At 43.3% G+C, this 71,818-nt stretch overlaps 1 protein-coding gene and 1 long non-coding RNA gene across 8 annotated transcripts; one reads left to right on the plus strand and one right to left on the minus strand.

The window, feature by feature from the left end:
- Positions 1-3,406: 3,406 nt before the first annotated feature.
- Positions 3,407-9,659, minus strand: LOC139041083 (uncharacterized). The gene is made up of 3 exons (XR_011495663.1): positions 9,506-9,659; positions 8,753-8,998; positions 3,407-3,498 (listed from the first exon to the last, which is right to left on the minus strand). It is a non-coding gene; the product is annotated as an uncharacterized lncRNA (long non-coding RNA).
- Positions 9,660-22,155: 12,496 nt separating this feature from the next.
- Positions 22,156-53,308, plus strand: LOC106835968 (prostate and testis expressed protein 13-like). 7 transcript variants are annotated; one of them, XR_011495629.1, is made up of 6 exons: positions 22,156-22,704; positions 33,533-33,759; positions 34,691-51,088; positions 51,217-51,245; positions 51,610-51,707; positions 52,069-53,308. XR_011495629.1 is itself a non-coding variant. In XM_070489982.1 (6 exons), the coding sequence occupies exons 3-6, from the start codon at positions 51,025-51,027 to the stop codon at positions 52,260-52,262; spliced, it is 423 nt and encodes a 140-aa protein (XP_070346083.1). In that variant the 5' UTR covers positions 22,156-22,704; positions 33,533-33,759; positions 43,847-51,024; the 3' UTR covers positions 52,263-53,308. The 7 variants fall into 7 exon arrangements, 4 of the variants coding, with proteins under 4 accessions (XP_070346083.1, XP_044608342.1, XP_070346085.1 ...); XM_070489982.1 differs by having other exon boundaries at positions 43,847-51,088; positions 51,217-51,240; positions 51,610-51,750; XM_044752407.2 differs by having other exon boundaries at positions 50,958-51,088; positions 51,217-51,240; positions 51,610-51,750.
- Positions 53,309-71,818: the final 18,510 nt, after the last annotated feature.

Consider the following 71,818-nt stretch of genomic DNA (forward strand, 5'->3'; position numbering starts at 1 on the left):
TATGAAAAAAATCTAAAAGTTTCAAGAGAGAAAAAGGTTACCTACAAAGGAACAAGAATCAGACTGACAGCACATCTCTGAATGCAGGAAGAAAATAGAGAAATATTTTCAATGCAATGAAGAGGAAACAAGGTAAGCATCGCCTTTCATATCTGGCCAAGTTTTCATGAATGAGAGAGCATAATATTTAGCATAATAGAGTCAGTCTCAATCATAAAGCCCTCAGAAGCTTTGACACCCAAAGTCTGCATGGAAACACTTTTGGGAGAAGTAACAGCAGAATTGACTAGAGGGAGACCACTGGGCATGAGAATGTGTGAAATTTCTCATGTAGTTAAGGGGAAGATATAAAAATCAAAATTTTTTTATTGGGATACAATTCACCATTTTACATTTCTACCAGCAAGGCACAAGGGTTCCAATTTCTCTACATCCTCACCAACACTTGCTGTTATCTGACTTTTTGATTATAGCCATTGTACTGGCTGTGAAGTGGCCTCTCGTTGTGGTTTTGATTCACATTTCCCTAATGACTAGTGATATTGAGCATCTTGTCATGTGCTTGTTGGTGATCTTATGTCTTCTTTGGGGAAATGTTTATGCAAGTCCTTTGCCCATTTTTTAATTGGGTTGTTTGTCTTTTTGTTGTTGAATTGTAAGAGTTCTTTGTATAGTCTAGATAACAGGCCCTTATCAGATTTATAATTTGCAAATATTTTCTCCCATTCTGTGAATTTTCTTTTTACTTCGTTTTTTTGGTGAGGAAGATTGACCATGAACTAACATCCATTGCCAATCTTCCTCTTTTTGCTTGAGGAAGATTGTTGCTGGGCTAACGTCTGTGCCCACCTATCTCTATTTTGTATGTGGGATGCCACCACAGCATGGCTGGTGAGTGGAATAGGTGTGTGCCCAGGATCCGAATCCACGAACCGAAATGGAGCTCGTGGAAGTTTAACCACTCGGCCATGGGACTGGCCTTCATTATGTTGATTTTTAAAAAGCTGTTTAAAAATGATTTTCCTGTTTATTTTTTAGTGAATTTTGGTTCTAGCTAAAAGGAAATTGTTTAAGAATGTGGCTGTGGCTTAGACTGAAGCTCTTTTGGGGATGAATTTTTTCATTGTCTTTATGAAGGATCAACATTGTCTTTAGTTCAGGATCAAAGCAAGTTGGAGAAAACCCTGCATCTGGAGACTCTTTAGCTGGCACACCTCGTACTCCCAATACCATCTTTGATTTCCCACCTCCTCCATTAGACTAAGTGCAGGAGGAGGAATGGGAAGTAGAAAGGTAATTCAGTCATATCTTAGGGGGTTTAGGACATGGCTTAAGTTTTTGATTCTATAGTATTCCTGCACTTTGTAGCATTTTTCCCATATGTGTTTTTTGGGAAAGAACTAGAACTCATTGGTAGAAAATATTAGATAGGCACTGAAATGTTTTTCAGTTTCTTTGATATAAATTAGAATTATATTTTGAGTTGTAGACCAAGTATAAATTAAATCAGAGTGGGATGAAAGATTTTAGAAGCCAAGCTAATATACGTGAAGTTTGGAACTTGAACTTCCTGTATCTCTTGAGAAGTGAGTAGAAACCAAATGGTTACATTGTGCTGCTGGAAAAAAAAGTAGTCACTCCCAACTAAAAGTGTTACACCTGCTGAGGCTGAACACCAATACCACCTGTGGGCAATGAATGAGGAGAAAGGAAGATATAAACAACTTTCACCTTAACTTCAGACAGTACAGGGTAATTATGTAATTCTCTAGCACTCATTTGAGAAGCTTTATAGGTTAGAAAAGCTTTGGTTTCTCTTCTAGCTCAGCCAGTATCTTGTCCTTAGCAGCCATTTACTTTTCTTTTCCTGAAGTTTAACGTTTCCTTGGAACAAAACCAGGGCCAACTGGGAAAATATTGTGACCATAGCTCTAGTACTTCCAAATAAATCCATATCTATATTTTCAAATGAAGCCCCAAAACGAAGTCTAATTCTGGAAAGATCTCACCGTTTTGAGTGTTCTTTTTATTTTAGCAGCCTAAATTCTTCCCACCTCCTTCCAAACCCGGCTTTCCACACCTTCTGTTCTATTTTGACTATTATACTCACCATTTTACTCTGACGCTATATCTGCCTTTCGGGATGATGAGATTAGATCCTGTCTTTGAGTGAGACTAGTTATCATCAAAGCTGTTTTCTCAAAGTTACGCGTCTAGAAGTTGGAATCTGCTTCCGTGTAGAAGCACCCAAGGGTGGTGGACAAAGCAACCTTCCCAGGGCAAGAGAGCTGGGTTGTAGCTACTGAAGTGACCTGCCGTGACCCTGTGCTCTCTCTTGTGGGCCTAATGGCTCCTTTGCTGTTAAGTGCAAAAGACATTTGGGGTGTCCTCTTCCTTTTCAGAGAACAGTTAATCAGGGCAAATCAGCAAGGCCCCAAAGTGCAGTGATTTAAAATCATGATTACTGCCCTAGAGGCCATGTATTTTGCATACTTTAAAATCAGCTAACTTGGACTGCTTGAGTTATCTCGCCTTTTAGAACCTAAACTGTAACCATTTATTGTATTATACTGCATGGAAGGGATATTTCTCAAGTTTTTTGGCTTTCTTTTCCCTAAAACAACTTCTAGTGACTGTTAGAAAGAATGAGTCTCTTTTAAAAAGATTTTTGGTTACTTGTTTTTGGAGAGGTGGGGAAGCTAATGTGATAGAGGATAAAAGTCCACTTTTTCTTATTTTTAGAAGCTAAAGAAAATGATTACACTTCCTGTGAGTTGTCTTTTACATGCATAATTTTTCTTTCTTTTTGATGTTGGTAAATTCGGTGTATTCCGTGGAGCGTCTATGTTTTGGACGGGACGCTGTCCTCTCTGAAGATGGTGTGTGATGTTTTGAGCGACTACAGCTTTGATCAGTGTTTCCTTCCCCGTACATCACAGAGGGCACCACCGAGAACTGTGTACAGAGGACCTCAAAGCAGAAAATTAGCAGGACGTCCTAGTCATCTTTCTGCGGGCTAGGTTTTTTCCCTTTAGTATTCCAATTTCTGTTTTGTAAATCATTTTTTTTTCTGACTTTTCCATCCCTTTTCAAAGTGATCTGCAAAATTGTTCTTTCCTCAAGAAAAGAATTTCTTTTGCTTCATTCCTTATGCCTTGCCCACTGGTACTGACGGTTTTGATACTAAATTGGTAGAAAAAAAATGTACCTCCTAGAAGGAAGCCCTGTCCGCAGTTTCCAGGTGCCAACGGCTGAGCGGGGCACTGTGAAAAGGAGAACTTGATGTGCACGCTGTGGGTTATTTTTAATAAGCCTCTTCCTACTTAGGGCATTTTATTCTCCTCTTTCACCATACAATGTACTCTTTAACAGAAGTTACTTTAAAAACATCCAGAACTATCTTTAAAAAAAACTTTATTAATAATCACGAATTAGCTGGTAAGGCTGTATGTTTCTGGAACAAAATATTGGTAGTCCAAAAACTTTGTTTTCTGGAGCCTGGGAAAACAGAAAATGAGAGTTCAAATATTAAATATGCTTAAAGGAACCCAGTATGTGACTTTTTATTTAGATTCTTGTTGATTTGTCTTATACAAGTTATAGAGAAAAGTTTAGGTGCCAAGGAGGGCTTAATCAATCTCACTGGCGGTGACTGTCCCACATCTTCCCGCTTATTAGAGCATCTTTCGTAGTGAAACTAGCCAGTTGATCTCTGTAACATATAAGCTTCCATGAGGACACCAGCAGCTGGATTGGCCCAGCATCTGGGGCAGCTTTGTGGTTGTTTTTTAAACAGCTTTATTGAGATCTAGTTCATATATTGTGCACTTCACTCATTTAAAGTGTACAATTCAACAATTTTTGGTATTTTACATTATTAATTTTTTAAATTATGGTAAAATATATATAACATAAAATGTGTCATTGTAGCCATTTTTAGGTGTACAATTGAGTGGGATTCATGGGGCAGCTTTTGTGGCTCACTTGAAGATCAGCTTGGTTTAATTTCTCCCTAAATGAAAATATGATGTCTTTATTACCATTCTTATCCCCAGTGCTGGACTTCCACAGATGCCAACATTTCAACTCAGAAGGCTCACTCAGTTTTGGGCTTTTTTGCATATTGGTTTTGACATAGAGGTGTAATTTGAGTTATTCTTGGGATGATATTTTAGTTTTCAGTCTTCAGGGGCACATTTGGCAGATAGATCTAATAAGCATATCAAAAAATGCTTAGTATTATATTATATTTATAAATAACTATATAACTATAATAATTTATAGATAACTATAAAGATATATATAACCATATAAATATAGTTAAACCTTTTAAAAATTAAGGATATTCAAAGGTACTTTGCGGAAATTAACCTGTTTGTACTCGTGGCTCTGTTTGTAAGTAGAACAAATAAATACCCAGACCATTCCCACTTGCTCCTAGATGGCCACCTTCTGATAGGGATGGAGAAAGTAAAACCCTGTCTTTCAACGTGAACAGTTACTTCCACTTGCTGTTTTCTTTCCAGACAAATGACTGATTCACCAAAGATTTAATACCGACTTGAAAGATAAGAGGATCTGTCCTGATGAAAAAGCTGCTTTTCAGTTGAGCTTGATGTCTTCCTACTATGATGAATGTCATAAAACGTTACAGCTAAATAGCTAGATGTAGGCGTTTCTCATTTTTTCTGTAATGTCAAGTCTAATTCTTGTTACTAATTGAAAACACTTCCTCAATTTTAGCTGTCAGGAATGTGTTTGTTTTGCCACCTGTTATTACCAGTGAGACATCATCATTTCCTGAGCATCAGTGAGGCCTGGGTGTGAGCTCGTATGAGGTGGGTAGAGCTACTTCTGTTCTAGTCTTTTCCCCTCATTTGATTAGGGGCTTTGGGGCCCACCTAGAGGTCAAGGCTTCCTTTACAGCCTTGATTTCAGGGGACCCCTTTCTCTGTCCATGTGACCTCGGGGTTGGGGCCTGAAGACATTCTGATCAATAACAGTAATTTGGGTACATCTTGGTAATATTTTTAACATTCTTGGAGAAGAATCTGTACAGAGAAAGTTTTTCTACTATCTGTTATTTCAAACATTAGAGGCAGGTAGCGTGATACTGTCAATGGTTCTCAATCTCTTTGATCTCGGGACTGCTTTACATTCTCAAGAATTATTGAGGACCTATGGAGAAGCTTATGCTCACGTGGATTACATCTATTGATATTTACTTTATCAGAAATTAAAATGAGAAAATTTATTATGAGAAAATTAATAAAAACATTAATTCATTTAAAAATAGTGGTAAACTCATTGCATGTTTTTATGAAAAATTACTATATTTTACACAATAAAAATATTTACCGAGAAGGGTGTTTTATAGTTTTTCAAATCTCTTTAATCTCTGGCGTAATAGAAGAAAACTGGATTCTCACATTTATTTCTGTGTGCGATCTGGTGTGATATGTTGTTTTGGTTGATGTATATGAAGAAAATCCAGCCTCACACAGACATATATTTTAAAAAGGGAAAACTATTTTAATAGCCTTTTCAGATAATTTCAGATTTTCTTCTTTGATACTACACTAAAACTTGATAAGTGGTAGTTTCTTTTTTTCTTTTTTTAAAGATTTTATTTTTCCTTTTTCTTCCCAAAGCCCCCTGGTACATAGTTGCGTATTTTTAGTTTCAGGTCCTTCTAACTGTGCTATGTGGGACGCCACCTCAGCATGGCCTGATGAGCAGTGCCATGTCTGCACCCAGGATTCGAACTGGCGAAACCCTGGGCCACCAAAGCGGAGCACGTGAACTTAACCACTTGGCCACGGGGCTGGACCCAAGTGGTAGTTTCTTAAAAGATAGCTATGATGTGGAATCAATGAAAGTTTTAGACTTTGTTACACTAAAATCCATCAGTCCGGTTTATACTTTAAGTGTGTGAAGAGTGGAATGTTTTACCCATGCATGATTCTATAATGTCCTGTATTGGTCATTTGGAAAATATTGGTTTACTGAGTCATGCAGGTCTTCAAATGTTGGCACATTTCTTTATATAATATAAAAAATTCACATTTGTTAATGTCAACAACCGATATCATCAGAAAAGTCTCTTGGTGGTGGACACAAATTTCCCAAACTTCTAATTTTTGCTTGAAACCTCAAAGTTTATTATTGGCAACAAATACTGATGGTTGTTTTCCTTCAAATGACAGGCTAATTGTTTTCATTTTTGAGAAAGTATCTGCCACATGCTCAAGTCTTAATAGCCATTGGTTAGGAGTCATTCTTTTGAGGTCAAATGGTCCTCTGTCTGAGAGAAAGTGATGGTCTAGCTCTCAGCTCAGACCGTTGCACGAGTGCTTGTCCCTCAGCCACAGCCACTGGGGCTCTGGTGCGGGGCAGAGCTGCTGTGCGCTGCCCATGTCCTCACAGGATAGTAAAAGAGGTGTGCCCAAGAGTTGAGATTTAATAAAATTATTAATTTTTACCATGTCCTCAAGGGCACTGTGAAGTGAAATGGGCAGTGTTGTATGGCGAGTGAGTGGCTGTGAGGAAAGCAGTACCTCAGTGAGATCTGGTGTCCCTGCCTCCATCAGGCCGGGTTGCCAGCAGCTCTACTTCCACTGCTTTTGTGCCATCAGTGCAGATGTTAACACGGTGAAAAGGCAAATGGTGTCTTAGTAGTTTTATGAAAATAATTGTGACTCTCTAAACCCCTGGAAAGAGTCCTGGAGACCCCCCGGGGGTTTGCAGACCACACTTGAGAACTGTTGGTATAGTGGAAAGAGGCTGAACTTAGAAGATCTGGATTCAATTCCAGCTCTTTCACTTACTTGCTGTGTGGCCTTGAGCAGGTTCCCCTCTCGGTTTCCATTTTCTCATCTGTCAATTTGGTAAATGATACCTAACCTAGAAGAGTTGTTGTGAGCAGTAAAGAGAAATTTCCAAGCATATGATTGCTGTCTCTCCAAAGTTGTTTTCTTTTTTTCATTCTAAGATCTGACTGTTTAAAGCAGGAAAGGTGAAAAACGATTAACGAATTTAAAACATGTAAATATCTCTCTTACTAATACAGCCCTATTTCATGTTTTACGATGGTTTTGTGTATCTAAACCCTATGCTCTTAGGGTATGTGTGTGTGTGTTCATTTTTCAAAAATTGGTTGCTGGCCTCTATAACAATATACTTGTTTAACTTAATTGTTCTTTTGAATGTAAAGAAAACTTTGTGATTTAGTAAGAACCTTGGTTTTTACTGGACATGTGCTGTTTTGGTGCTACTGTATGAGGGGGTGGAGTGTGGTGGTAGTAGATGTTCCAGAAACTTCAGTAATCCTGTGTAACCAGTGGTTTTCATCTTGCCCTCTTCCATATGCAATGGGCTAGTACTACTTGTGTTTATCTTCCAGTTAAAGCTAGATCTTGGTAGTTTTGAAACATCTTTATTCCCTTAAAATATATGAGTCACTTACATTCTTTTTAATTCATGGGAGACTGAGTTATATTGCAGTTATTTAATGAGAGTTTATGTTTTATCTTCCTAAAAATGCATTGGTTGCCATGTCTACTCACTAAAGAGCATAAGCGACTTTCACATCCAAATCATAACAGTACTTGGAGACCTTTTCTGGAGAACCCGAACCCTATAGCCCAGACATCATGGCCGCAAGTCCAGTGTATGGCAGGGTTTCTGCTATTTCTCTCTGCCTTCGCCTCCTGTCCATCAGGAGAGGGCTGTTCATGGGGCCAAGGAAGCAAGACCACACCAAACTTGAGCTCTTTGTACTCTCTTCTGATATTAGCTGGTGGTCTAACCCAGAACAAGTTGTTCACCTCATCTGGGTCCCCATTTCCTCATCTTCCACTGGGGAAGTCGGGTGATGATTCTCTCTGAGGTCTCTCCAGTTCTGACAGTCTGCAAAATTGATAACACAGGGACACAGGGCCAGAGCTTACTTCTGGCTCACTGGGTAGTCTCGGGTAAGCTCCATCCTTTCCCGACCTCATGTGTGCTCCAAACAAGAGTATAATTTAATATCACTCACTGAGGTCTATCCCTGGAAATCTCTTTTTCTCCTATTCTTTGGGATATCTATCTTTCTTCAATAGCTTCCTCTAGTTCAGTATTATGTACAGTCTGATGAAGCATTCTTTTCTTTTTTTTTCTTTTGTCCTGATCTTACTGACAGTTTACAAAAAACGTGGGGGCTTTTGTGGAAGAGGATCTGACGTTCCTGGTTCACAGGAGACTTTTGAGCATTGGCTGAGGGGAGACTGACAGGTCTTATCTCAGTTCTAGCTCCCGTCCTGAGTGATGGCCTGTTCTGAAAGGTTCATGAAATTTAGAGAATTCACAGAAGCTGAGTGCCCAGAACATGAGCTCACTGGATCAGTTATTGAGCAAGCAAATGAGCCACCAGAACACTGGTCCAGCCAGCAGGAAGAGGCCCCAGAGAACTTGGAAACTTTATGCAATCAGATGTTTATAACTAACAGCCCAAGTGAAAGGAAAAGAGGTGGAATGAAACTTGTCCTATGCCTTACTATCTATTGAAAGAAAAAGACCTAAATATTCTTGGCTGTCTTTTTTCTTTGGCTTTTAGAAATTGCCCTCTTTGGGGTAAATCCCAGCCTGACTGAGCAGTCAGTGACAATTAGCTGCAGCACAAACAGAGCTGGATGGAGGTATTTGCACTCTAATAGGATTGTGGGGGGAAGGTTCTGGATCTTTAGATATGAGTTATGATTGGTTAACTTACATTCTCAACTCTTGTCTTCCTCTCTCTCCAGAGAAGTTCTGAGCTGAATTGTGATTAAGACTGGGCACACCTAGGCAGATCAGAGTAAGCAGGAATCTTTCCATCTTGGTCCAGAACAGCTTGGCAGCAGTGACTAAAAAGTTCGTTGATTAACTGGTTAACTGATTCCCAGCTTTGTTTCAGGAAACAAAGACTTGGAGGAGCAGGGAGTTTGAAGATGGTTTGAGGGAAAAATAAAACGTCGGCCTAGGGAAAGGAGGTTAAAGGTTAGGATCGTTGACAGTATTTGTGACCAGGGCCTGTGACTTCTTTTTCTTTCCAAATGTCTTTCTGATGTACCCCTTGCTCTGTTCCCACTGTAACTTGGTCCTTTTGCCACACGTGTGGGCATCTAAAACACCCCCATGAATTCCTCCTCCTGCTCTCCCATCTGTCATGCACATGGCTACCCATTTGGTTTTCTAAAAACACTACTTTCGTCAGTCACTTGCTTGCCCAAGAACCTACTATGGCTTTAGAGTTACTGCTGTATTGAGATTAAACTCTGCTTGGTTTCTGAGATGTTCATAATTTATCCAGCTGGCTGTGGTTCCCTCTCCTACCCTTGTGAGCCCTCTCCCAATCAGACTGAGCCTCCCCTCTGGCTCCCTCACCTGGCGATCCAGGTCCTGCCTCGACCTCTGCTTTTACATCAGTCTCAAACGCACCTCCTCCTCTCTCTCTATCCACATCCTGCTGTCTTTCCAAGCTCACCCTTCTCATTTCCTGCAGCCACTGGTTACTGTTCTCTTTGCCCCATTCTTCCTGCTGTTGTGGTTTTCTCTCGTTCCCCCGCCTGACACGCGCATTTCCACTTGGCAGTACGAGCATTTTTGATTGCCCACTCTGTGCAGAGCAGTGTGCCACATCTTGCAGAGGATTCAACGATGAGTATGAAAAGCAGTAGCTACAGTTGGTTGAGTATGAACTACGTGTCAGGTGCTGTGCCTTAACCACATTACCTCTCGTCTTCACAAGCATCCACCAAGAGGTTATGATTGGAGAAGTGACAAATGGGGGAAGCGGTATAGTTGAGGTGAAATTTAGAGAAGTGACATACACCAAGAGGCTTACAATTGGTGAAGTGACAGAATGGGGAAAATAGTATAGTTGAGGTAGAATTTACAGATGCAGGCATGTAAGTTAATATGCAACATATGGGGAGGGGAGAAAAAAAAGAGAGAGAATCTAAGAAATTGGCATTTGCCATTAATACAAGTAAGGAAGCTTACAGGAGAGATAGGCTTTGAAGGAAAATTAGTTTAATTTGGCCATTCTGTATTTTAGGCAACAGTATATCAACTTAGGGACGTCCACCAAGAAGTTGCAGATACAGTCCTGGAACTAAATTGAGTTGAGTCGTTATGTGTTAGTTGTCCCAGCTGGATTAAGGACAGAAGCTTTGTGTTCATAAAATTTCAGAGTGGGAAGTACTTTAGAGTCCATCAGTGATGAATAGATAAACAAAATGTGGCATGTCCATGCAATGGAATATTATTTGACCTTAAAAGGGAATGAGGCACTGATACACGCTACAACATGACGGCTAAGTGAAGAAGCCAGTTACCAAAGGTCACATATTATGTGATTCATTTATACAAAATGTCTAGAAGAGGTAAATCCACGGAGACCAAAAGTAGATTACTGGTTGCCAGAGGCTGGGGAGAGGGGAGAATGCTAATGGGTATGGAGTGAATAAAATATTCTGGAATTGGGGGCTGGCCCCGTGGCCGAGTGGTTAAGTTCGCGCGCTCCGCTGCAGGCAGCCCAGTGTTTCGTTGGTTCGAATCCTGGGCGTGGACATGGCACTGCTCATCAGACCACGCTGAGGCAGCGTCCCACATGCCACAACTAGAAGGACCCACAACGAAGAATATACAACTATGTACCGGGGGGCTTTGGGGAGAAAAAGGAAATAATAAAATCTTTAAAAAAAAAATATTCTGGAATTGTTCGGTGGTGATGACAATATTCTGGAATTGGATAGTGGTGACAGTTATGCAACCTCGCAAATATACTAAAAGCCATTGAATTATACACCTTAAATGGATGAATTTTGTGGCATGTGAATTATATGTTTAAAAAAATTGGAGAAAATAATGTACCTCAGAGGTCACCTACCATGTCGCCATCCACGTAGTTCAATGCCTTCATCCATCCTCTACTTACTCTGGAGATGCTCACATATGTCCTGTCATAGGGACTTACTCACTCACGCAGCAACCCATTCCATGTTTTTGGACCCCTAATTCCTACATGTAGCAGAGTGGATAAAGAACACAGACTTTGGACATTAAACAGTCCTGCCTCTGCCACTTACTGACTGTGTGACATTGGGCAAGTTAGTTAATTTCACTAAGGCTGTTTCATCATCTACAAAATGGGGATAATAATATCACCACCTCATAGGGTAGTATTGATGACAGTGACACAATTCCTGTAGAGTGTATAGTGCCTGGCACATAGTCAACACCCGATAAATGATAACAATTAGCTGTTTATTACTTCTCACCTGCCCTTCACTATAACATCAGATACCTAGTGAGTGTAGGTAACACAAAAACTTTATGTTTTGGTTGCCAATAGTCCTGAAAGTCTGCAGCACCTAATTGAGGAACACAGGGCAATGACATTGTTGGAATAAGTTGTAAAAATGTAGTGTTTGTTAGTGGTTTCATCTTTTAAGAATCTTGATAGGATCTGCTGAAGCTTTTATAGTCAAGGAGGTCATTTTGCCAGCAATGTTGTTTTTCCCTTCATGAGGCACGTGCCCAGTGTGGCCAAGGTCTGAGGTGCTTTTGCATGGCACAGCTGCATGGTGGCCCAGCCAGATGCCAGGGAGCTTTGTGTTGTTTCGATGTTTCTCCCCCTCCGCCAAAGGTCCAAGAGTATTAAGAGAGTGGAGAGCAGTCTTATTTAGCATAAGGCAGCTGATCGAAAACTTCCTGATATCCCTATGCTCTTTGGTATCTAAAAGATATAAACAGAAAGACAGTTTGTAAAAGTGTGTGAAAGTAAGGAGGAATTTCCTAGATTCTTGTTCTAACCTCAGATTCCTTATAGTTGTCTTGGCTAAGGTTAGACCAGTACTATGAAACGATATGGCACCAAATCCCAGACAGGAGACCATTTATTTAGGTTCATCATCCACAAGACTTGGTAACATTTGACAAGCCATTTGTTATATTAAATGTCTAGTGCAATGCCGGCGTTAGCTGAAGACGTCTGGGTAATCTCTTGTGTTTCTTCATAAAACACTGTAATAAATCCAATAGTAGGTTTCAATACCTTTGCACAAAGGGAACAACCCCTCCCACCTCTCATTCCCGCTGCGTCCTCCTCCCCACCCCTAACTCATTCCCCCTGCTGGGCAGCTGGAACCGCAAACCACCAATCTTACTTTCAGACGGAAAAAACAACCTAGATCTCCCACCTGCTTTCATTTTTATTTTTTTTAATTAATTTATTTTTTATTGCAGTAACATTGGATTATAACATTATATAACTTTCAGGTGTACATAGTAATATATTTGGAATTCTGTGTAGATTACATCATGTTCACCACACAAAGACTAATTACAATCCAGCCACCTGCTTTTTAAAATGGTTTGTTTGTTTCCAGATGTCACTAGTATGAAGAATTTCCCCTAATTAATATATTAGCCTTCTCGTTGATATTAACTCAGCTCTGTTGAATATACTCTATTAAACTGACTCCATGGATGGGAGAGTAAATCTGAATTTCTCTCTGTTCTCAGGAGACATCATATTTCCTATTATCTGAGGTTATTGTTTTGCTAGGATATTAATGAGCAGTTCCCTGCTGGAGTTATCATTGCTTCTTTCTTCCTTCAGCGCCAAACAGTTTTGAATTAACATGGCAACGAAGCTTAATTTCTTGACTCACCTCCTCTGGTTCTGGCTCTCTTTCTGTTTCATGCCACTGTAGATAATTTGGTGCTCCCATCTGTGTGTTTCCTCTGACCCTGCCGCTGATAATGTGATTAAACCCTCCACTCTGTTGCTTTTCATTTACTTTTAAATTATTTCTGGTCATGTGTGCTGTATTTTCTTCATTTAGACCCAAGGTATAATTAGGGAAGAGAGCTGAACAAAAGAGCCTGTTTTTTCTTTCTCTCACTCTGGTGTTGGGTGGACAGTGCTGTCCGGCATGTCCAGTGGGATACCAGCTGGTCCTGTCTTCTGTGACAGCCACGGGGAAGGTGCCTATCGGTGCAAATCCAGATGGGTGACGGCAGCCTGTTTACCTTACTTTGTGCTGAACGAGATTTTTCAGATATTGTGACTTTGAAGTACTGCTTCTATTTTTATTATCTAACATTTATTAGATGTCAACCGTGTGCTCTGTTACACACAGATAATAGCATAGTTCTGACTTGATTCAGAATCTAGAATGCTTGTGGAGTTTGGTTCAGACCTAGTGACTAAAAAAAATGTACAGTGGACAGTGTATGTCATCCTAGGGTAGGTTTTCCAAATATTGTCTATGAATCAACATTAGACCTGCCCCTGGGGGAGACATAGATAAAACAAGGCACAAAATAGGAGAGAGAGAAATAAAGTACACCGGAACTTACTTTAAAGGGAAGATTGATTTAAAAGTAAGATTTAATTTTTGCTCTTATTTCAAGTGATAGGTTGAATTTTCTAGCTTTTTGGTCTCATCTGTGTTTTTCCTTCCACAAAAAAACATTGTGACCTTTTCATTTGGCCCAAGGCAGAAGCGGTGGCTTGGCTCAGCTAAAAAGGAAAAGCCTGGAACTTGAAGGAGCCCGAGTCTGGATTGCAGCTCACTTAACCAAGGAGTGGCAGAGCGCTGTTCCGTCAACTCTTTGTACGTCAGGTTCTACACGTATGACATCAAGGTGGCAGAGTGGTGGTTAAAACGTAACAGGAGTGGAAGGGAATTTTCTGGTTTAAAATCAGGACATACAACTTGATGGCTCATAATTTACTCCTAAATAGGTTACTTTCCTATCTCTGAAATGAGGCTAACACAACTCCCAGGGCGAACAAATGTGGTGACGAGCAAATACGGTGGTGGCTGTGACAGCACTCTGTAAACTGTGAAGTGCTGTACCAATGTTAGTTGTTATGAAGAGTGGTGGTGAGATGCACAATGATAGAATTGAAAAGCATCCTGAGAACTCTTACTCTCCATTTGCATATATTTATATGTGAGATGTGTATTTAAACGTATTTACTCATGCCTTCAGATTTATTTTGTTTTTAAGGAACAAAGTGCAGGGGCAGCAGGGTTGAGCTGAGGACTGAAATTAGTGGGTTGACTCCTACAGAAGTGCCTCTCCACGCCTCACAGGAGAGAGGGAGCTCCTGAGGGCAGGGACCTCATCTACGCACATGCGCATCCCCAGCATCAAGGACAGGGCTGGCACCTAGGAGCAATTGTTCACTAAACCCAGCTGAAGACTGAAAACACAGCCTCAGCATGAACTTCTGTTATTAACAAACTTTCCCCTGCCCCCATCCACTTCTTTATCCAACTACCCTACAAAGCAGATCCTTGTATCATTACTGAAGAATGAAAATCTTGTCTTTGGGGGTTGAGAGAGAGAAGACTTACTTTGTATTTTGGTTATTAAATGTCTAAGTATTTATGTGTAGGTATTTTTGTTTGGGTCTACTTTTTTCCTTTTTCTTTTTCAATTTAGTTTCTCTAGTCCTCTTTCCCTGCCAAATTTTTAAGTCAGCTATATACCTCTACAGTGGGCCTTATTGACTAGTGTTTGAAAAGCAGTGCTCTCCATCAGATTGGCGGCAAGGGTAACTGGAGTCAACTTGTATCCCCAAGAACAAGGTATTACTGTGTGCTGAGCTTCACCCATGTGCTTAATGCTGGGAAATGCACGAAGGAAACCATCCTTCCTCTAGCATGAGGTGCAGTCTCCGGGGCATTAAAGCAGTACATATATTGAGAGAGTTTTTCATCTTTACTCCACTCAGTGTTTTCATTCCTGAATGTGTATGCGCGTGTGTGTTATAAGAAGTCACTTAGGGGCTGGCCCTGTGGTGCAGCCGTTAAGTGCGCACGTTCTGCTTTGGTGGCCCAGGGTTTGCCGGTTCGGATCCCGGGTGCGGACATGGCACCGCTTGGCACGCCATGCTGTGGTAGGCGTCCCACATATAAAGTAAAGTAGAGGAAAGTGGGCACGGATTTCAGCTCAGGGCCAGGCTTCCTCAGCAAAAGAAGAGGAGCACGGGCAGTAGTTAGCTCAGGGATAATCTTCTTCTTCTTCTTCTTCAAAAAAGAAGTCATTTAAAAAACAAGCAGGATGCTCATCTATTCAGATGGGTCTTATTTTGAAAGTATGGGCCTTTTATGTAAAGTGTTTCCCTTTTTTAACAAGGCTGTTAATGCTATTTAGCTACTAACACTTGAGTGTGTCAATATTACCTTTGTCAGTAGAGCACTTAAGTAATAATTGCATTGCCTAGTATCAATTATCTTCAGTGCTTAAAGAAAAGTGCCCTTGAAGCTAAAGAGAAGGGCCCAAATACATAAGGCACATCTTTTACTTTCAACAATAAGTGTTACATTTCTCTAAAGACTGAAATTTCCTTTTAGCCTTGAGCCAAGGAGATAGATGGAGAATCCAAGATCTTAGAGATGGAAGGTACCTTCATTCAATCTCCTAATCCAATGCTGGAATACTGTCTATGGCAATCCTGGCAGATGGCCATCCATCTGCTTGTATACTTCCAATGCTGGGGAGCTCATTAACTCCTGAGGCAACTCATAAATTCTTTCTTATTTGAGCTAAAATCAGCCTGTAACTTCTATCTGTTGGTCCTGGTGGTAAAGTAACCCAGGAAAGATCTTAAGTATTTGAAGACTGCTACCACATCTTCCTTTAGTCTTTTCCAAATTAAGATAGCTGGAGTCTTCTCAGTTAAGACTTTTGCCTGGAATCTGGAAGAATAAGAATGGAAATGAGTACTAAACCATGTAATACTCAATACAAAACTTCTGTTACAAGTGCAGCTAGCAGGTAAGCATCTCTCCCAGTCTTTCAAACTTGGACACAGCGCATATGTCGTACAGTTCTTGAGTGTAACCCACACCTCATTTAGCTAGGACTAGTCAGAAATCTGTCCTGGGTGAATAGAAATCCTGCTGTCTTATTCCTTTTGCTATTCTGAATTCCTTGAGAGGGATGAGCTCCTAAAAATAGTTGTGAGATAAAATTTAAAGGTTTTCCTTTAGAAGGGAAAATTAAATGTACCAGAATATAAACTTTTTGAAAGTAGAAGCCATGTCCAATTTTTCTTTCTCTTCCCTATAGTGCCTAATATCATACTAGGCAGATGAAAGATGCTTGTTAAATAGCTGTTCTGTTGAGCTGAAAAAGAGAACTGGCCAACATTATGTTGAAATGTATATGTATTTGGGAATGTGTGCTTGTACACATATATATGTGTGTGTGTATATACATAGAGAGAGACACACATACATACATGTACATATGCACTCACATTTTTTTATACCTTTAAATATCTTTATAATATCCCAGAGTCATTCATAATGATTCCTAGGAAGCCTTAATGCCACTGTTCAGACACAACTGTTCTCTGGATAAACTGCAGACCCACACACCAGGCTGATGTGAAAACTGTCCTTTTGTCTGGATCTCCTGAAGCGGCCGTGCGGAGAAGGCAGACCCTTCTCTGGGTCCTTCCATTGCTGAAGTCATTGTGCTTTGCTCCCAGTGGAATACACCACCCTGTCCTTCATCTTACTGCCTCTTCCTCCTGTTCAATTGTCCTGCTTCTTTGGTTGCTCTTGTTTGCCGGGGGCCGAGGCAGCATTTGATCGGGTGTTTGACAGGGTCCAGCCGATCAAGAAGAGCCGAGGGGTGCAGGGCGCCCCTCCGCGAGAATATGAAGAGCCGGCCTTTCCCCAAGCTATGCTGAACTTTAAAAACTTGTTTTTCTTCCCTTTGTCTTATATCCCATTTTCCTACTCATGCTGTAATTTTCCAGATGGCCGCTTTAGAGAAAAGAGCTTGCTCCCCCCGCGGGATTGGTGCTGAGAAAAATATGTGACCACCTGCATAAGCCTTCAGAATATCGCAAGGGGCAAGTTCCCCCCGACGCACATAGATAGTGGGAGAATTTTTCTCCCTAATGAGGAGTTCGTACTGAAGAGAGTATTTGGATCAAAGCAGCTGCCTCCTTCTGGTTAATGTTTTGCTCTTCCCCCAGTTTCCCTGGTGGGAGCGGATGTACCCCTTCCTCTGTGGTTGATTGGAGTGTTCCTCCATGTGTTAGTTGTTGAAAAGTGTATTGTTCCCCTGCATGTGTTTGGCAAAACATTATAGAAGTCTTTTCTTAATTGCTGAAGTCGCTTTTGTGCAGGAAAAGATAGTTAACCTCTGCCCCCCTAAAAGTTAACTCTGTTCCCTGTAAGATATTACTTATCAATGAATGCTTTGTGATTTACTCTGCAAGAACATCTGTACTCCTATATTTATCCCCTGCTAAAAAAGATATAAAAACGCAGTAAAAACCAGTAAAGACAGACTTGCTTTGTACTTCCTTATCTCTCTGAGAATATTTGTAGAGCTATTTCTGTACTAATCCTGAAAAATATAAAAACGACAATTGTCCACAGTAAAGACAGACTTGATTGCACCGACTCAAGTCTCACATCCCCTCCTTCACTGCGCCGACTCCGTCTCTCCCTCAGGAACCTGGACTCTGCTGGAGCTGGACTCCGGCACTTGTTATCGGAGATTGAGAAGGCAACAGTGAAAGGGTGAAAAATATCCAACTTCCTGAGTCCTTGCTTCACACTTTACCCAGTTTGATCCAAACGAGTTTACCCCCTTCCCACAGGGATGTCTGACCAGCACCCTCCATGCAGCCTGCTTCCCTTCTGGAGCTGGGAGCCCTGAGTTTAACCCAGCTTTGCTACTTCCCTCCTGAGTGGCTTGTTTCTGTCACACGGTGCCATGGAACCTGCCTAGACTGACTGTGAGATTAAGCGAGGAAAGGAGGACACGGACCCATGGAGTCCATCACTAGTCAAATGCCGCTTTGAGCAGTGAGTGTGGTACCCTCCTATCTTGGCCCTGTCACAAACCTTTACTGGTGCGGGTGAATGCCAGTGCCCCCATTCCCACACAGGTGCAGCCAGAGAGGCAGGCCTCCAGCTCCGAGTAGGCCTGTAGAAGATCCAGGCTGAGAATTCTGGGGGTGCACCCACGCCAGTGTGTGCTAATGGTCCTCGGGTCAACCCTGGAGTTACATAAACCACAGGGCCCTGCAGTCTGCCACCCCTCACCCAGTCTGCTAGCCTAGACTATGACCATGTCACGGAGTTAATGGATGTGAAATATCGTACAGAAAATCCCCGATGTCAGATGGACGAAAACCGTTAGAAGGAGAAGGCACTGCCTCCGCGCTATGTTTTACTTGACTGTGCACGCCAAAGGGCCAGGCCCAGGATGTATCTTGCTTTCTATTTTGTCTCCAGTGCCTGGCACATAAGAGGCACTGAAGATTTCTTGAAGAAGAACTAACTGCCATGGCGGCTTACCTCCTCTGCAGAGCAGAAAATGGAAACTGAGGCACATGATGGGAATGAACCAGGTTCTCACATCAGGGATGAGAGCAGGGCTGCAGAATGAGAGGCAGGTTGTATTCTGATCCAGGATGATCCAAGTTTTCATTCTCATTTCGGTGTGAGTGGTATTCTTTATGCCTAGACTAACAAAATGGAGTTGAGATCTTGGGGGGAGCAAGCCGTGTTAGAGTTGTCCAGGGGAGGTGGGCCTTAACATGAGAGACGGTCTCTGCAGCCAGTGAGGCTGAGCAATGCGCTGTTGTGAGGTGTGAGGGCCATGTACGTCTAAACCTACATGCATATATGTTTGCTCGTTGCCAACACTTGGCCATACTGTCGTTAGGCAAAACCACTGCCTACCGCATCCTCTAAGGCAGGAGTAAAAATCAAAGGACAGTTCCCTTTCTAATTTCAATTCTGTTTCTAAACTGGTTCTGTTAGACGTCATCCTTTAGGAATGAACCATTTATCCCCCAAACAGGCAACAGGAAGGACAGAATTCTTTTCATTTAATCTGGATTTGACTGTAGTCCTCTGGCGGGACTGCTGCACGTTAACACTGTGTGGCAACAAGGATACTCAGTCGGGCTCCTGCTTCCTTCAACCTCAAACCCCTCAGATGTGAACCCCAGCTTCAGCTTAGGTTTGTAAAGGCTTCAAGCTTACTGGGACCAATGATGTCACATTGCCAGGTAGGCTATTTCACCTGACTCATTTGGATCAACAATGGAAGCAAATGTGATTTGCAAGATTGCAGATCCCACTGCCCCTACTCCAAGCTGGTTCATTCAATCAGCACATTTACTGAGCAGCTACTATACCAGGTGTTGTGCTGTTAGTATGAAACTTTTTTTAAGTCCAAACTCTCATTATGAACTTGTGATGAACCTTCAAAGGGACCTTTGGAAGAGAAATGGTGGGTAAATTCTGCTTCATGGACACGCCTGAGGCAAATGCCAAGAAGGGAGGAGCTAAAAATAAACCCAGGAGAACGAGTTCACAGTCTGTTAGTGAACATAGATGTGAAACAAGTGAGTGACCAAAGTCTAATAAGTGCACGGGAGGTCTAGACACGGGAGTAGTAATTCTGTAGGGAAAGGGCCAGACAGCAGGGTAGTAGAAAATTCTAGTAGGAGGAGATTCCTAAACCGAGTTTTGAAAGGTAAATATGCACTTGCGTACCTGTGTGTGTGTGTGTGTGTGTGTGGGCAGGAGCGGGTTCCAGGCAGAATTCCGTGTGTTAAAGGCACAGAACATAAAATAGGAAGGGCCGAGAACTGACTGTAGGCAGTTTGGTGTTGATCTGTGGTAGGGGAAGAGGGTGAGGCAGGAGAAGTGAGCGGGGAGCTTCTATGCTGCGCTAGGGAGTTTGGGACTCAATTTTACCTTAAAGGCCAATAGGGGTCATGAAAGGGTTTGAGCCGGGGCGTGAGGTGGTAAAGCGCGTTTCAGGCCCATCGCGCCTGTGCACGTGTGGGAGGGAGCCAGTCTGCAGGTAGCGAGAGCAGTGAGAAGACTGTTGCAGTAGTTTCTAGGAGACGGTGACAGGCTGATGGCATGTGCCACCCAGCAAAGTGAGGACAAGTCACCGGGTCACTTGGGCCTCAGTTGGCCCCAATTATTGCAGGGGGTTCATTATGAACTTGTGCCAAACCTTCAAAGAGACCTTTGGAAAAGACATAGTAGGTAAATTTCAGATCACGTGTTCTTGGTGGATGCACCTGAGGCAATAATAAGACAGAAGACGCTAAAAACAAATCCAGGAGGACAAACTCCCTGCTGCAGGCTCCAGCCACCCAAGAGCTCAGGCCCTCCCGACTTACCCATGATGCCCAAGCACGCCGACCCCTGTCTGTCCAGCGCAGCACAGCACAGCAGAGGAGAGGTTCTAGGGGAGGGAGCCCCACTTCCCCACCCTTCTGCTTTTCATTCTAGGCAGCAGCCTGAGATAGCTCAGCTGGGCCAGCCTCATTCCCCTCTGACGCACCCCTGCTGTGGAATCCGAAAATGATCCGGACTGACCTCCCCACCCCTTTCCCACCCCCAGCTGAGCCTGGGAAGTCAACTGTCCTGGAATTAAATTTTGATTGACAAGTGGCACTGACATTCAGGAGTAAAGAAAGTGGGGAGCAAGAAGTGAGAACTCCAAAAAACTCAGCAGCTGGTAGCAGAAGGAAGAGAGAAGAAAGTGGGCAGGGGACAGCCAGGCTGACGCTAAAGGCAGGCTTCTCTGGCATTGCTGCCACCATCTGACTCGTAGAGGGCTACTTGCTTCTAGGCCCAAAGGCCTGAAGTCCGGGAAAGAAAGAGTCGTCCTTGCAGGAAGGGGAGAAACCGGGCTCTGTTGGGCTGCAGCCAAGGCTCCCTCCAGATGCATCCACAGTCCCTCTGATCTTGCCCTAAGCTCCTCCCACCTTCCTGTCCATAGGGTGAGCTCACCAGGCACAAGAATAAGGTGAAGCGTTTCACTTAGGCGGTATTTCTCTTTCCAAACACTTAAGCCTGTACCATCTCTCGGATCTTGCATCCTTCCAGTAAAAAGGGCCCCGGGTCCAGACTTGGCACTTCAGTTTGAAGTAACCTCAGAGATTATTTAGTCTGCAACCCTCATGTTCAGAGATGGGGAATCTGAAGCACAGGGTTGTGAAGTTGCTTGCCTAAGGTCACAGGGGGCCCCCCCCCCACCCCCCAGCGTGCTTTCTGCTTGGCCCCTGCTACCCTTCTGTCCATTTTGTAAATGAGGCCCAGCTGCCCGACTGAGCTGGCATCAGAAACTAGTTCCGTGTAGCCTGTTTGGGGCCAGGTGTGGTTGGCTTACAGTGATCTTAAACTCTAGCAGACTTCCTCATCTGTAACACGGGGTAGTGTCACCTCAACGCCCACCTTGCAAAGTTGATGTGAAGGTTACTGGAAGCCACGCTTGTGTAAGTGCTGTAGTCTTGGCACACAGTAGGTGCTAAATAATGTGCTCCCCAGGAGCACTCTTCAGCCCAGTGTGGAGGGCGGATGGGAAGACGGGACCCTGCCCCCAGGGCTGCAGAGAAGTGGGAAGGCTGGGCGGCTTGCCCTCCCTGGGGAATGTAGTGTCAATGAACATTCCGTAGTCCAGAGACCCTCCTCTCTTGCCCAAGGCCCCCGGAGTACGTCCGGGAACAACCCTCACAGAGGATTTGCTGAGGGTCTGAGGTGGTGACGGTCGGGTGTGGAGCCCAGGCCGTTGAAGGTGGGAGAGCTCTGCCATCAGACCGCGATCTGCCCAGGACAGAGACCTTGTGGGATGGCAAAGAGGAACTCATGTCTGAGGCTGCCACGTGTCCTTGGGCCTCCTTCCGCAGGAACCCCATTCCGCACCTCCTTCTGAGGGCAGCTGTGCTGTATAGTAAGATGGGCACTGACCGCGTGTCAGAACCCTGGTTGCCCTCCTGGTCCTGCCACTCGGTACCGTGTTCCCTTGGAGGCCTGGGCTGCTGGGCTGGCCCCTTCTCCTAGCCTCAGGGTCCACATCCAAAACATGGGGATGACAGCTCCTCCCAAGACGTTTGTAGTCATAAAATAGTGCCCTGGAACGACTAAATGCGGGCTGTTTGTTGTCACCCTCCCGGAACAATTGGGTCTTTCTCTCCGCAGGAAACCTCCGGCTCTCCGCCTTGGCCCCCAGCCGAGGGCGCAGTCTAGCAACCAGGCGCGCTCGGCCCTCGCGCTGTTCCCGGAAGCGCCACCAGGAGGCGCCCTCTGCCTGCCGAAGCCGGCCTGCGGGCCCTCCTCGGGCGGGCTGCGCTGCCGCTGGCGCAGGGCGGTGCAGGGCGAGGGCTGCGCCGGGGACCCAGACGTCGAGCCACCGCAGAGCGTGCACCTCGGCTCCGGCCGCTCGCGCCCCGCGGCCCCAGCCCGGCGTCTCCCGCTCGGCCGCGGGCCCCGGGGCGGCGGCAAGTTTGCCCCGACCGCTCGGCCCCGCCGCCGTCCCGCCCCTCGGGCGCCCGGCTCCGGGCGCGCGTGGCCAGGGCGAGCGGGCAAGGAGGGCGTGGGGGCCGCGCGGCTTACCGGCACCTGAGGGGTCACTTGGCCGGCGGGCCCCGCCGCAGTCTCCCTGCTGCCCGCCGGGCGGCGCCCCGCGCCTGGGCCGCGCTCCTCCCGCGCTGCCCGCTCACAGCCGCTGGGCACAGACTGCCTTCAGCTGCCAGCGGATGGCGCTGGAGCCGCCGCGGCTGCCGCGGAAAAGGGAAAAATGAAAAAAGGAAAACCACGGCTCGGCGGCCGGCGGAGCAGCGCCCGCCCCGGCTCAGCCCTATAGCGCGGAGCCGCCCAGGTAAGGGCAGGGCCCCGCGGCGCCCCCAGCCGACCCCTCAGGAGCCTCCTGCGCCCCCGCGCCGCGTCCGCGCGGGGCCCCTTGCGCACGCCCCCTCCCTCGCCCGCATCCCTACTTTTGACGACTCTGCCTGTCCTTCCCTCCCGGGCCGCTGCCGGCACCCTTCCCCTGCCCCCCGCCCCCGCCCCCGCCCCCGCCCCCGCCCCCACCCCCGCGCTCTTCCTCCCCCTCCCGCTTTCAGCCGGCCTGTCCCCTGCACTCCGATCCCCGCGTCTCCTGGCTGGGCTCTGAACCCCATCGCTCTGCTTCCGTAGTTCCTCCAGTCTCCATCCCCGTCTGCCCCACTCCGCGCCCCTTCTCCTGGCTCGCAGCCCTCCCGCTCTGGTCCTCCCCCTTCCCTGTGCAACTCCCAGCCCTGCCTCTGCCCCTGCAGGGATGACGGCCCCTTCCCAACCCTGGGCCTTCTCCCCGCCGCCTCATCTGTCACCTTCCGCTTCTCCGATCGCCCCGTTCCTCGGCTGCTGCCCCCCATCCCAGCTCAGCCCCGAATCCCACGAAACCCCTTCCCCCTTTCCTCACTGCCATCTGTCTCGACTGCCCCCTGCCCCTGCACTGGACTCGGGCCACCACCATACACCCCCACCCTACACACTGTCTCGCTTTGCGGGAACAAAGTCCTATCAGAAATGACCCTCTCTCCCTGGACTAATGGGGTTCCCACCCATCTGCCCCTAGTTACCCGGAGTGGGAAGTGAGGGAGAAACTCTAGAGACCCGCATTTGGGCGTGTGATGGGGGAGGGGGCTGGGGAGGAGACGGGGGAGGATAGTTGAGATTCTCTCCAGTGAGGACTGGCGGACCATGAGCTGCTCAGACCTGGCAAGGGTGGAGGGCCAGCATGCCACAGCTGGGACAGGGGTTTCAAGGCACTGAGAGCGCCTGTCTCTTTCCCTGGCTCCCTTGAGCTGGAGAGAGGGGAGGAGTTGGAGCCCGAGGAGTGTTGGCCGGGGCCTTTGGGGCGTGGTGGGGAGGCGGGGGTGGGGGGAGTGTGGGGGGGGGCGGGGGTGGGGGTGGGGGGAGGCAGCCCTTGGGATTGGGCCCGGGGCCCTCTGGCCGGCCAGCCTGGCAGTGGTGGGGCAATGTGGCTGAGTTGCTCCCCCACTGGACCTTTGGCTGCAGCCTCATCAGCTGCCCCTGATGTCTCAGTCCCATCAAAATGGGAGGAAGAAGGGCAGGAAGACCCGTCCTGGGTGAGGGAGAACAACTCGAAAAACAAGAGGAGCTGGGGGTTGTGCGGCTGGTGGGGTGGCGGTGGCGGTGAGTGTGGGAAGACAGCATCTCTTGTTACTTCTGCACACTGCTGATCCCGTAGGTATGGACTGCGTTCTGCAGTTCTCCAAGTGCTTTTCAGAAAAATTACTTCATGTGATCTCTACCAGGGCCCCACAAGCATTTGATCTGCATTATTCCCTCATAAAGAGGGATTATTGATCCCCCAGAAACCAAGGCTTGGATAGGAATGAATTGTCGGAGGCTCTGCAGCCACCTCGAGGCCTCTAGACTCGCGGCCCAGTGCTCTTGCGCTGCTGCTTGTTGCTTCCTAAGCTGTTCAGTCCTCCCCTCCCCCTCCCATGCCTCACTTTATCTTCATGCTCTCCGAAGTCAGCCCAGTGCTTTCTCCTCCCCATGGTGCTGAAGAGTCTGGGGTGTGGGGTCTGACTAATTGTTGGTTCTGCATTCTCTCCTCTGTAGCCTGGCTGCCCCAGCACCCTGGATGGCCCGCCACCCCGCCCCGGGCCAGTGCTTCCTCTTGACTCCCTCTTGCGGAGAGCTCCAGGTTCTCCCAGGCAGGCAGCCTGGGCCCCTGGGACCCCTTGTCTCTTCTTCTTCCACTTCTCCAGCCCACTCTCCTGTGCCCTATCACTTCAGCCTCTCGGTTCTTTTGGCACCTCTGGGCCCAGTCTGACCCAGTCTGACCTCTCCTTTCCCACTGCCACTGGCCCGCTGGAGGCTTTAGGGGCCCACCCCAGGTTACGGTCACACAGCCTCCTCCCTGGGCAGCCTGCAGCCTCTGCTTCCAGCACCTGCTGCCACAGCTACCTTCCTACAGAGGAAGGTATCTGTGTCATGTGACCCAGGCTCCAGAGCCTCCGTGGCCCCCTGGGCTCCTGGATAGCGTCCCCATGTGGTACCTTGGCATGTAAGGCCCTCCACACGCTGGCCTAACTTTATGCCTCTGGACGTGATCCTCTGCTCCCTGCCTGCCACCTTCACACCAGGCCCCTTACAGCTCCCTCAGGCCCTTTCCTCTCCCCCTCTTTCCTGCCCACCCACACCCTTCCTGGCCTTCAAGGTGCAGCTGGAACTGCACAAGGTGCAGCCTGGGGAGCCCCCCTCCTCCAGTCCTTTGGTCCCAGCAGGAAGTGGTGGCAGCTTCAGCTGCTAAGAGTCAGGCAGACCTGGGTTCCTATCCTGGTGTCCCTGCCTGAGTGACTTTGAACACATTGCTTAACCTCTCTGAGCCTCACTTGCCTCACCTGTAAAACGGGGATAATCTCACCTGCCTGAAAGGGTTACTGTGAGCGTGAATGTGGGTGGGGTGGGAATGGGATTTGTCATTGAAGGGTGGCCCAGGGGGTGCCCAGGGAGCGTCCCTCCGGGGGCTCCTCCCAGCTGCCTCTTCGTGGCCTGAATCAGCTCCCAGCTCCTGCCTGCTGTTGACAATTATCTGTTCCTGTTTCTCTTCAAGGGAAGCCCCTTGAAGGGTGAGGACTTTGCCTGGTGCCTTTCACGTCCTCACTCCTGATGAGCAAGCCCGGTCCTTCGCCATCCTGCAGGTTGGCCCCTGCTCAGAGCGGGAACCTAAGAAATAGTTGTTACTTGATTATAATATTTGGTTACGTAAAATAGGGTACGCCTTCCATTTAGCAAATCCCGCATGAAAAACATCTTAAGCCGCAGTACCAGCCAAGGCAAATTATGGCAAGAAAGGAGGGAATCAATTTAACGTATTGACCGCACACTCAGCTTGTTCGCTCCACCACCCGGCTACCCTGGGAATAGATGTGAGCATCTCCCTTTGTACAGATGAGGAAAGGGGGTCCACAGGGGACCCTGCAGTGTGACACCCCCTGCCAGGTCACGGACCAGGGGGCACTCCAGAACCCCAATTCCTTCCCCTGTACTTGGGCCTAAGAAAGAGGGGAGGAGGCTCTTTACAGAAAGATTCCTCAGAGGTTTTCCTGAAACCACTGAACACTTGCGTCATTTACGTTCAGCCCAGCCGGGGCTGGGTCCTGGGGAGCATCTGAGAGCGGGGCTCTTCCTTCTGCGGGTTTGTCGTCTGAGTGGAGAGCACAGGAGGACACAGCGCACGATGGGACATGCGGCGTGTGGACGTGCACCGGCCGCCTGCGAAGAAGCAGGGGTTCACACCGGCTGGAGCCCGGAGACAAGGGGGAGGACTTCCAGGGAGGAGGGCCTGCACGGGCAGAGTGGGGACAGGATGTCTGAGGATGGGGTGACGGGCAGAATGGATGGGTTGGGGTGGGCAGGGGTCAGGCAGAACTGACTCAATTCAAGAGGAGCCAAAACCCAAAGAGAAGAGGTTCAGGTGGGCACATCCGGTTTGGGGAGGCATCTAGGATCCTTGGGCACAGGGGTCGAGGGCCTGGGTGTGATGGCAGAAGGGGGTGCACTTGAGTGATTTTTCCAAGGAGCAGCAGAACGTGCTTGTGGCCAGACTACGTACAGTAGATGGGGGAAGTGGGGCGTGTCGGAGATGTCGAGCCCTGAGCCTGGGGAGAAGGCGATGCCGCTCAGACTTTGGGAGCCGGAGGGGAAACACGTCTGTGGGAAAGCTGGCGAGTGTGGCACAGACCTGCTGTGAGGGAGGTGCCTGGAGCCCTGGGGGCCATCACGGGTGGCCTCGGGGTTCCTGGACAACAGCTGAGCAGTCTTGTGGGAGGTCACGTGCCCTGGGGCATGTGCTGCCGAGGGGGCTGGTTATAGGCATTTTTGATGCCTGAATGTCCCCTCTCCATCCTCTGTGAGCCTTCTCCGTCCTCCCCTCATGGCACTGGCACCCCTGTGCCCAGCACTCACTGTGCTTGAAGTCGCTCGTCTGTGTGTGTCCCCTCCAGGGGGCGGTAAACGGAGCTCCCCCCAGGAGGGCGGGACGTGCTGCTCTGCTCATGGTTGTGTCCCTCGTGCCTGGCGCAGAGCAGGTCTTCAATAAATGTTTGCCTTATTTAAGTGGCCTCAACTCAGGTTTAACACGTTTGTTACAGAGACAAATTCATAGAAGATGGGAGGTGAGGCGGGGAGAGGAAGGCCGTGTGAGCCATCGGCTTCTGGAATGGGGTGTCCCAGGCCCCTCCCTAAGACCGCACTTTCTGGTTTCTGTGACTCTTCTCCCTTACGTCCACCCACCGGGTGCAGGGGTGCAGCTTGTGCAGCCAGCTCTTCCCCAGGGCTGCTGGGGCCGGAGTGGCGGGGATGGGGAGGAGGGTGAGTCCAGAGGCTGATGGGTCTCACTGTGTCTCTCAGTCTGGAGTTAGAGGCTGTCCCCCTCCTCCCCACTTCACTGTGGGAAGACTTAGGCGGCACCCCCACCATCACTGTGAGCCCCTGCCCTCGCCTGAAGTCGGCCCCGCGCTCACCTGGAAGCCAGCCCTCATACTCCTGGCCCTTCTGCTTGGGCTCTTCTCCGGGAGCAGTTTGCTCAGAGGAAGCAGTAAAAAGTAGGTGGGGGTGGTTATTGCTTTTTGGGGTGCTGTGGAGTATTTCGGCCATGGAGAGGCTGAAACGGAAGCTGGGTTGTGCACAGAGTCTTGGGGAGCATCTTTGGGTGGGAAGGGGTAGTCTGTGAATCAGTGGAAGAGAACTGACTCAGAAACAGGAAATCCTGGCTGCTTATTGCTGCCTCAGTTTCCCTTCTATTGACACGGGCTTACAATAAACTCCACCTCACAGAGTTCCTGATTCAGTGAGATAATCATGTGAAGACCCCAGAGGAGGGAGCAGGGAGGGGTGGGACCCCCCCAGGTCAGGGGGGCATAGCGGTTAGTTGCCTGGGAGAGCAGCTGTGGAGTACTCACACGTTTGGAATTGGAGTTTAGAGGCCAGACTTAAAGAGAGGACTTAATAGAATGAGAAATCAATAGCCCAGAGGAGGTTAAGATGTGTGAGAGGCTGGCTCCCAGACACACTTAATAAAACAGAAAAGTGAAAGAAGCTGTGCAGGGTGGGAGCACATCTATGGGGTGCCAAGGCGGCTGGGGTAGTTTCTGTTCTCCAGCCTAGCGAAGTTCTGAGCAGGGAGGCTGGGTTTAGGGAGTAAAACGCTGCTGTCACCTTTTGGGGGCAGCTCTGTGCTCCTCTCTGCCTGTCCAGGTGGCCGGTGGGGGGCTCTTCCTGCCCCAGAGGCTGTGTGGTGCAGTGGTTGGCTGCTCCTGGATCAGGCTGCTGGGATCAAAGCCCAGCTCTTCCCGTCGCAGTGGCGTGGCTGTGGGCACAGTGTGTAAGGAGCACAATGCCTGCCTCTTAGTCAGCAGGTGCACCAAGTGCCCAGTAAATGCTCGCAGTTGTTATTGTTGGAAGTATGATCATGTTTTCATCTTCCCAGCATCTCTCTTAGCCCAGCCTCATTCACGAGACTAAGGAATACCCTTCCTACAAGGTAGGGGAGAGGATGGGAATTGGGTCTGGCCCTTTTGGGAGGCAGTAGTGGCTTTTTGTAATCATCATCAGAGAAGTCTAGAGTGGGTTTAGTGCTTGCCGCAGGCAGAGGAGGGCCCTGAGGCCCGGGGAGGTTAAGGCACCTGTCCAGGTTATGGGGCAGGAGCGGCAGAGCTGGGTCGTCAGCCCGGGGCTCCAGGCTCCCTGGCCCACATCCTCATCAGTGGGTCTCCTGGCCCTCCAGGCAGGAGTGAGAGAACTGGAGACAAGACCTCAACAAATTGTTTGCTCCCATCTTGGCTTCGAAACAAAATCATACAGGAACTAAGCCAGAGAATGATCTTGATTCTTGAAGGTACTAGACTGGGAACTCCTGGGGAGGGGTTCGGCCTTGTCTTCTGTCTCTAGCGCGAGGCTGACACTTAGGAGGTGCTCAGTAAATGTTTGTTAAATGGATAGGTTAGCCACCACCACCACCAATGACAAAAAAACCCAGCTAATATTCATTGAATGCTTCTTATGTACCAAGCATGACGCAAAATGCTTTCCTGATATTACCTTAGTTCATCCTCTCAATAACTGTAAGGTACTATTATTATAGTCATTTTACAGACGAGGAGCTGAGATCCAGAGTCGATGATTAACTAGCCTGAAGTCCCATAGATGTAAGAAGCAGAGTTGGCATTTGTACCCGGGTGGTCTGATTTCAAACTGGTGTAAAGATTCCTGTGTGTAAAAATTACTTGTGCCTGCAGGGCCTGATCACGTGTATCCCACTTCCACTTGATGATGGAATGTTGCTGTGCACATCCAGCTCTAGGGCTTGTTGGGTCAGATGACGTCCAGTTCATAGTGGGCAGCTCAGGTCTCATGGTAATTTGGTGGCCCGTGGTCAAGTGCTGAGATTCTGCTGAGGCCCAGTAGCAGACCAAGAGCTGTTTCTCAAAAGGAGAGTCATTACCTGTGGAGGATGACAGGGCCTTGCTCTGTGATCCTAAAGGCCTGTGCTGTGATTCACTTATAGGGCCTGCCAACGGCTTTGAACAACACCCCCTCTGCCACTGACACTTCATGGATCTGCTGGGTCCTATGGCCCAAGTGGCAGAGCAGCTCGAACAGCACCCTGAACCTGTTGCAGACTCTTCTCTTGTTCTGGGTCCCACTCAAAATTAGCAGATTTTTAGGCCACTCTGGTCAATAGGCTAGAGTAATACATCCACGTTAGGAATGTGTTGCCTCCAAAATCCAAGACACCCACTAGGCACCGTGCCTCCTTTTTGGTTGTCGTGGGTGCCTCCTGCAACAACTTATCTTTTTTTTTTTTTTTTTAAAGATTTTATTTTTTCTTTTTTTCTCCCCAAAGCCCCCCGGTACATAGTTGTATATTCTTCATTGTGGGTCCTTCTAGTTGTGGCATGTGGGACGCTGCCTCAGCGTGGTCTGATGAGCAGTGCCATGTCCGCGCCCAGGATTCGAACCAACGAAACACTGGGCCGCCTGCAGCGGAGCGCGCGAACTTAACCACTCGGCCACGGGGCCAGCCCCTGCAACAACTTACCTTTTACCTTAGAAAGGATCTCAACATGCTCACACCACTGGACCCCTAGAAATCTCACGAAGGTAGGCATTTTTGTTGATTTTTGTTGGATTTACTCCTAGTCTCTGACAAGCAAATGTCTTGCCAATATGTCTGGAGTACTTGCTGCTGCTCTTCTCTAGGTCCAGTCAGCATTATGTTGTCACTGTAATGGACCAGTGTGATATCTTGTGGAAGGGAAAGGCAGTGAAGATCCGCCACGAACTACATTGCCATAGGGCCAGAGAGTTGCTTTACCTGTGAGGTAGGACAGTAACGATGTACTGCTGGCCTTGCCGGCTGAAATCACATTGCGTTTGGTGAACCTATAGACAGGTATGGAGAAAAAAGCATTTTCCAGATCAATAGATACATACTGATGAGGATTTTAGCCTGGTTAATTTTAAAACTGCAGATGAGAAGCAGGCTCCGAGGAGTGGAGTTCTCTTGCCCTTTGAGAGAGATTTGCATTTGTGAAGGAAATCTCCTTGCCTCCCCCTCTGCACCAGGAGGAAGGCAGGATGGCCTTATCTCTGGAAACTCTTAATGGGGAAGGCAAGAACTTAAGTTGGTTACTGTCTGGCAACCTCATGTAACTGATTTAGGGTGGTGGCTTCTGGCCTTTACTTAATCTGATTTGATTCTTATCTAAAAGTTGTGGGACCACCCAATGGCCAGACCCCACCTGCACTGATACCATTTTGACTTTTTTGCATGTTCTTTTCTTTGTCTTGTGGGGAGATGGCTCACATGCCTATGCCTTAAATTTAGCCTTACACTCCACCCATGTTTGCAGCAGAAGCGGCGGCAGCAGCACCTCCTCCTGCCCGTGGGCCCTGTCCCCACGCAGTAGCTCTGACTGTCCATGGGTCCTGTCCCCATGTCGACAGCAGCAGCTCTGACTGCCCATGGGTCTTGTCCCCATGCTATTCCACACTATTCTCTAAATAAAAGAGCACTACTGCCAGATCTTGAGAGTCCAAGAAATCTTTCTTTCGACTCCTTGGCTCACCGACCCCACATCACATACTAGGTATCAGGGCTGTGTTAATTAACTTAAGCAATGAAACCACATCTAGTACAGTAGCTGTAATTGGAGTCAGCACCTGGTTAAGCTTATAATAATCCATTGCTACTCTCCAAGATCCACCTGTCTTCTGCATGTAGAGGCCATATAGGAGAGTTGAATGGGGACGTGGTGGGAATCAGCACCTCTGCATCCTTTAAGTCCTTGATGATGGCACTAATCTCTGCAGTCTCTCCAAGAATGTGGTATTGCTTTTGGTCTATTATTTTCCTAGGTAGAGGCAGTTGTAATGGCTTGCATTTGGCCATTCCTACCATAATGGCTCTCACTCCACAGTCAGGGAGCCAATGAGGGGATTCTGCCAGTTGCTGAGTATGTATCTTCTAATTATGCTTTCTGAAACTGGGGAAATAAGCACAGGACTCACTGGACCCACTGTGAGATGGACCTGAGCTAAAATCCACTGCTCACCTGACCTCCATAAGCCCCTTCTCTGACTGGTGGGCCACAGTGATATTTTGGATCTCCTGGAATTAGTGTCACTTCAGAGCCAGTTTCAGTAGGCCTGAAAGGTCTGACTGTTTCCCTTTCTCGGATGTACAGTTACCCTGGTAAAAGGCCCTAGGTGCCCTTGGGCAAGGCTGGGTGGAAGAATTACCATGTACACTTTTGGCAGTGTACCTCAAGGGGACCCTGCCTCCCCTTCATTTAAGGGGTTCTGGGTCTGTAAACTGGCTCAAGTCTATGAAGTGATTGAGGGGCTGTGACTCTGTTTTTATGATTCAAGTGAGATCTTTGTTCACTTGATGTAGAACTTTTCTGCTTATGCAGATGAGGTAAGAATTTAGTAGGCTTCCTATCTATTTCACTTGTAGGAACACCATGATTAACTAGCCAACATGCTCGTTCTGCATGAGTCAAACTGTTCTGATCACTGGTTTGGCTCTGTTGTCCATTGCAGTAGCCAGGCCTGCCTTGCTTTTGGCATTTGGGTGCCACCACTTGGCCCCTGCCCCCTGGGGTCCGGTTTCTCCTTCTGTATTTAGGTTTTCTAGTTGAGTGGCTGCACTTTCCACTGAAGGTCTGACCTACCGAGAAGAGCGGTCACAGAGCTCTTCAAGGATGCTGGGGCTCCCTCACAAATATATTCCTCACAGCCATGGAGAAAGTTGTGTCTTCTGGACCCTCCCATTGTGAGTGAGTGGGTCTTAAATGACAATCCACTCTAACATCCCAGTCTCCCTAAGCCTTAGAATCTCTTCCTCTACCCACTTTCTAACCCCTGAATTGCAACATAAAGGGCAGACTCTCTGGTTAGTGGGCCCAAATCAATAAATTCAGCCTGATCCAACTCTGTGTTCTTTCCACCATTATGCCACACTCTTAGTAATCATTTCCATACAGGTTCCCCAGATTTCTACTTGTATGAATTAGAAAGCTCAAGTAGTTCTGTTGGAGTGTAACGTACCTCCTCATGGGTCACACTTTGTGCCTCACCTTTAGGGGCCTGCTGGGACTTGAGTTACAGGTCTAGAAGCAAAGAGGAGTGGAGGGGTGGGTCCTGCGGATAATAAACATTGTCTTGTAAGGCAACTGCCTCAGGGGAGGCCATTATAGTTTCCCTAGGCAATGCAGGATTAATCCCCTCAGAAGGGGGTGGAAAGACTGATAGCACTGGGGGTGGGGACGCTGTTACCCCTGGGTGTAGGGAGGCTACTGCCATTGCCACTGCAGTTGGGTAGGCCACTTTTGCCTGGGGGTGGGGGAGTCAATTCTGCTGGGGTGGAGAGGCCATTTCCACTGGGCATGGGGAGGGTGCTTCTACCAGCAAAGAAGACTCTTCAATATTTAGGGACTCAATCTCCCAGCTTCATCATTTCAACTTACAGGATCCCATTCTTTCCCAATTAGTGCCCTCACTTTAACAGCAGACACCCTGTGAGGCTGGGAGTTCAATTTGAATTGTAATTCAGCCAGTCTAGAATGAGGCTCCGTGTCTGATTTTCAGCAGTTTCAGCCCTATGGCTACAGGAGATAAAAGTCTCCTTCAGGGCACACATGGAAGCCTCTAGTCATTTATGTGACCCTTGAGCTGGAAATTGGAATCCTGGAACTCATCCTTTTCTTTCACTACATTGTCTGGTGACACTGGGGACAACCAGCCAATTTTATTATATTTGATATAATATATCCAATATACCAAAAATGTTTGAAAGTATCTATGTATAGTCACCCTATTCTTGTTTCTTATAAGTAGTTGATTAGGAGTGTCCAGTGGAGATAGTTTACCTGTCTTATTGCTGGATCATGGCCTGGACTGTCAGTGCTGTCTTCATGACCAGAAGTAGAGGTGGTCACTAATGTCTTTAAATCTAATCAGATTAGAGAGCCAATTTCAGAGACTCCAGAAATGATTCAGAAAATGCATCTTTAAAATTCTATTCCTCTAGAACCGCTCTCGGTACCCAAATCTGTGTTAGTCAGAGAAACAGATCCAATATGAGAGTCGTATACTTATTTATGTATGTATGTGTATATTTATTATAGGAGTTGGATCATGCAATTATGCAGGCTGAGAAGTCCCAGAGTCTGCTGTCTGCAAGCTGGAGACCCAGGAAAGCCAGTGGTGTCATTCAATCTGAGACCAAAGGCCCGAGAACCAGGATCTTCAATGGCTGTCCTGGCTCAAGCAAAGAGCAAATTTGCCGTTCTTCTGCATTTTTGCTTTTTCAGGCCTCCAGTGGATTGGATGATGCCCACTCTTGTTGGTGAAGGTGATCTTCTTTACTCATCTACTGATTCAAATGCTAATCTCTTCTGGAAACACACTCACAGACAGTCATACCCAGAAATACTGTTTTATCAGCTATCTGGGCACCCCTTAGCCCAGTCAAGTTGATACATAAGATTAACCATCAACCCTGCCACCTCCGCCCACCTTCCGCCACTTTGATTTTATATCCCAGTCTTACCTCCTGAGCTACATAGTCACATAACTAATGACTACTTGCCATTTTTACTTGAGTGTCTCCCTTAACTCTCAATAACATGTACTCAGTTGAATTATCTCCCTTCTTCATGCCACACTTAAACTCCTCAGTGAGGTTTCGCCTTGTGAGTGATGACACTTCCACCCAGTTGCACATACGCACACCTGGGAGTCTTTGATATCCAGCCCTCTCGCCATCCTAGTAGATCACTAATTGTCCACCCAAAATAGATCTCAGATGCTTCAGTTTTTCTCCATCTTTACTGCCACAACTCTAATAGCAGTCCCTGTGATCTCGAGCCTGGACTGCTGCCCCCGGCTCCTCCTCAGTGTTCTCACTGCTTCTCTCAACTCTTCTCCCCACAGCAGCGAAAATAAATCACTTTCTCCTTTTTTCCTCATGAAGCTGCAACCCCACTCTTCTTTCTTTATTCCTTGAATAAACATGCCTTTTTCTATGTGCCTTTGGACTTTTGCAAACCCTTCTCAACCGCCGTTCCACACTTTACAAATGTTCATCCTTCTTTCTCTTCATGTCGCCATCTTCAGAGCTCTTCTCTGACCACCTTGTCATTTTATATTTTATACCCCAGGACCCTCTTTGGTTTGTTCATAGCACACCTCACACTTTATAATTATTCTTTTACTTGATTACTTGCCTATACATGTGACAAGTGTAGGAACCGTGATTATCCTATTTGTCATTGTTTTCCCAGCTCCCAGGGCAGTGCCTGGTACCTGGAGGGGCTTAGTGAACAAGTGCTGAGTGAATGAAAGCCTTGAGTCAGTGCCTCTGCTCCTCTGTTGAAATGAGCCAGCAAGAAGAGCAGCCTCATCCTGCGGGGGTCACCACGCTGTCCAGAGCTGGGTGTGCGTGAGAGAAAGCGCTGCAGAGGGACCGGGGCTGCTGCAGGGTCTCCAGGCTGCTGGCAGAGGAGGCTTTCTGATCCAGCTGTCAGCGTTTTCACTTAGGACCTTAATCTTAACTGTGTAATCACACTGTAAATTGGTTATCTTAAAATATGTGATTTGTGGGGGCGTGGGGAGTGGGCAAGAACATCAACTTCTTTTTACCTTCCTGTATTATTTAAAATTTAGAACAGCTCTCCATGATTTTATAATCAAAAAATTAAATAGAAGTTTAAACATGTTTAAAAATAAGAAATAGAATATGGTTGGGAAATAACGATGCTGCATGGTTTGTTTCTGAATGTGGTTTTCAATGGTCCCAAGAAACCTGGCTTCAAGCATGCGATATCTCATTGAGCAGAGTCAGACCGAGTCCGACTGCTTTCTTAATTTGCTCTTTTCTTGCTTTTCTTCCTAATCTGTTTTGTGAATTTTCTGTGCCATGATAGCTTCATTTGCTTTTTGTTTTGATTTGCCTTATTCTGGCTTGTGACATTTATCTCAACTCTTATCCGGCTTAATCTTTCTAGCTCCACATTCCCAGGAGACAGGAAAAGCTCGGCTGTTTCCTGCCAGCTCCCTGGAGCTTTGGTCACTACCTGATGGATTTGTCTACACTTAGGTCAAGGGCCTGCTCGATCTAATCAGCTAGGAGTCATGGGGTCGTGTGGTATGGGACCTGGAAGAGGAAGGCTTAGAGAACTCAGCAAGAAGTGGTAGAACCTTGTTGCTAGTTTCCATTCTATGGCTTTTCCTTGTTGCCTTCGCCACTACTGTTTAAACTTGAACATTTTATATGAATGTTTTTCATATATGAAGGCTTTTCTTTTTCGTTTCAAAACCATTCAAAAATGTACTTTCCAAGTCCATGATATTCTCTACATTATTAAAACTGTATTCAATTATTAAGCAGTCAGCTACTAACATCAAGTCTTTTGCACTCCCACACATAGTCAAATGAGAGCAATGCTAGAAATCCCATTTTGAGCAGTGAGTGGCAGATTTTAATGAGATAGAATGCCATACTACAAGGAGATTAGCGCATATCTCACTTTGTGCTACATGAGCCTCTCATTCATTTATTCAACAAATCCTTCAACCTTGTATGAGGTGCTATGTTGGTTCTGGGAGTAAAAAAGATAATAAGACAATCCAAGCAACCAAGATGCTCAGGAGCCAACATGGGATGTTTTAAATCAATAGTCTGCAATCTTTATTTATTTATTTATTTTTTTGCTGAGGAAAATTTGCCCTGAACTAACATCTGTTTCCAGTCTTCCTCCATTTTGTATGTGGGTTGCTGCCACATCATGGCTACTGATGGGTGGTGTAGGTCTGCACCCAGGGACCAAACCTGGGCCACCAAAGTGGAGCACGCTGAACTTAACCAATAGGCCATGGGACTGGCCCTGCAATCATTTTATCCTTTGTAAAACATAATGATGAGTAGCATTCATATCAGGTCATATTTCACGGGGGTATTCAGGGACACTCAACTGTGAGATATAAGTCCTCCCTTCATCTCCCCCTTATGAATGCGTTCCTGTTATAAGAGGAAGTGCTATTTTTATAGATGTGCTCCAGATGGCTAGAGAGCTCACTACGATTATGACAAGAAGTATCCAAATTACAATGACCTCAAGTACCATCCTACAGATCATGGAAATACTACTCAGGGTTCAGGAATTTTAATTTTTTAAAACTGTGTGGTTGGGGATACTTTGAGCAACACTGTTCTATTGGTTTTTCTTTCATAGCTGAGACCAGGCTGTGATGTTTAACAAAATTTTACCAAAGTTTGCACTATCCAATATCAAATGACAATACATGTTAGTCACCAGCAGCTCCCTATGGGTATTGGTTTTTTGAAATCAGTGCAGTTCTTCATAGTCTTTACTCCAGGGAGGGAGAACAGATGAAGATTTCACACTTCTTCTGAACTAGTATGATCTTACAATGTCCTGGGAGCAAATACTTGTGCAAAAAAGACACACTTTCTACCATGGTTTGCACAAAGGGATTTCCACTACAGATTCTAGATAAAGTCTGATGGTCCGAGGACTCAGGGGGAACACCACTGGATGGCAGCTATGTGGGGCCGAGCTGTAAGGGACACCTCAGTATCCAGTGGTGCATCATGGATAGCCATGGCCAGAAATAGTACCTGCAGTGCTTAACAGCAGTGGCCATGGGCAGGAATCTCCTGTGCCTGGAGTTGGGGAGGAGGAGGGAAAGATAGAGACAGTCTGGGGCCCAGCAGAGCTGTACAGAGTGGGCAACTGACTCAAGCTGAGTTGTTCAGTATCCTTGCCAAGGAATTCAAAATAGGACTATATTCCAGAGTGGGCTGGCTGCTTTCTAGGGCTAAGGAGATATAAACAGGAGCTCTTGATGATGACCATTTTTCAAAAGGCAGATGAAGGGGCAGAGAGAGCTCATCTAAAGCCAGAGAAAAGAAAAATGTATATTCACGAAAAGAGAAGATAGGGGGTGTTTGGGTGTTTGTGTTAAAGTTTGTTGCTGTGTTTCTCTAATTGTGTACCATGAGACACCAGAGTGTTCTTAGAATAAATTCTCCCTTTTGTTTAAGCTTGTTTGATTCCTATTAGTGATACTTGGAAACAATAGAATCCTAATTAATATTCACACATTGATTGCAAAACTGCCAGCCAAATGGTGTGATGGAATACAGGTTGATGGCTGTAAGAGGGAAGTTACTGATATCCTGGAAGTGACTTGCTGTGTGAGATTGAATATAGTCAGTCACGTGTATGCACATCGGTATGTATTGACCAGGTTTATCAGGCCCCCAAACCTATGTCAGAAAGGGGGAGGAAGAGTGGGGTTTGAAAGACAGCTTATAAACTCACAACTCAAGACATATGGGATTTTGTTAAGGAAGTAGATTCTCATCTAGAGAAAGAAGGACGGTCCATGGCACTTAGGTCTGGGTTGAGTCTTGGATGGGGAGCACCTGTTGTTCCAGTAGAGTTCCTTGGGGCCTCAGCTAACATCCTGAGGCAGGCAATAGGGCCAGGTTTCTGCCTTTGGTTCTTGCCACAAAATACTGAAAACTTAGTGTTTCCAGGGGCTATCGCACCGTTGCTAAGGTGTCATGAGTGACAGGGAAAAGAATGAGAGTAACCAAATGTATTCAGATTACGTGTGTGTAGATGTGAGTATGGAAATAATATCATTAAGAAGAACAGCTAACATCTCCGGAGAATTTCTGACCTTCCAGGCTCTGTAGCAAGCTTTTCAGAGATATTACTTAATTCTTATCACAGTCCTAAAATACTATTATTCTCTCTATTTTATTGATGAAGAAATTGGAGCACAGAGGCCACACATCCACTGAGGGAGGAGTTAGAGTTGAAGCCAGGAAGTTTGCCTCAAAAACTCACTTTTGTGTCTTCCACCCTCACTGTGCTCCTTTCTGCTATATGTGTTTACAAAGTCTCTTAGATCAGGGCCTCAAACACAAACGCCAAGATAGAATGTGAATTAAGTTAAGTTAGTTGTATCTGGGAGAAAATATGGAGCACTAGAGGCTGTGAGAAACTGGATGACCCCTGACTGTCTGAAAGGCCGGCAGTGTTGAGCTCTGGTGATCACAGCCATGTGGTAGTTCAGGTTCAGTCCTGACAAATCCTTTGATGATTAAAAATACCACAAAGCAGTTTTTAATGTGGGTTCAAAAATATCCACAAATCTACATATTTATGTGAATTCTTCTGGTATTTAATGTTGCATAATTTTTTTAAAAATCACTGTGCCATGCAGGCCTAACAAAGCACATCTGGTAGCAAAATGTGTAAACAGTATTGACCTCTGTTTTCAATCACTAAGCTAAAAAACCCCCCAAAAACCAGTGCTTGGTACTTCTCCTTTCTTAGTCATGGAACCCCCAGATTTGTCCTGTGTACAAACCACACTGTGGTGCCCTGGCTCTGTGTCTCGTGAATTTGTAATCTGGGTTTTATTTTCGCCTCAGGCAACAGTCCCAGGAAACATGGCCCATTTTCCTTTGCTGAATGGACCTCCTCTTAGCCCTGGCTGGCTGGGTCCTTCATTCAGCCCAGTGGCTCAGCAGTTTCTCTCCCATCCCTCTTGGAAATCCCACCACAATCTGTGCCTTTGGAGCCCCTTGGCGTACCACAGCAGGCCTTAAGGCATGCCCACTGGCCTTCAACTCAGTGTCCCCCCCGTACACACACAAAGGTGGCTTAGGAAAGCTATCCTTGAGGTCTCCTTTTGCTGCCTGTGCTTTACCAGCATGGTCACCACAAGAAACCTCTACCTCAGACTCACAGAGGACATGTGTGAGGGGACCACCTTCCAAAGTCCCAGTCAGGGAATAGGGCAAGATTTCCCTCTGCCAAGCTGTCAAATTCCCACTCCCAGAGCCCAACAGGGGCAAATGAGATGTTTGTTCTGTCCCCTGCCCACTTTGACTTTCTCCTAGAGCTAAATAGTGGAGGGCATTTATTTTTCGTTCCTCTGAATCACACACATAGTTCTACAATGAGTCGACCTGGACATCACAGTCTTGTGGGGCATTCACTCTATGCCATGAAAGAATTTTCTCTGAGTTCCCCAGTTCTAGTTGTTGACTCATTAAAGGAAAAGCTAAAGAGAGTTGCAAATCCCTTTTCTTTTTTTTCCAAAACAATTATCTGGCTTCCAAGGCTATTGTCTTTTCTGTAATCTGATTTTGAATGTCAATCTTTGAATATTATCTTCTGACATTTTTTAACTCTCCTTGTGAAACAAATCTCAGTTCACCCTTGAACAATGAAGCTGGCTGCTGCAGGGGCCACAAGTAAAAAGTAAAATAAATTTTATTCTTTTTTATACTTTTCCACCATCTCAGAAGCCTCAGGACCTGTGTGCAGGACCTTGGTTGCTAGGCCAATAACTCTGTACCTTAGCCCCTATTAAGAAAGCTAAGCTTGAGCCTAGGATGTCACCTCCAAGCCTTATGTATTCTCCCCCATTACAGTGAAATGTTTCTTAACAGTGAGAGATTATCAGAGCTCTTCTTCAAAAATCTAAATTTCAGTAATGATGTTTTACTGTGCAAATCATCAGCTAGCACCTTCTCCAGTGCTGTGTTATGCGGCCCCCTTTCCTCTGCCTATGTAACCATTTCTCTAACCTCAATAACTAGGCAAAGAATTTTTTTTTATTGAGTTAATGATAGGTTACAATCTTGTGAAATTTCAGTTGTACATTAATGTTTGTCATTCGTGTTGTAGGTGCACCACTTGACCCTTTGTGCGCACCCCACCTTTCCCCTGGTATCCACTAAACTGTTCTTAGTCCATAATTTTAAATTCCTCATATGAGTGGAGTCATACAGAGATTATCCTTCTCTAACTGGCTTATTTCACTTAACATAATTCCCTCAAGGTCCATCCATGTTATTGCAAATGGAATGATTTTGTTCTGTTTTACAGCTGAGTAGTATTCCATTGTATATATGTACCACATCTTCTTTATCCATTTGTCTGTTGATGGGCACTTAGGTTGCTTCCATGTCTTGGCTATTGTAAATAATGCTGCAATGAACATTGGGGTGCATAGGACTTTTGGGATTGCTGACTTCAAGCTCTTTGGATAAATACCCAGTAGTAGGATGGGTAGATCGTATGGTAGTTCTATTTTTAATTTTTTGAGGAATCTCCATACTATTTTCCATAGTGGCTGCACCAGTTTACATTCCCACCAGCAGTGTATGAGGGTTTCTTTTTCTCCACAACCTCTCCAACGTTTGTTACTATTAGTTTTAGATATTTTTGTCATTCTAATAGGTGTAAGGTGATATCTTAGTGTACTTTTGATTTGCATTTCCCTGATGATCAGCGATGATGAGCATCTTTTCATGTGCCTATTGGCCATCAGTATGTTTTGATTACTGTAGCTTTGTAGTATGTTTTGAAGTCAGGGATTGTGATGCCTCCCGTTTTGTTCTTTTTTCTCAGGATTGCTTTAGAAATTCGGGGTCTTTTGTTGCCCCATATGAATTTTAGGATTCTTTGTTCTAATTCTGTAAAGAATGTCATTGGGATTCTGATTGGGATGGCGTTGAATCTGTAGATTGCTTTAGGTAGAACGGACATTTTAACTATGTTTATTCTTCCAATCCATGTACATGGAATGTCTTTCCATCTCCTTATGTCGTCATCCAATTCTCTCAGAAAGGCCTTGTAATTTTCATTATATAAATCCTTCACTTCCTTAGTTAAATTTACTCCAAGGTATTTTATTCTTTTTGTTGTGATTGTGAATGGTGTTGTGTTCTTGAGTTCTTTTACTATTAGTTCATTATTGGAGTATAGAAATGCTACTGATTTATGCAAATTGATTTTATACCCTGCAACTTTGCTGTAGCTCTTGATTACTTCTAAGAGTTTTCCAATGGATTCTTTGCGGTTTTCTATATATAAGATCATGTCATCTGCAAACAGCGAGAGTTTCACTTCTTCCCTCCCTATTTGGATTCCTTTTATTCCTTTTTCTTGCCTGATTGCTCTGGCCAGGACCTCTAGTACTATGTTAAATAAGAGTGGTGATAGAGGGCATCCTTGTCTCGTTCCTGTTTTCAGGGGGATGGCGTTCAGTTTTTGCCCATTGAGTATGATGTTGGCTATGGGTTTGTCATATATGGCCTTTATTATGTTGAGGTAGTTTCCTTCTATGCCCATTTTGTTCAGAGTTTTTATCATAAATGACTGTTGGATCTTGTCAAATGCCTTCTCTGCATCTATTGAGGTGATCATGTGGTTTTTATTCCTCAGTTTGTTGATGTGGTGTATCACGTTGATTGATTTGCAGATGTTGAACCATCCCTGTGTCCCTGGTATAAATCCCACCTGATCCTGATGTATGATCCTTTTGATGAATTGCTGAATTCTGATTGCCAAGATTTTGTTTAGATTTTTTGCATCTATGTTCATCAGTGATATTGGCCTGTAGTTCTCTTTTTTCATGGTGTCCTTGTCTGGTTTTGGTATCAGTGTGATGTTGGTCTCATAGAATGTGTTAGGAAGTGTTCCATCTTCCCTAATTTTTTGGAATAGCTTGAAAAGGATAGGTATTAAATCCTCTCTGAAAGGTTGGTAGAATTCCCCAGGAAAGCCATCTCGTCCTGGGGTTTTATTCTTTGGGATGTTTTTGATGGCTGTTTCAATCTCTTTCCTTGTGATTGGTCTGTTCAAATTGTCTGCCTCTTCTTGAGTGAGCTTTGGGAGATTGTAGGAGTCCAAGAATTTATCCATTTCCTCTAGGTTATCCATTCTGTTAGCATATAGTTTTTTGTAGTATTCTCTTATAATCTGTTGTATTTCTGCAGAGTCTGTTGTTATTTCTCCTCGCTCATTTCTGATTTTGTTTATTTGAGCTTTCTCCCTTTTTTTCTTTGTAAGACTGGCTAGTGGTTTGTCAATTTTATTTATCTTCTCAAAAAACCAGCTCTTTGTTTCATTGATCCTTTCTACTGCCTTTTTCATTTGAATAGTATTTATTTCTGCTCTGATTTTTATTATTTCCCTCCTTCTTCTGACTTTGGGCTTTATTTGTTCTTTTTTCTCTAGTTCAGTTAGGTGTACTTTAAGGTTACTTATTTGGGATTTTTCTTGTTTGTTAAGATGTGCCTGTATTGTAATGAATTTTCCTCTTAATACAGCTTTTGCTGCATCCCATATGAGTTGGTATGGCATGCTATCATTTTCATTTGTTTCCAGGTATTTTTTGATTTCTTCTTTAATTTCTTCAATGATCCATTGCTTGTTCAGTAGTGTGTTGTTTAGTCTCCACATCTTTGTGCCTTTCTCAGCTTTTTTCTTGTAATTAATTTCTAGCCTTATAGCACTATGATTGGAGAAGATGCTTGTTATTATTTCAATGTTTTTAAATTTGTAGAGGCTTGCCTTGTTTCCCAACATATGGTCTATCCTTGAGAATGTTCCATGTGCACTTGAGAAGAATATGTATTCAGCTCTTTTAGGGTGAAGTGATCTATATATGTCTATTAAGTCCAATTGTTTTAGTTTTTCATTTAGTTCCACTATATCCTTGTTGATTTTCTGTCTGGATGATCTGTCAATTGATGTGAGTAGGGTGTTGAAGTCCCCTACTATTATTGTGTTGTTTTTAACATCTTCCTTTAGGTCTGTTAATAGTTGCTTTATGAATCTTGGTGCTCCTGTGTTGGGTGCATAGATATTTATAAGCGTTATTTCTTCTTGATGAAGTGTCCCTTTGATCATTATATATTGTCCCTCTGTGTCTCTCTTAACCTGTCTTATTTTGAAATCCACTTGGTCTGATATAAGAATTAGGCAAAGAATTTTTTTTCTCTGTCTGATAGGCGGTCAGAAGTTAAACACGTTAATCTCTGCTACTGTGTATAAGGCCAAATATTATTCCAGGGCTATTAAACGGTTGTCAACAGCTGCTCTGAAATCACAGACAGTGTCTAATCCAGGTCTCAGAGGCTCCGCCTCACTCCTGGCTGCCTCACTGCCCCTCTGAACACCTTCAACACGTCAATGGCTTGATCCAGGAGCAATTCAAACAACTCCTCTCCAGGTTCTGTGTCTGTGCTTCTTGGAAACCCCTCTTTAGAGGGCTTCTCTTGTAAGTTTATTTGAGAGTAAAGAGGATTTGCATTATATTCACTTCCATGCCAGTTAAATGCAGTAGTTGATGCTCCATGTTAGTTTTCACTCCATCAGAACCTTTGTTCAATTGGATCTTGGGTACTTCCTGGAATTCTGTGGCTATGGCTTTCAATATACTAATTATACTCATAAGCATCTGATGAACATTTTCTTGTAGTAGACAGTATTCTAAACTACATGCATCATCACATTTCATTGTCACAAAATCCTTTGAGGTTAGTATAATTATTTTTTAAAATTATTAGTCTGAGTATGTACTATAACTGTTTCTCTTATCAGGAAAGGAAGGCAGAAGTTAACCAACTTGGGCATCATCACATCATTAGTAAGAGGCAGATCTGGGATTTGAAGCCAGGTGATCTGAAGTGCCATGCTCAACTGATAAGATGCTGCTGTCATGTTCAGGGCTCAGTGGAGGAAAAGTGGGAGGGCCACACTTCTACTGCCCCATTTGTTTATTCCTAGTAATACCACAATAAAGGGTTGTGTGGATGTTTACAGACTTTGAGAATGATTCAATTAATAAGAGAAACAAAAATTTTAAACTATACACAAAATATGCCTATTCCCGTGGTTCAAGGGATGTAAAACGAACACAAAACAAAAGAAAATGTATGACGGGTGCTGTCCTCATGGGCACAACACAGTTTCTGTCTAGGGTTGTCTGTACTCAAGTTCATGCCTCTGTCTTAAATCCTCCATAGTGTAAATCAACACTATCCTTTAGAAAAGGTACCCTCAGGTGCCCTGCTTCCTGCTCTCAGGAATAGACTCATTTTCTCCCCACTAGTGTGTATTCTGACATATAAAAGTCCACAGACCATTTCCCCCAAAGTGAATTATTCAAACAGGCATAGAGATTGTATTTAAGGAAAAGATGCTCTATAATCTAGAGGAGAACAATAGGAACAATCTGTGGTCCAAAGGTCTTCACCACTGGCATACCATTCAAAAGGGGTTTGGGTGTTTGCGCCCACCAAACAGTCCTGGATGGTGTTGCTAGGTCAAGCCCCCTCCCCTTTAAGATCACTCATCAGCATGAGGTGTATATATCCTCCTCAATCTTCTTGGTCACTCAGTAGGAAAATAATGGTATGCATACACCTGAATACACACACACACACACACACACACACACACACACAAGCTTACCACTCTCCAAAAAATTGATTCTCAGCGACAACACAGTCAGTTTAGATCATAATTAGGAAGGGAAACATTTCTCTAAATATCTGCACAAACTTATGCCAACTGTAAGAACAGCATTTCACCTTATTGTGCAGAATGATCGAAAGCCCTGCTTTTTTTATTCTCCTTCCAAACCGTGTTCAGTGGCCTCAGAGGTACAGAAAAATGGGGCCATGGATCCTATCTTTTCCAAGCAATAGAGTCTCTGGTGCTTGATTGCCAACCAATGGCTGCACAAAGACCTGCCTGAAATTCTGAAACTGCCATTTTTCAAACCCCATTTTAAGGCTGGATATTCACTATTCTCTTTGAAAGAAGGGAGGCAGCAAGATGGCTCATCATTCTCACATTGCAAATCAGAAAGATAGGTATAGGACCTGCTCTTCCAGGTACTTAAAAATTTGTGACTCAACAGCACAATGGTTATCAAACCATCTTACCTTTGTTATGCAACCAAAACCTTCAAAGACAGCTGCCTCAAATTTGTGGAACTTGGCTGTCCAAAGAGTAAGCCATTTTGAATCTTAAATAGTCTTGTGACCTAGGATAGAACATGTTTGTAATAACAAGAGCAATTTGTGGTCCAAAAGTCCTCCCCTTTAGCTGCCAGGTAAGCAGAGGAGAAGAAGCCATCATTAAGTTAACCCTTGCTGCACCCTGGTTTCAATGGGAAGAGGCATATTATCCATTAGAGAAAAAAGGCCGTGTCAAGCAGAAAAGGTCAGGAAAGTACAGGCAGGGAGGCAAAAAAGAGGTTGCAATATTATCATGAAGTGAGGCCCCAGGAGAGGGAGCAGACAGAGGATGCTATTACAGAGACCATAACCACAGCACTTAAGAATTGTGCCCGTTTGTGATCAGTCATCCTCTGACTTGGACACCGTATTTCAATCACTCATTGTGGGAAGAGCTGAAGAGTTGGATTTTTGTCTTTTCCAAGATAGGGAAACATGACAGAACTCAGGGTCAGGCCTTTGAGAAAGCAAAAGGGGAGAGGAAGAATTGACTCAGCATTCAAAATTCTGGAAACTATGCTTGACTCTGGGCTTGGTCTGGGAATAGAATCATTTCTAACAATCCTGAACCAACACTTTTATGCCTTCTTCTGGAAGAAAACTAATTGTGCCTAGGAGTTTGGCATCTAGAGCCACACTTGGAGATTCCCAGAAAATTCCAAAGAGAGGGGAGGTCTGGAGATGGGGGGCGAGATACAAGGAGAGCATCTCCAGAACACATCAGTAGAGTTCCTGTTAGGGATCTACTCAAGCCTTTGGATATTTCTTCAGTCTGGTTACTCTGGGTTGAAGAGCTCCAGATCTCACCCTGTTTCAGTGAATCAGAGCTCAGTTAATTTTCTTGCTGCTCACTCATCTGAGAGAAACCAGTCTGTTCTGAACTGGAGTCCCTGACTTCAAAGGCCATTCTAGAAGACACTGCTCTTGATCTTCCTGCCCACTTGAACACACAAGGCAAATCTAAGACTTAGTGACAGTTAACCTTTAGCAGATCACTCCTGCAGCTACCTCTACTCCTTGCCATGCCAGAGCCTCAGTGCAGCCCCTGGCCCGTTGCTCTCTTTGGACAGGTGAACTCTGAGCATAATCTCTGCTGGCTGAAATACCTGACACCTACTCTGGCTAGGAGGTCTCTGTGGCTCCTGAGAATCCCAAACACCAAAATCTTCCATTATCTTACCTCTGTTATATCCTTGTGCTTTGGCATTGGGGAGCACACATGACAGAGCATTCAGTTCACTTTTGCTTGGGGAAATAGAAATAATGAATCCCACAGAGTTATGTTGCACAGTGGTGGGTCCACCTTTTCCCAGTATAACTTTATAACAAATTTGTGTGAACCTAAGGTCAGTCTTATTACACTCATGAGTGTTACACATGGGTTTTCTTGGGTGGGTGACAATGGGCAGAAGTTACAGCTAGGGGGAAGTATAACTTCCAGTCTCTCTTCTCCAGCCTGACCTGTCAATATCCCAGCAGTGGGTGGTAGAAAGGGCATGTGATGAGCATCTCCTGTGACTGCAGTCATGGAAATTGGTCAAGAACTGCTTTTGAGGATGGCTTGCAGGAGCCTCCCATCCTATATTCATCACTTCTAAATGTGGTGGGCTACTCTCAGAGCTAGGGACTGGAAGGCAGTAGCTGGGGTGATGGAACCCGGGCTTCAGGGAATGGCCTCCAGGCAAAGCCCTCTTCCCCTTGGAAACTGAGATTCTGGTGACTCAGTCTAGGAAAAGCCTCGGGAGAGGGGGCAAGGAGAAACTTTAGGAGGAGTCCTTGTGAAGAAGTTAGTTGTTGTTATTCCTGGCCTTCCCATAACTGATCTCCTTTTCAACTATGTTAAATGTGTTAAGCTCCTAAGCTGGGCATGTGGTAGGAGTTTAACTAAAGAAAAGTGGCGACTTGGAATCTGTATATGACCCCAAATTCATATTCCTTGTTTCTCTCATTTGTCAGAGATGATCCCTGACCTGATAACTGAGAGGACATGGATCAAAATCTCCCTCTGCTTTTACGTTGTAGTGAAATTTTAATTCAGCACTGTTTCTTATGCATAAAATAAAGACATTGGGCTATATTTCTTCTAGGCCCAACGGTTTTATATTACCCATTTGTAAAATGGTACCTTCAAGGCTGTCCAAAGCTAGAAAGTTTGGAGGGCAGTGAAAGGAGGGTAAATGAGGCTAGGTCAGAGGCTGATTCGGGTTGGGGATGGGGAGGAGGGGGAGGTCAAGGGTTTCTGAGGTGAGATCTAGGCGCACTGGGCGATGTTCTGAGGTTGATCCAGGCTGCTAGAGGGACCTTGGGTCTGAGGCAGGGCTAAGTGTCAGGAGAACTAGTTGGCCTGACCCCGTTTTCCCTGCAGGCCTGGGATTGAGGCAGGTTAGACGTTGTGGAGAAGAAACTGTCTTGGAGAAGAAATGGGACTGCACTCCCATCACACACTCCTTTCTCCTGCCTGTACGGAGGGTCTGCTGGAACCCCATAATAAAGGAAGTGTCTGTCTTCTCACCGACTCACCCGGGACCAGATGGTTCCACCCTCAGGTCTCCTCACTGCTGAGCAGGGCCGGGGTAGTGCTTGTTTGAGGTCGGCAGAAGTAGCTGAAGAGAGTATTGCTGAATGCAGGAAACTTTCTCTGGGGGAATTTTTGCGTTTATCTTATTTTCCCTTGCATCCCATGCCCTTGCACTGTCCTCCTGCAGGGGCAAAGTAAACACAACTTTGGGTAGACTACAAAGGAGCCTAATTTGGCCTCAAATCCATTACCTTGCTCTCCTTCTGTAGAGAGAGGGGATGGGTAAATGCTGTGCCTCTGGGCGGAACAGGAGCAGGACAGGACAGAACAGGGTGTCCTCCAACCCTGACTAGGAAAGACCAGCAAGGAATGGAAGGACCTTGGATAGAAGCCAGATGTGGGGGAGGCAGTGCAGGCTCTGGTCCCCAGGAGAGGCCTCAGGGAGGGCTGGGAACCTTTCTCAGGGCTCAGCTATGTTGGTAGGGAGGAAAGAGCTGGTTGGCCAGTACATCCCCCTCTACCTGTAGGAGGGATAGGTGGTCCAGGTGTCCAAGTCCTGTCTGTGGCCCACACTAAGGTCCTGGGGTGAGAAGGGTGGAGAGGCTAAGCAGCTAGCTGAGGCTTCTGCCTGAGTTGAAGGCAGGCACCGGGTTAGCCTTTTGAAAGAGGTTTACCTGGGGAGCAGCTCCTGAATCTCCTGACGGTTCTGGGCCTCACCTTCTAGGAGCGACAGTGAGGGACAGTGGTGAGGGTGCAAATTCCACAGTAAAAAAGCAGAATATCATATACATCATGTCAACTACGATAGCATTTATTAATGTGAACTTGTGATAAAGGTATGGAAATAATATTGTATGGACATATGGCAAAATATTCACATTGTGTTTTCACATTCAGAGGCACAAAGGGAATTTTATTTATTTCTTAAAGAGTTTGGCATATTTCCAAAATTTCTGTTATCTGAGAGTAACATTTAAGTTGCCTGAACAAACACAGGAGAAAGACTTGGGGTGCATGGGGCTTGGGGTTTATGCCCAGATTTTCATCACTGCTTGCCCAGGTCATGGTGCAGGATCATCTTCCCAGGCAGAACAAGGTGTTCTTTGCTTGTAAGCACAAGCTTGGTACTCTTAGCTCAGACCCTCAGGGACTTATTTCCATGGATTGCTGCCTGTCTCGCACGTTCCAAATGTGGGACTCACCAAGATGGTCCCTGTGGGGATTACTTCCTGAACATGGCATGTAAGTCTTAGACCCCAGCCAGGCTTGTGGGACGCCCCCCCCCCCACTAGTTTCTAGTTTCAGTGGAGTTTGCTGATGAATGTTGTCTCTGCCAGGCAGAGGAGATTCTTCTTCTTCTTCTTTTTTTTTTTTTTTTACTGAAGACAGCCTTTTTCTTACCTGTTATCCCTATTTTCCCATTGTCATCTGTGATTCGGGATAGAGCCCAACCCAGAGCTCCAGCCCGGGGACTCTTCCCCAGGTTGAAAGAGAAGGAGACAATATGGTGTCCTAGAAAGATAATGGCCCACTGACTCAGACAGATGTGCGCCCTGTTCTCTGGGGAAAACTACTCCAACTCTGAGCACCCCTGGTCTTCAACTTAAGATGAGATCAATTATTTATAACCTATGAAGTTGTTCAGAGAATTTAAAGAGATCAAGTGTGTAACAACCCAAAGAATGTTTGACACCAACTAGGATCTTAATATCTGTTCCCTCTCCTTTGCCATTACCCATGTGTGTTACTAAGTCTTAACAACTGTATCAGATATACCTCTGATAGTCCTCTTTTCACTTATGAGGTCACAGAGGCACAGAGAGGTTCAGTAACTTGTTTAAGATCACTCAGAAGGTAGGTAGCACACTTGGGCTTCCATCCCAGGTGTGCAGGGAGTACCCTCCTAGTGAAGATTATGTGATGGATCATACTAGGGTGAGCATATGTTTGGCTCTGGGAATGAGCAGTCTCAGATAAATGGGCCCCACATTCACTCTCTCCCCATGACAGGGGAATCTGCCATTACCATTGCCTGTCTTCTGTGTCGTGACTACTGACTGCAGGGTTAAGGCCAGGAATTTCATCCTGCAAGCTTTCAAGAAGGGGCTGTCAGTAGAAAGGCACCATTCCCTTGTGCCTCTCAGGATAAACCACACCAACCATGCCATTCCTTTTCCATCAGATGTCTTTGGTTACCTGGTATGTGCAAGGCATCATTCGGTGCTGAAGAGAAAGCAGTGAACACAACACATGAAATTCTTGCACTCCTGGAGCTTTCGTTCTTGTGAGAGGAGAGAGACAAAATAAACATAAATACGGAAAAGCTATGGAATGACAAATCGGGTTAAGTCCTCTGGAGAAAAGTCAGACAGGGAAGGGGCATGAGCAGTGCGGTCAGGGAGTTTTGCACACAGATATAAATATATTGGGAGAAGCTTCCTGATAGGATACCACTTAGTGGAGGCAAGAGAGATGGCACGAATATATGTCACCATCTGGAGGTAGTAAGGTCAAGGCGGGGAACTGTGGGAAACTCATTTCCAGCCCTCTCTACCTCCCCTCCAGTCACCCTTTCTAGTGTCTAATCCAAATATATCTTCCTCTTTTTCCCCATAACACCCAGTGTAAGTCTGTCCCACTGTAATAATTTATGATCTTTGTCTCCCTCGAAAAAATTAATAACTGAGCCTTGAGGGAAACTGAGATCATCTTCACTTCCTCACCTGTTTTTCCTGGGCTGTCCCATCCATCCTTCAGAAGGATGCTACACTGGGCAGTCAGATCATCTCTGGAGTCAGGTTCTGATCCTGGTGACTTACTGTGTGAGGGATGAGTACCACTGGAGGTCATGCTGAGGCAAGTGCCTGGGATGGTTATGGTACTTGAAAAGGACTGAGCAACTCACTCACAAGTACTCAGTGACCCCAGCTTTGTTATATCTGAAAGACATATGAAATACAACCGAAGTGAAGAGGTACCAGGGAGAAATTCTACACCAATGTTAATTCTTATCTTATGATAGATCTAATAAAGTGAAATGAGTGTTTGGGTGGCTTGAATTCTAAGAAGCTGGAGGAATGCAAACACAGACAGGGTGTACCCTCTTCTGGGAATGTTGTAGAGAGGATTCAGTTGGTTTGATCTGAAATTTATGATTCTGTGATTCTAGTGAGATGCCTGAGGGCAGGTGATAGGAATAAATAAAGCTGGAACATCCCACCAGGACCTTCTCAAGAATGGGCTCCAGGATGTTCCGGCTGCTTCTGCTGGGCATATTCACAGCGCTCTTCATGGATGAGGGTAAGGCCTGCGAGGGAGGCGATGATAGGTGGGGAGAAAACATATGGGGAGGAGGGGAGGCTGTTGCTAAACTTGACTCTTGGGACTGCTGTAAAATGGTTCAAGGAGAATTTTTCTTCTCTTCACAGGCGACAGAGTCCTGACATCGAAATGTATGGTGTAGTTGGTTTGCAGTTCTGGGATAAATAATGCCATTATGAGAGGGGATATTCTTGATTTCTTTACACGCTGTCTCTCTGCCCTCCCTCACTCTTCTCGCTCATGGCTGTAGTGTCTCCTGTCTGCCCCCAGGCTTGGGTGAAGTCGCGGTGGGGGGAGGGGGGGTCCTTGACTCCTTGAAGGGTCATAGCTATCACCCATTCAAGGAGTAAGGACTCCTAGCAGAAGCTGGGAGGTATGTCAACTTCCTTCTTGTGAGGACTGTGCCACTCAAGTATAAATACTTACAGGTGGGGGCAGCCTTCTGCAGCAGAATCACTTTCCCTAGAGCTCTGCTTTGAAGTTTTCCTTTTTTTCTTTAGGGATTCGATATTGCCATAAATGTGATCTCTATGATGGATACAAATGCCTCAGTTCCATGGGACGTTGCTGGAAGTTTAATGTATTGAATTATGAAAGGGTTTGTACCACAGATCACTTTTACTTTAATGATCGCCTTACAGGTAAGTGGGGGTCAGAGAGAGACATGGAATATTACCAGTGGTACCCACAGTCCCAGGCTTATGGTGTAGGGGGAGACTGGGACCATGGGAGAGGGTGGGGAAAGCGGGATTCTCCATACACAGATGTGGGGTGGAGGCTGTGTGGGAGGCAGATGGCTTTTGCCTGGTCCTGTCTAGAGAGACATAGATGAGATGCAGACACAGCCTTGGGGCTCATTCCAGCCTACAGAAAAATGAGGAGGGTCTGGAAAGAAGTCATTGTTAGGAAGATGGTGCGATTAAGCAAGGTGATCACCTTTCTTTTCTTTTCCTCTTTAGGGAGATATTTCTATCGTTATTCAACTCTATCTTGTAGGGCTTGTGAAGAGGGAATGATCCAGCTATTCCATGACTTAGTGAGAGAAACGTATTGCTGTAATTCGGGAGACTGGTGTAATGATGGCGACAGCAGTATGGATCTTATACATCCATATCGAAGCAGACCGAAGGAGGACAATCCAGAATCTACTTAAGATTTTAAACCGTCTCTCCCAGTAACCTTTGCCCTTCTGCTACCAATGGCAACATCATCTCACATTTTCTCAGACCTAAGCCCAACTCTCTGTTCCAGCAGATCTACCTATGGAAGCTCTTTCTCTTCCGCATCAGTGCTTCTAATAACAGGAAAGTGTAAAGCCATAGGCCACAAAAACCCCATCACTGCTTTCTGGTTGGATTTGCCTGTCTTTGCTACCTAATACCTATTGGCAATCTTTACCTGCCCTTACGTTCTGATGCTAAACCTGGGCTAAAGTCAGAGTTGTAAAGTTTCTGGAAAGGGGGCAAAGTATTTTTCTGGTAGAGCTTCTGAGAGAAGATCAGGAGAAAGCAGACTAGATAGAAGTAGGGACAACACATCACAGGAGATTTTTAGGAGAAATATTTGGGAGGAGAGTAGACGAGGCATTTGATGGACAGTAGAAAAGGCTCGTGTTAAGTAGGGGCTTGAGAAAGTTAATGTGAAATTAGAAAACTCTAACTTCTGTGAAAGGAAGAGTCAATGTACTAGACCTCAGAGTCTTAGTGCCTTCCACCATTTTGGGAAACTGTACCAATCGCAGCTACTCCTGACCAGATAACCTTAGCTCACCACGTTTCTAATCATCTTATCTTGTTCTCATGGCTAAGGCCAAGTAAATCAGGATAGACACTTGGCTGAGTGTTGGCCAATTAATCTCCTGGCATATGAGAAATACTCTACCACCTAGTCCTCAAAAATATTTATATATTACCTTGCCTTCAATGCACTCTTTGATAGAAAGCTGAATGTTTTTCATCTATTGGCCCAGCTCTGCAACAGATAATGTCAAGGAGAGATAAGAGTTTCAGATCTTCACTGTAGTTTTTCTAACAAAAATAATAAGCTCTGAAATGGCAAAACTTAATCCCCAAATTATTCTTCACTCACTTTAGGTTAAATTTTTTTTTGTCGTACTAACCTTCGTATGTGTTAGAATCTACAGACACTATTGTATTTGGTTTTTAGTTATATAATTAAATACACATATATAATATTATACTAGGTTTAGTAGTATTCCTTCTAATATCCAGGCTTATGATTGCTTATTACTTTCTGCTGTATTATAGTTGCATAAATAGAACAAAATATTTTAATATACAAATTAATTTTAAATATTTGCAATATATGTGAGCTGGGATAGCCTCCAAATTGTATCATGTTAGGACGGATATTATACTTTAGTAGCTTGAGAAGTAGAAAATATGGTAGATTCTTCCATTCAGGGTTGATTTGTCCATAATTAGTTTATATGGATAGCATGGAGATGCTAGCACGGTCCAATAATGAAATGATTCGTGGGTGAATTACTGCTCTGTGTTAGTGCTTAGAATGGTCCCAAGCAAGAAACTAAGAGGAAAGCTTCAGACTAGAGAAGAGACGCAATGTGGATGGTGAAGAAGTTAACTGGTAGCAGAAAGAGTAGCAGCTAGACACTGAGTGATACAGATGAATGGAGACTGACTTGTACAGACTGACTCACAATCTTGTAGCTAAGCTTGAAGTGAAGATTCATGAACCACTGTGGCGAAACCCCCAGAGTTTCATCATATCCAGTCTGGCCCTCTAGGTCCAATCTTCTCTAGCCTGTCCCATTATGTTTTCTGTCTTGGATTGCCATGAGATTCTGACTCCTACATTGCCCCATGTTACAATACCCCATCACTCCTAATTTTCTTGGTCCAATTGAAGTACGTCTCTGTTCTTTACATTTTAATAAGAAAACCAAATGGGAAGTAGAGGAAACAATGAGGGAGGCCAGACCCTGAACAAGTGCAGTAATTCTAGATTCAGGTCCAGAATACTGTTCCAGGGTAAGGAATCCTTGCTTAGGGGTGAACCTAGACTGGCAAAATTGATCAAAGGAGGAAAACCAACTGTATGGAACTATAAACATGTAGGATTATTAATATTAGGAAAAAAGGATTTCTTTTGCATAAGTGCAAAATCCTAGAAATCCAGTAGAAATGTGTTCATTATTGACAAAATATCAGAAAACCACATCTCAAAACTTTTGTTCTGTTTGCAAATTTTGTGCAAGTCATGGTTGGATGGAATATCAGGTGGCTGGCTCCATAATCTCAGTGTACTCTCTCTAGAGGCATTATATGATCTGGGGCTTACTATTTGACCTCATGTTTTTTATGGACTGGCCTCTAAAACAACTGCTGAATGTTTCAAAATGTGCCTTGTGTGTATTCCACACATATGTGTGGATTGCCTGATTTATGCTGTATTGGTGCTGCTAATAGTGACAAAGAAAAACTGGATAAACAAAAATTAATTGTATTCTTTTACGATTTCAGTATATATTTAGTTGTAGTTCTATTGCAGACTCATTGGGGCAGACTGCTCACTGGCCCTCAGACAGAGGAAACAGCCCCCAGGAAGGACACTGTGAACCACGACTGGGAAGAGGCTGTGAGTCAGGAAGCTGCAGCTGCCTGCCTTAGGGTTCTTGGGTTGGCTTTAAAGCTTTGCTTAAGACTTTTAAAGTAGGACTGTGGTCTTTCAGTTGGGAACAAATTGGAGGGAGCTGTGTAATTTATGAACCTCCACAAATTATCTTATAAAAAAGGCAGAGCAGTGAGGATTACAAAAGGAAAGTGCCATAGAAAAAATCGGGTCTACTAGGGTGGCCTCAGCCCTTGAGGATCTCAGAAATATAGAAATATGCCACTAGAATTCCTTCCGTAAAAATAGAGCTCCGTCCTGAGGAAGAAAGCAACCATTGGTAGAGATGAAATTGAGCAGAGTAGAAAGACTAAGGGTACAGGAGAAAGTTCAAATATTGGTTGGGGAGGGGAGAAGCGGTAGGAAATCTTGGAAATCACTATAGAGGTTGCTATATAGAGATGAAAAACATTTTTAGCTACTTCTGTTTCAGTACCTTCAAGAGATGGAGCTAGGAAAGCTCTCCTGGTCCACTTCCATTCCCAACACAGGAATCTCCTTAAGCACTGGAAGAACACTTTTTTTTTCTTTTTGAGGAAGATTAGCCCTGAGCTAACTGCTGCTGATCCTCCTCTTTTTGCTGAGGAAGACTGGCCCTGAACTAACATCCATGCCCATCTTCCTCTACTTTATATGTGGGATGCCTACCACAGCATGGCGTGCCAAGCGGTGCCGTGTCCACACCCGGGATCTGAACTGGTGAACCCTGGGCTGCTGAGAAGCGGAACGTGCGACCTTAACCGCTGCACCGCTGGGCCGGCCCCAAAAGAACACATTTAATTTAAACATGTATGACATAAAAGGACTGCAGATGAACCCATATGCTAATGTTGTAGGAAAAGTGAACTGAATACCATACTGATAGAAAAATGAAAGAATACCAGAAAAATATGGCTTCAAAATAGATAGAAACTCAATGTGACATTTTAAAGGGAACTAAAAGAAATGAGAGAAATGATAGAAACTATGAAAAAGCAGCATAGATCAAAATAAAAACCATTCAGCTTGCTTCTTTCCTTCCTTCTCTAAGAATTTAGTCTAAAAGCCATTTTGGTTGAGTGAGGTAGGTCTCCATGAAGGAGGTTACTGGGTATAGGCCCAGCATAGGGTATTGGAAGCCCAAGTGAGGTGAAGACAACATCCACGCACCTTGGTGCAGATTGTCAGAGTCTGACTATGGTAAGGAAGGTGTCTGTGCAGCTGAGGTAGTGGTAGAAGTGGATGAGCATGGGTTGATGATGACTGAGTGGACTGAGGAGGGTGACACATGGTCTAGTGTTGGTTTTAGAGTCGAAGCAGTGTGAGGAGGGCAACTTATGTGGAGGAAAGCAGTGGCAGCTTGATGAGAAGTATTGGAATTCAAATGGGGTGAGTGGTGACCCAGAAAAGAATTCGAAGACTGTGATGTGAAGAGGGTGTTTGCACGTGGGAATAGCAATGGCAGTGGCCTGAAGTGGGATGTTGGACCCCAAGTGGGGCAAGTTGGTGGCAATGGGAATTTGGTTATGTACGGAGGGGACTGAAAAAATAAGAAATGTATTGAGTATAATAGGAGCCCAAATTCTAATTATTGTGGAAGGGACTTATAAATATGAAAAGAGGAAAACCTAGAATGAATTCTAGATGCAAGTGTGTGTGTGTGTGTGTGAGAGAGAGAGAGAGAGAGAGAGAAAACACACATATATTCTCTAGCTTTGATCATGGAGAGGACCTCGAAACATTGGTACCCCAACAACAATGTACATACCTAGTACTCAGATTTTGGTTTCTAAATATCTTTTCCCACTAAGAAGAAGTAGGGCTTCTTGAAGGGAAAGCACAAAATGAGCTTGGAACATTTGACTGTGGCAGAAATAAGGAAATATTCAAAGAATGATGGAGAATGTTGAAAGGACACAGAATGAAGCTTGAAAAGACTCTCATTGGTCAAATCTGAACATGAAAATTTGTGTGATAGTAACATTATAATTCATTGAACAAATAGGAATCATGAGTTTGCACTTATATAATCAAATAAATAGAAAGAAGAGCAAGATTTTCCTTACAGTAGAATGCCAACTAATAAACACAAAGATAATGTTGGGATTGGAAAATCACCATCTGGCAACAATAATGATAAAAATTAATTCAGGGCCTGGCCCCATGGCCCAGTGGTTAAGTTTGCATGGTCAGCTTCAGTGGCCCAGGGTTTCCCTGGTTTGGATCCTGGGTGTGGACCTGGTACCACTCATCAAGCCATGCTGAGGCAGTGTCCCACATACCACAACTAGGAGGACCCACAACTAAAATATACAACCATGTACTGGGGGGCTTTGGGGAGAAGGGAAAAAAATAAAAAATAAATTAATTCAGTTGAGAAACACTAATGGATGCTAAAACTAGTTGGTGAATGTGGAAAAACAATGGGATATTAACATAGTCTCAAAGACCCTCCCCAGCAACAGTTATTAGTTACAAAGGAAAAATGAATAACTTATAGAAGAGAAATCACTTTAATAGCCATCTGTTAACATCACTAGTAATGAAATGAAAGAAAGTCATGTACCACTTGATAGGATGCATTGAAAAAAGACAGCATCACTTCTGTGATAGCTTTGCCAAAGATTCATAACCTGAATCTATCTAATCATGAGTAAACATCAGGCAGACCTAATTTGAGGGACATTCTACAAAACAGTAGCATATAATTGTTAAAAGTGTGAAGGCCGTGAAAATAAAGAAAAGACTTTAAAACTATTCCAGAGTAGAGAAGACTAAAAGACACGGCAAATGAATGCAATATTATGAGCCTGGATTGAATTCTTTTACTATAATGGACATTATGGGGAAATTGACAAAACTTGTATGGGGGTCTGTGATTTCATGACAGTCATGTATCAATGCAAATTTCCTTATTGTGATGGTTGTACTGTGGTTATGTGGGAAAATGTCCTCGTTTTTAGGACACACACTAAAGAATTCAGAGATTGGCAACTAGACTTTGGGTAGTGAACACAATATAGTCTACGAAGAAGTCAAAATATAGTGATGTACACCTAAAGTTTATATGATGCTATAATCCTATGTTACCTCAATAAAAAAATTAATTAAATAAATAAAAAGACAGCGATAATGAGGCATCATGTCATCAACTTACTCTCAAATGGTTCAGAGGAAAGTATTCTCTGTAATATTAAAAAAACAGGCTTAAACCAAACTAAGATCGATCTAAATTATACAATTTAGCCTAGAGTTTGGTTGCATTATGCACAATTTGAGAAAAGAAAAAAATATAAAGAGAAGCTTAGAAGTGAGATGGCTAGAAAACAAAAATTTTATGATGAGAGATGTTCAAGAAAGACTTGTAAAAACATTTGAAAAATGAATATTGGACTTTTAGCTTCTGGTTAGGATGTGGAGAGTTGTTAGAAAAAATGTATCCCATTGTAATAACTAGAAAAATAAAGTGATAAAAAATCAAGTACTTTTAAGTGATATTGGAGATTTGTGGATTCAAACTAAAAAGAAACTCAATTCCAGAAAGAAATGAGCCCTTCTGAAGTGAGCAGAGATCAATAGAAACTTTATTCCCTGGAGACACCTGACAAGCTTCATGGTGACTAGAGGAACAGGCTTGGCATAGACAGAGTGACTTTGTTTGAAAACGAAAAAACTAGCATAATTTTTCACAACCTCTTGTGCAGGGATGATGGTTTGGAATCTCTGGATCTCAAAATGTAGTTCTCATTCTCCCTGCTCACTGACCATCCCCCACTGAATATCCACTAAGTGCATGACAGTGGATTGGCAGCTGGCACCTAGACTGGAAAGCATAGAGCAATATCTGTAGTTGCAAGGTTCTTATGTTTTGGATTCCTGCTGGATGCTAGATGGAGGGGTTCTAGCCCCCAAGGCGTTTGAAGCCAACAGTGAACTGAAACCAACTAAAACTCCAACATACTGTTGACACTGCTCAAATATTGATTGGATCTTGGAGATGAGCTCCTCCACTTGGCTGCTTGACAGAGGAATGAGGTAGACAACACTCTTTAGTGTGCTGAAAATACGATAAAAATTTATGTGACAAGTGAAGAAGCAAGAAAATGTGATCCTTAATAGAGGATTTAACATTTAAATAGAAGCAGAGCTATAGGTGATAGAGGTGTTGGAATTATCAGATGAGGATTACACAACTATTATAGATACTTTACATAAATGAGAGAAAAAGATGGAAAAGATGAAGAATTTCAACAGAGAAATTGAATGCATTAAAAATGGATATTCGAATTGAAGTTAAGAAGTCTTTTGATTAGCTTAAGTGAATACCAGATCCAGTAAAAGAAATGGTAAGTAAACTGAAATGTAGATCAATAAACTACCCAAAATGAAACGTAGAGATGCTACTGCTACTGCTACTGCTACTACTACTACTAAAGATAATACAATCATCATTATTATTATTATTACAAAATCCACAAAGCACAAGAGACATACGGGTTACTATCAAACAGTTTAATATATTTATAATTAAGCTCTAAGTGGAAAAGTAGAGAGGGAAAACACAGAAGAAATTTTTTTTCTCATTTATTTGTTTATTTTCTGATGTACATCATAATATATTTCAAATTCTGTGTACATTACATCATGTTCACCTCCCGAAAACTAATTATAGTCCATCCCCTCACATGTGAGCCTAATCACCCCTTTTGCCCTCCCTCCTCCCGCCATGGTAACCACCAATCCAATCTCCAATGCTATGTGTTTGTTTGTCGTTGTTTTTATCTTCTACTTATGAGTGAGATCATATGGTATTTGACTTTCTCCGTTAGACTTAGTTCACTCAGCATAATACCCTCAAGGTCCATCCATGTTGTCACAAATGGCCAGATTTTGTCATTTCTTATGGCTGAGTAGTAGTCCATCAGGTATAAATACCACATCTTCTTTATCCATTCATCCCTTGATGGACACCTAGGTTGCTTCCAAGTCTTGGCTATTGTATATAATGCTGCAATGAACATAGGGGTGCATGTATCTTTATGCCTTTGCATTTTCAAGTTCTTTGGATAAATACTCAGCAGTGGGATGGCTGGATCATATGGTAGATTTATCCTTAATTTTCTGAGGATACTCCATACTGCTTTCCATAGTGGTTGCACCAGTTTGCACTCCCACCAGCAGTGTACAAGGGTTCCCTTCTTTCCACATCCTCTCCAACACTTGTTGTTTCCTGTCTTGTTAATTATAGCCATTCTGACCAGAGTGAGGTGATACCTCATTGTAGTTTTGATTTGCATTTCCCTGATAGCTAATGATGTTGAGCATCTTTTCATATGCCTGTTGGCCATCCGTGTATCCTCTTTGGAGAAATCTCTGTTCGGATCTTTTGCCCATTTTCTAATTGGATTGCTGGGTTTTTGTTGTTGTTGAGCTGTATGAGTTCTTTGTATAATTTAGATATTAACCCCTTATCTGATATCTGGTTTGCAAATATCTTCTCCCAATTGTTAGGTTGTCTTTTCATTTTTTTGATGGTTTTCTTTGCTGTGCAGAAGCTTTTCAGTTTGATGTAGTCCCATTTGTTCATTTTTTCTTTTGTTTCCCTTGCCCGGTCAGACATGGTACTTGAAAATATGCTGCTCAGACCCATGTCAAAGAGCATCCTGCGTATGTTTTCTTCTAGAAGTTTCATGGTTTCAGGTCTTACATTCAAGTAACTCTTTGCAGACGACATGATTTTATATCTAGAAAACCCTAAAGATTCCACTAAAAAACTTTTAGAAACAATAAAGGCATACAGTCAAGTCGCGGGATACAAAATCAACACACAAAAGTCAGTTGCGTTTCTATACACTAACAACGAAGTAGCAGAAAGAGAAATTAAGAATACAATCGCATTTACAATTGCAACAAAAAGAATAAAATACCGAGGGATAAATTTAACCAAAGAGGTGAAAGATCTGTACACTGAAAACTATAAAACATTGTTGAAAGAAATCGAAGAAGACACAAAGAAATGGAAAGATATTCGTGCTCTTGGATTGGAAGAATTAACATTGGTAAAATGTCCATACTTCCTAAAGCAATCTATAGATTCAACACATTCCCTATGAAAGTTCCAACAGCATTTTTCACAGAAATAGAACAAAGAATCCTAAAATTTATATGGAACCACAAAACACCCCGAATAGCCAAAGGATTCCTGAGAAAAAAGAACAAAGCTGGAGGTATCACACTCCCTGATTTCAAAATATACTACAAAGCCATAGTAACCCAAACAGCATGGTACTGGCACAAAAACAGACACACAGATCAATGAAACAGAATTGAGAGCCCAGAAGTAAAGCCACACATTTATGGACAGCTAATATTCCACAAGGGAGCCAAGAGCATATGATGGAGAAAGGGGTCTCTTCAATAAATGGTGTTGGGAAAACTGGACAGCCACATGCAAAAGAATGAAAGTAGACCATTCCCCTACATCATGCACAAAAATCAACTCAAAATGGATTAAAGCAGAAATTTTTGAAGTGACAATGACCCCAAATTTTCTAAAATTGTCAAAAGACAGAAATCTAGAGTCCAAGCACCTCAGTGAATCTCAAACAGGATAAATACAAAAATTAAGCAAATAAACAAACAACAACAACAATAAGAAAAATCTCACTAGGGCACATTATAACAAACTGCTACAAAGCCAAAGATCATGGTAAAAAATAAAGAAAACTTTATCTTAAATTCAGCAACAGTGAGAATAAGGACCAACTGTTATTAGAATCAGTGCAAGCCAGAAGTTAATGAAATGACATATTTGAAGTGTTGGAAGAGAAAAACAAACTTCCTACCTAGAATTCCTTATACTGCAAAAATTGAAATATCATAAAGACATTTCAGACAAATAATTGAGAGAATGTGTTACCAGTATATCCTCACCACAGGAAATTATAAAAGACAACCACTAAAAATTAATGGACAGGTGTATATATAAAATGTGAGTAAATAATTAAAGCAGAGATTTAAAATTTTTTATTTGAAAGAAGGTAGCAAAGGAGAAATAGAGAAACGAAAAAACAGAGGAGACAAACAGGAAACAAGTAGAAAAATGGTTGACTTAAGTCCAATCATATTAATAATTAAATGTTAATGGTCTAAAGATTCCAATTAAAAGCAGCTATTGTCAGAACAGGTAAAAAGCAAGACCTAACTAGATGCTACCTACAAGAAATGTCCTTTAATAGCCAAATTTTAAATAAATGGGAAGGAAAAGGTGTACTATGCAGACAGTAAGCATAAGAAGGATAGAGTTGTCACATTGCTGTTAGAGCTAAAAGTTGGCCTCATGATAAAGAATATTTTCAGAGAGGAATGCTTCCTGATAATGAAAGTGTGAATACCTTAAGAGGACATAGCCATCGTAAATGTGATACACCTGATAAAAGAGCTCCAAAATACATGAAGCAAAAAAAAAGAAAAGTAAAACAAGAAAATAAATATGAAAGAAAGTTCTTCAGCCTTAAGAAGAATGATCAGGGAAATGATCTAAGATGAGTTGATAAATAAAAGATAAAAAAGATAAGAAAGAAAATGTAGATATAGAAGACGGCGAGAGAAGACACAACATACATATAATAGGAGTCCCTGAGTAAGAAAACCCAACCAATTAAACAATTCAAACATTAAATCCATAACTCAAGAAAAATTTCCTGAAATAAATCTGAAAACTACACATTGAAGGGGGATACTGTGTGCTGAGAATGAAGTAAAATTGATGAAATAGAGGCAGAATCTAACAATCTAATATTTGCTTTTAAAATAAAGAAAATATTATGGCCAGCTAAAATATAAGACCAACTAACAATGAAATAAAATCATGCTAGAATCAGAATTTTCAATACCAACACTTTAAGCTAGAAGTCAAGGGAATAACATAGTTAATATACTCAGTGAATGAAAGAGTGAGACAGGATTTTATAAGGTTACAACAGTTATATACACATAAGAATTCGGGGAAGATTTCCATAAAATATTAATCTGCAGGTAAAAACTTGACAGCTTGATACAACCAAGAAATAATCAGAGAAGTGTTGTCATAACTTTTTTTGTGACCATTAAATAAATTTAACTGAAGAACTAATATTAAATTATTTGCATAAGGGTGACAGAGAGTACTTCTCCCCAAAATGAAGATATAATAGATTTGCCAGAATTTGGGGAGAAGAGGAAGAATATATGGAAATCAGAATAATCTTGCTCTTGGCTTTATATATATGTATATATAATACATTAATATTAATATATAAATTAATGCTATATTGATTTAATGTCAATAATTTATATGTTATCTATTATATATATTAACTGTAAGTTAAAGAATATGGTTATAAATTAGATGCTGGGGGAGAAAAGGAGGGAGGAAAGATATTGATAGCTAATTTCCAAATTAGCTCAGAATAGGAAACTATTAGACAGTGTCTTAAAAGAGGGGACCCCTCAAAAATAGAAAAAGAATATAAAAGGAAAATAGATCATAAAGTGAAAAAGATACACACACACACACACACAGAATAACATAAACAATATGACAGCAATGCGTCTAAACATATCAGCCATATTAACAAATGAAATTTACTTAATCTAATTTTAAAAGAGTTTAGTGAACAGAGAAAAATCCAGTCCTATGAGGATTCAAGAAACATGTCCAAATCAAAAAGTGTAAAAATAAATGGATGGGAAAATGTGTATTAAAAGTCAATATTGATCATGATTTGATATTTTAGGTTCAAAAGCATCAACAGAGACAGAGAATGTGCTTCACATTATTAAAGCCTGTAAACTACAATAAAGGCACAAATTATTAAAATTTAGGCAACCAATACCACAGCAACAACTTTTATAAAGCAGAAATTATAGGAGATATAAAGAGACAAAAATGCATGCGAATCAACATATCATGTGGGTAAATAATTAGCAAGGATATTGAAGACATATATGCAACATGATTATTAAGGTAGATCTTGTAAACCTATGTCAAACTCTGAACCCAGATAACATAAAACATGTCTTTGCAAGTGCACATGGAACATTCACAAAGTTTGGTCATATATATTCAGCCTGTGAAGGATAGAGTTAGTTCAAATCTGTGCTGTAAAACCTCTGTATTCTTCTCTGGAGATTCTTAGACTCTTGGCCAAGACAAAAACACATTTATGATGTGCTCTTTAAAGTCTGAAACTCGCCTGGTGACTCCCAGGGTCATTTTAGTTACTAATGTAAAATAAACTTTTTTACCTGCCTGGCTTGATAATGTGGTCAAAAAGGCATTATAACTACCCCTTCCCCACCCAACCACATACACTCTCATTAAGAACTTCTGTTTTGAACTCTCCTGAAGCCAAGACTCCTCACACAGATCTTGGTTGTTCAATCCAGTGACAGAGGGCAAGTCTGTATGCAGATAAGGACCCCTGGGGACCTTGTGCATGGAGATTCCTCCAATACTTGTCCGCACTCTTTCTTTTGCTGTGCTATATTCTTTGTCTTGAAATAAAAGCTGTACTCATTATGCTCTATGAGTAAGTATGCTTCATACAGAATAAGTATGTTCTATGCAGTCTGGTGCATCCTTACAAATATCTAAACTTGGTAAGTCTTTGCAAGGCCTCAAAGAAATACTCAATAAATTTCAAAAGATTTAACTAATATATGCAATATTCACTTACCAAATGCAATAAGCTAGAAGCTAAAAACAAGACCAAAAAGTCACCACAACCTGGAAATATAGAAACATGCTGTTAAGCAATTCTTATATTGAGAGTAAAATCCAAGACAAAAAAAGGAAAATTTCTTAACAGCAAAATGGAAAACATGACCTATCATAAACTACGGAATATAGCTACAGCACTTACCAGGAGAAAATTCTTAGCACTAAATACACATAAAAATTTAAAAAGGAAATAAATGGATTAAACACTCAACTTGAAATAGCAGAACAAGAAAAACAAACTAAGAAAAAGAAAGAAAGAACTAGTAATAAGTAAAGGCAGAAATCTATGAGGTAGTGTATTAGCTTTGTATGGCTGTGAACCATAGTCTTAGTGGTTTATTTATTTATTTCTTATCTTATGGTTTCTATGGGTCAGAAGTCCAGGCACAGCTTGGCTGGTCCTCAGCTCAGAATCTCACAATGCTCCAATCAAGGTGTAAGCCAGGCCATGTTTTCAATCTGGAGACTTAACTTAGGAAGAATCCACTTCCAAGCTTTGGCAGGAAGCTTGTTGGTAGAATTTATGTCCTTGCAGTGTTAGCACTGAGGTGCCTATGTTCTTGCTGGCTACCGGCTAGGGACTCTTTCAGCTCCCAGAGGCCGTCTACAGTTCCCTACCACATGGCCATCCCCATCGGCAATTCACAACATCACTGCTTCTTTAAGACCAGTGGGAGAATCTCTGTCTGCTAAGATTGAGTCATATACAATGTGACATAACAAGAGTGATATCTCATCACCTTTGCTATGTTCTATTGCCTAGAAGCAAGTCACATGCAAGGGGTGTAACTCATTGGATATATCCCATACCTTAGGATATGTCTGCCACAGGCAGAAAACAGAAAAAAAATTACAAGTAATGAATTAAAAAGTTCATCTAAATAGACAAATCACAAGTTAACCTATTATTTCAAAAAAGGAAACTGCAAAAATACAAAAAACTCTGGATATTGCAAGGGAGAAATAAACATTTAAATTGAGGAATATTTTTAAAATATTTGTTTTAAATTTCAAAACTAATTTGTATAATCCTATACTAGTGAATATAAATATATAATTGAAATAAGTAATTTTCTAGGAAAATAGAATCTTTACCCAAACTGATCCAAGCAGGGTTAGGAAATCTACACAAACTGATTTCTATAAAAGAAATAGAGAAAATTATGAAAGAGCTCTCATTACTTCTCAAATAAGCACTAGACCTGCACAGTTTCATAGAATGTTCCCAAAAACCTTTAAAGATCAGATGATCCCAATGCTACTTAAACTATTTCAGAATGTAGACAAGGAAACTTTTATTCTTTTTATTAAGCAAAATAATATTAATATCCAAATCCAATTAAGGTTACGTAATATAGAGCATTATAAAAATCTCACTTATAAACCTCAACTTAGAAATCTTTAACAAAATATTAGGAAACAGATTTCAACAGCAAATGAAAAGATAATATCTTATGAGCTATTTCGTTTCTGTTGAGTAACAAACCATTCCAAAACCCAGTTGCTTAAAATAATAAACAATTATTTTCCTGCATCTGAGGAATTCAAATGATCCAGATGTGCTCAGTTAGGCAGCTCTGCTAGTCTCAGACTCATTCATACATCTAGGAGGTAGCTGGAGATTGGTTGATTTAAGCTGGCCTTGGCTAGGGTGACCCAGCTATGCTCTACATGCTTATCTTCTCCTGGGACCAATGGACTAGCATAGACATATCCTACTTATGTCAATGGCAGAAGCATAAGAGGGCAATATCCAAGCCCATTTTAAACCTCTGCTTACGTTAAGTTTGCTAACACCCCAATGGCCAAAGAAAGCCAAATGGCCAAACCTAGAGTTAGAAGACTGGGCAGGTCATTCCACTACGATGTGAACACACTGAAAAATTATAGGTGAAAGCATGTAGACAAAAGGGGGAGTGAAGAATTGCGGCCAGATGATGCACTATGGCCTGGCCAGCCTTATTCTTGGGATGAAAGAGTGGTTTGATGTTAAAAATATCAATTAAAAAGTTTTCTCTGCTTTTATTGCTGGGAAGATCATGGTGTAGGAGAACTCGGAACTCACCTCCTCCCATGGACACAACAAATCTACAACTATCTGTGGAACAATTACCTCTGAGATAGAACTGGAAACTGGATAAAAAGAACCCCCACAACAAGGGACCACACTGACAGAGGTGGCAGAGGCAAAAATACCTCTCTGCTGAGGAATAAAACACATTGTAGCCATGACACTTCACCACTGGGAACAATCTTAAGATACGAAGCTTTGCCTGGGAGAGTGGGGGATCTGAGAAGGAGACCTATGCCACAATAAGCAGGCTTTGAATTCAGCACAAGTGAGACAAGTGTCATATGAATACCATAATACCTGGCTTGGCTGGCTATTAAAACCAATGGAAAATACCCCTAGAAAAGCTATCAAACATAGGAGAAAGAAAAACATGCTCCTAAAGGGCACACGCACAGATTCGCTCATTCCAGAAACTAACAAAAAATAACCAGCAAGAAAGGTGCAGAGTCCTTTGGTAAGAGAGACTCACTTCATAAGCTCTGAGTGCATCTCGGAGATGCAGGAGGCAGCTGGGCCCACTTTCCCAGGGACTGAGACATTGGCAGCAGCCATTATTGTGACCTAGTACAAGTATGCTGACACAGACGCTGGCAGACACCATTGGATTTCTTTCTTTGGCCTGTTAGAACAGGAGTTTTCCTGGCCCACTAGAGCACTGATTAATACAGCTGAGCCAGGGCAGGCAGCCCACCCTAGGAACTGGCCACACCGCACTACCAAGCTTGTGGGAAACTTTGGGCTCACATATGTGGGAAGTGCAGAACATCTGCAGTAGGGTGAGTGGGTCTGTCTCAGTGGTGCATGTGCACTGGGTGGGACTGCATTGGTGGGGTGTGTGGGCCCCTGGGCAGTCGGGTGTGTCAGCTGTAGCAGACTTGTGCTGCTGGCTATCTTAGCCACACAGGGGATCTGCCCCACCTTCCAATGCCAGAAACGATTGTGTGCTGCCACTCCTGTGGCTGGTTCCACTGAGCTATGTTCCTGAGAGAGCTGACAACAGCCTCACAGGCTAGACACCTCCAGAAATTGTGAGCTGAGCCTAGTAACCAGCCATTCCAGGTGCCTGACTCACTTAACAGCAAAACCTCACCAAGTGTGTGCTATTAGACCTTGCAGCCAGCTGTGCTGGAGCTTGCCTCAACCGATAAAGTGATGAAAGTGATGGTAGCAGCCACATGCAGCTGAACCTTACGATCACCCCGCCTGGGGGCAAGCCTACTGTAAATGTGCAGCAAGAGCAACCCTGCCACAACAGAGGGGCACACATAGCCCACACAGGGGACACTCTTGGAATATTTGGAACTAGTGATGAGAAGGAAGCACATTGCTGGACCCCATAAGGCATCTCTTACATAAGGCCACATCTCCAAGATCAGGAGATGTATGTGATCTACCTAACACATAGATACAAGCAAAGAGAAGTAGGCAAAATGAAGAGACAAAGGAATATGCTTCATATAAGGGAATAGGACAAGCTAAAGAGTACAAACTAATAGTCATAAAGATGCTCACTAATCTTGGGAGAAGAATGGATGAACTCAGTGAGAATGTCAACAAGGAATTGGAAAATATAAAAAAGAACCAATCAGAAATGAAGAATACAATACTGGAAATGAAAAATTCACTAGAGGGACTCAATAGCAGAGTAGATGATACAGAAGAGTGGATCAGCGAGCTGAGGAAAGACTAGAGGAAATCACCCAAGCGGAACAGATAAAAGAAAAAAGAATGAAAAAGAATGAGAACAGCCTAAGGCAACTCTGGGACAATATCAAGCTCACTAATATTCATATTATAGGTATCTCAGAAGGAGAACAGAGAGACAAAGGGGTAGAGAACCTATCTGAAGAAATAATAGCTGAAAAATTTCCTAACCTAAGGAAGGAAAGAGACATCCAGGTACAGGAAGCACAGAGAGCACCAAACAAGATAAACCCAAAGAGGCCCACACCAAGACACATTACAATTAAAATGTCAAGAATTAAAGATAAAGAGAGAATCCTAAAAGCTACAAGAGAAAGACAATAAATTACATACAAAGGAATCCTCATAAGGCTATCAGCGGACTTCTCAGCAGAAATTTTACAGGTTAGAAGGGAGTGGCATGGTAAATTCAAAGTTCTGACAGGAAAAAACCTACAGCCAATACTCCGCCTGGCAAGGTTATCATTCAGAATGGAAGGAGCGATAAAGAGCTTTCCAGACAAGCAAAAACTAAAGGAGTTTATCCTCAATAAACTGATCTTATAGGAAATGTTAAAGGGACTTATTTATGTGGAAAAGGAAAGACCAAAAATAGGAATAAGAAAATTATCAAGAAAAAATCACTGGCAAAGGCAAATATCCAGTAAAAGTAGCAGATCAAGCATCTATAAAGCTAATGTGAGGGTCAAAAAACAAAACTAAAAATATCTATCTCCATGATAAGAGGTTAAGAGATACACACACATACAAAAAGGTTGAATATGATAGCAAAAACATAAAATGTTGGAGGAGGAGAGTAAAATAGTAGGGCTTTTAGCAAGAGCACCAACTTAAGAGACCATCAACTTAATATAGATTGCTATTTACATAACTTTTTGTATCTGAACCTCATGGTAATCACAAATCAGACATCTACAATAAATATAAAAATCTTAAGAGAATAGAACCCAAACATAATACTCAAGAAAGGCCATCAAATCACAAGGGAAGAGAGCAAGGGAAAAAGAAAGGAACAGAGAAGAACTACTAAAACAACCAGAAAAAAGTAATAAAATGGTAATAAGTACATGCTTATCAAGAGCTACTTTAAATATCAATGAACTAAATGCTCCAATCAAAAGACAAAGGGTGACTGAATGGATAACAAAAACAAGATCCATGTATATACTGCATACAAGAGCACACTTCAGACCTAAAGACTGTCACAGACTGAAAGTGAAGGGATGGAAAAAGATACTCCATGCAAATGACAATGAAGAGATAGCTTGGTTACCAATACTTATATCAGATAAAATAGACTTTAAAACAAAAACTGAAATAAGCGACAAAGAAAGGCACTACATAGTGATAAAGGGAACAATCCAACAAGAGGACATAACACCTGTAAATATCTATGCAGCCAACATAGGGGCACCCAAATATATAAAGCAATTATTAACAGACATAAAAAGAGAAATAGATAGTAACACAATAATAGCAGGGGAGTTTAGGACTCCACTTACATCAATGGATTGATCACACAAACAGAAGATCAATAAGGAAACACTGGCCTTAAATGACACATTAGGCCAGATGGACTTAGTAGATATACACAGAACATTCCATCCAAAAAACACAGAATACACATTCTTTTTGAATGCACATACAATATTCTCCAGGATCGATCACATATTGGGCCACAAAACTAGTCTCAATAAATTTAAGAAGACTGAAATAATATCAAGCATCTTTTCTGACCATAACAGTATGAAATTAGAAATCAACTACAAGAAGAAAGCTGGAAAATGCCACGAATATGTGGAGATTAAACAAAATGCTACTTCACAACTACTGGGTCAATGAAGAAATGAAAAAATACTTGGAGACCAATGAAATTGAAAACATGGCATGCCAAAATTTATGGCATACAGCAAAAGCAGTACTAAGAGGGAAGCTTATAGAAATTGAAGCCTACCTCAACAAACAAGAAAAATCTCAAACAAACAATCTATCAGTGCATTTAAAGTAACTAGAAAAAGAAGAACAAACAAAGCCCAAAATCAGTAGAAGAAAGGAAATGATAAAAATCAGAGAGGAAATTAATGAAATAGAGACAAAAATAAAAAATAAAAAATCAATGAAACTAAGAGCTAGTTCTTTGGACAGATAAATGAAACTGACAAACATTTATCTAGACTCACCAAGAAAAACGAGAGAAGGTTCAAATAAATAAAATAAGAAATAAAAGGAGAGAAATTGTGACACCTCAGAAATACAAAGGGTTATAAGAAAATACTATGAAAAGCTATATACCAACAAAGTGGATAATCTAGAAGAAATGGATAAATTCTTAGAATCATACAACCTTCCAAAACTGAATCAAGAAGAAATAGAGAATTTGAATAGACCAATCACCAGTAAGGAGATCGAAACAGTAAGCAAAACCTCCCCAAAAATAAGAGTTCAGGAACAGAGGGTTTTCCTTGGTGACTTCTACCAAACATTCAAAGAAGACTTAATACCTATCCTTCTCAAACTCTTCCAAAAAATTGAAGAGGAGAGGAAGCTTCTTAAGCATTCTACAAAGTCAACATTACCCTAATGCCAAAACCAGACACAGACAACACAATAAAAGAAAACTACAGGCCAATATCACTGATGACCATCAATGCAAAAATCCTTAACAAAATGCTAGCAAGTCAAATACAATAATACATTAAAAAGATCATATACCATGATCAAGTGGGATTTATGCCAGGGATGCAAAGATGGTTCAACATCCCCAAATCAATCAATGTGATAAACCACATTAACAAAATGAAGAATAAAAATCACATTGTTATCTCAATAGATGCAGAGAAAGCATTTAGCAAGATACAGCATCCATTTATGATAAAAACTCTGAAAGAAATGGGTATAGAAGGACAGTACCTCAAAATAATAAATGCCATATATGACAAATCCACAGCTAATATCATTCTCAATGGAGAAAAACTGAAAGCTATTCCTCGAAGCACAGAAAGCAGACAAGGATGTCCACTTTCATCACTCTTATTTAACATTGTATTGGAAGTCCTAGCCAGAGCAATCCGGCAAGAAAAAGAAATAAAAGGGATCCAAATTGGAAAGGAAGAAGTGAAACTGTCACTATTTGCAGATGACATGATTTTATATATAGAAAGCCCTAAAGAATCCACCAAAAAACTTTAGAAATAATAAATGAATATGGTAAAGTTGCAGGATACAAAATCAATGTACAAAAATCAATTGTGTTTCTGTACGCTAAAAAGAAAGTAGCAGAAAGAGAAATTAAAAATACAATCCCATTCACAGTTGCAACAAAAGGAATAAAATACCTGGGAATAAACTTAACCAAAGTGGTGGAAGATCTGTACACTGAAAACTATAAAACATTGCTGAAAGAAATTGAAGAAGACATAAAGAAATGGAAAGATATTCTGTGCTCTTGAATTGGAAAAGTTAACATAGCTAAAATGTACATGCTTCCTAAAGAAATCTACAGATTCAATGCAATCCCTATCAAAGTTCCAATGACATT

The sequence above is a fragment of the Equus asinus genome, chromosome 20, assembly GCF_041296235.1.
Source record: "Equus asinus isolate D_3611 breed Donkey chromosome 20, EquAss-T2T_v2, whole genome shotgun sequence".
Classification (NCBI taxonomy): Eukaryota; Metazoa; Chordata; class Mammalia; order Perissodactyla; family Equidae; genus Equus; species Equus asinus.

What these genes read in the sequence shown, in the direction of transcription:
- LOC106835968 (XM_070489982.1), top strand. Translation starts at nt 51,025, where the DNA reads ATGGGCTCCAGGATGTTCCGGCTGCTTCTGCTGGGCATATTCACAGCG. An exon ending in CAGAGTCCTGACATCGAAAT is followed by an intron (nt 51,241 to 51,609) that starts GTATGGTGTAGT and finishes TTTTTTCTTTAG; the next exon opens with GGATTCGATATTGCCATAAA. An exon ending in CTTTAATGATCGCCTTACAG is followed by an intron (nt 51,751 to 52,068) that starts GTAAGTGGGGGT and finishes TTTCCTCTTTAG; the next exon opens with GGAGATATTTCTATCGTTAT.